Source organism: Schistocerca serialis, chromosome 9, assembly GCF_023864345.2.
Source record: "Schistocerca serialis cubense isolate TAMUIC-IGC-003099 chromosome 9, iqSchSeri2.2, whole genome shotgun sequence".
In the NCBI taxonomy this organism is placed as follows: domain Eukaryota; kingdom Metazoa; phylum Arthropoda; class Insecta; order Orthoptera; family Acrididae; genus Schistocerca; species Schistocerca serialis.
The window spans coordinates 361547576-361619664 of NC_064646.1; positions in this window are offsets into that span (position 1 = coordinate 361547576).

Below are 72089 nucleotides of genomic sequence, written 5' to 3' on the forward strand. Positions count from 1 at the left end.
GAAAAAAAATCGTTGGAAGAGTTTTATAAGAAATTCGAGTTCCTTAGTCGTTTTCCTGGGCGAGAAAACAATGAATTATTGAAATGTGCTATCAAACTGAAACAGCATTTCAAAGACGACGTGGAAGAATTTTTAAGTGATGAGGTTATTCATTTTAAAGCCTACCTAAAGAGTAACAAAATAAAACCATCATCCCTAATTAATTTGTGTAGGGTGTAGCGTGAAAACCAGATTCAAGAACTGCTTCCTAAGCTGATTGCACTACAAATATATTCGTCAATAGCTGCAACCAGTTGTTCAGCGGAATGCTCTTTCTCACTCCTCATTAGACTCCATGATCATTTGCGGTCATCCGTGTCGCAGGATCGAGTCAACACTCTTTCCATCCTCTCCTTGAATTCTGATGAAACACAGCAACTGGACAACCAAAACGTGAATTACTACAGAGAAAGCACGCCGTAAACAGCTTCAGCTGATTTGACCTTGGTGTGTTCAATATGCGTTTATTTACTATTATTAGTATTAGTAGCAACAGTAGTTGTAGTCGTAGTATTCTGTCAACGTATAGACGTAAGTTAGTTAGCGATACGTTTATGTGGAAATGAAGGACGGAAGTGTTTTCTCTGTCTAAGGGTGGCAAAGAGGTAAATTCGCTCCTGGGCCCAGTATCTGGCGCGATGATACTGTTCAAAATACAGTCACTTCTGGTTCGCAAAGAGGATAATTTGAACAGCAGCCATTAAACTTTTGACATGTTAAAGCAGATGGCTGCACTCTGTTTCCGACGACTGCATGTTGCAGTATTTCCTCTGACCTACCTCGCTCCTTCTGTATGGTAACTGAACGAACCACACAGTATATTAAAGGGTGTCGAGATGTAAGGTATCATGTAAGTCATTAAAAAATGACAACCTTCTGACGACATATGCAGGGTATTTGTATTAGAAAAAGAAACTGATATTCAAGATTTTGGTCCCGCTCTGTAATTCAAATACATTCTGTTAAATTAATATACTCTGTGCGCAAATTTAAGCGAGCACTTCTTTCATAAGTGAACAAAAGTTTTGTACTGTAAAGATTGAAAATATTATCATTTTAGTTACTTAATAAATTGGAATGAACTACATTGTTCCAACATTTAATCAGAACCACTGTTATATTTATCCCTTACACTTCCCAGCTCAACATCACGTATCCTCTCACCGTCCCCCAACACATACAGAGTGTTTCCGTAAGGGCGTGCAAAAATTTTGCAGATCGTAGAGGATGCTCCACTGAACAATTTGAGGCAGGGAACCTGGGGTCAGGAAAGGTAGTTTGCGGAAATAATATAAATAAAATCATATTACTGTGTACTTTTTTTATTTACGTTAGTTAACCACAAATACCATCATTGACACAATGAACATACTACGAGTACATTAAAGAACCAAAGAAACTGGTACATCTGCCTAACGTCGTGTAGTGACCCCGCGGCCACGCAGAAGTGCCGCAACACGACGTGGCATGGATTCGACTGATGTCTGAAGTAGTATAAGAGGGAACTGACATCATGGATCCTGCAGGTCTCTCCATAAATCCGTAATAATACGAGGGGTGGAGATCTCCTCTGAAGAGCACGTTGTAAGGCATCCCAGATATGCTGAATTACCTTCATGTCTGGAGAGTTTGGTAGCCGGCGGAAGTGTTTAAACTCAGAAGAGCGATCCTGGAGCTACTCTGTAGCAATTCTCGACAAGTGGGATGTCGCATTTTCCTGCTGGAATTGCCCAAGTCCGTCAGAATGCACATTGGACATGAATTGATGCAGGTCATCAGACAGGATGCTTACGTACGTGTCACCTATCAGAGTCGTATCTAGACGTATCAGTGGTCCCATATCATTCCAACTGCGCACGTCCCACACCATTACAGAGCTTCCAGCAGCTTGAGCAGTCTCCTGCTGACATTCAGGGTCCATCGATTCATGAGGATGTCTCGATACCCGTACAGGTCCATTCGCTCGATACAATTTGAAACGAGATTCGTCCGACATGTTTCCAGTCTTCAACAGTCCAATGTGGTGTCGACGGGCCAGGCGCGGCGTAAAGTTCTGCGTTGTGCAGTCATCAAGGGTACACGAGCGGGCATCGGCCCCGAAAGCCCATATTGATGATGTTTCGTTGAATGTTTCTCACGCTGACACTTGTTGATGGCCCACCACTGAAATATGCAGCAACTGGCGGAAGAGTTGCACTTCTGTCACGTTGAACGATTCTCTTCAGTCATCGTTGGTACCGTTCTTGCAGGATCTTTTTCCGGCCGCAACGATGTCGGAGATTTGATGTTTTACCGGATTCCTGATATTCACGGTATACTCGTGGAATGGTCGTACGTGAAAATCCTAGCAGTAACCGATCTAACAACTACGCCATACACTTGATGTCTTATATAGGCGTTGCCTACCGCAGTGCCGTATGCTGCCTGTTTACATATATCTGTATTTGAATATGCATGCATGCCTATACTAGTTTCTTTGGCGCTTCAGTGTAATTACGAACGTGACTTCAGTTGCCTCTGGTCTGATTAAGCAAACGCAGAAATTACTGGAGGAAAACAATCTGAACCGATTTTTAATCACAGCAAGTGAATCTCTATGTCGAATTGCAAGCAGTGAGACACATGCCAGCGTGTTTTTTAATCGGCCTCGTAGTCGTCTGTTGTGGACTGGATTTTCATATTAGCTGGATTAGGAAAGGAGTCAGGAGTACGGACCCAGATTATCATTTGTCGAACATGCAAAACTAAAGAACAGAGCGACACACTTCCTTCCGACAGGTTGATTATATTCGCAAACATTCAGCAAGTGACAAAAGTCAGTGAACAGTTTAGAAAAGTAAAAAGATATCATAGGGACCTTAATAGCTCTCTCTCAACATTACGATTCCTAAGAAGGTGTAGAAAATACTATATCACTTAAAACAACGTCCAGTCGTCTCGGAATATATAATATTGAAACGTCCCCTTTGATCAATTATACAAGACTGTGCTTAACCTGACACACAATATTTTGTTAGCGCAACGCAATCTGACTTTCAAAAATCTCTACAAAAGAATGGCCCTGACTAACATTAAACTATACCTTTCACAAATCACTTACCTCACAAAAATCTTCGCTGCTCAAGCTACTGCAATACAGCGAGCGCCACTACTGCCAGCTAAATAAAAGATTCAAACTTAATATCATCACAAGCCATAATATATATATCAGTTCATGACAAATTACAAATCTCCGCCATCTCTCTCCCCACATCCACCACTGCTGGCGGCTCACCTCCAACTGTGCAACGCTACGCGCTGTTCACATCCAGCTGCCGCTGCCCAACACTACAATGGCAGACAACAATGCAAACTAGCCACAGACTGCACACAGCACAGCCAGTGATTTTCATATTGAGCGCTACGTAACGTTGCCAATAAGAAAACATAAACAGCCTACTTACATAGAGAAAACATAAACAGCCTACTTACATAGAGAAAACATAAACAGCCTACTTACATAGCCCCCATGCTCCCCACAAAAAATTTTTACAAATGGTGTTGGGCACTGGCCAATACAGATTTGACAAAAATTTTTCATTTCATAATTACAATAACAAAGAAATCAAATGCACACACTTATTGATACAATGTTGGTCAAAAGCTAAAATTGTCTCACAGTCCATAAAGACAGTCCTAATCGTACATAACAGGAGAATAGCAGTGTTTTTCTCAAAGTCTGAGCAGTAAAAGAAAATGCACACAGAAGTAGTGGATTTCCATGCAGTCTTGAAGAAGTAGTGTTGTCCTTCCAATGGAAAGACAGTGCTGACTCTCGACATGCAGACAGGTAATGGGCCACAACAGAGCAAACCCACAGCAGAGTCAGTCGAAATTTTGAAGAGTATTGGTAGGTAGGTCATCACAGAACAGACTCACTGTAGTCCTTGTAGAGATAACGGTATTAGTGGGCCACCAGAGGTGCAGACCCACTGCAGTCCTTGTAGAAATAATGGTATTGGTGGGTCATCAAAGATGCAGACCCACTGTAGTCCTTGTAGAAATAATGGCGTTGGTGGGTCATCATAGATGCAGACCCACTGTAGTCCTTGTAGAGATAGCCAGCTGCCATCTGTTGTGACTGTGCAGGTGCACAATCACCATTGAAGAGTCTTGCAGATGATATAGCAAGTCCATAAACCACCACTTGTGCACTCACAAAGTTTTTGAAATTGTCCTTAGAACAAGCAATGCTGTTATCCAGTCCCTTGCTGAATTAGTAACACACGTGCAAACACTAACAGTCCCAACTTCTCACATATTGTCCATATACTATGACCAACAGAAACGTGTGCAGTGAAATGTTACTAACAAGTTAATAATATCATGAACTGGTGACAATTACAATTTTATAACATAAGAATACAATAACAAAGGTACAAAATACATCATTAAAACATAACAATATAGATAACATTTGTAGTACAGGCTTTACAAAAGAATGGATATAGACATATACATCAGTGTTACAGGAATTATGACATGAGTACATACATAGAAGATCAGAATAACTTGCGAAACATGAACTTCACACATGAGCATTTAAACAGAATGAATAATGTCTAATATCTTTACAAAGTAAATAACATATTATTAATGCCAATTATATTTGAGGATAACAGTATTCCTCATCATAGTGAATGTAGCTTAATATTAAAAGAGAAAAAAATTCTATGAAACTACACAGAGACAGGAAGAAAACAAATACACAAGGGTACACAAACACGTACTGGGATAACACAAAAGGAAAGGACAGGGTTCGTTTTCAGTGTAACATTTGGTACTGCAGTACATCCCAAAACTTCATATATCTTTCCTCTTATTTCATCCTTTGTTTCCACCAAAAAAATTCTATCTAAGCATGCTTTCTGTATTTATATGTTCACACATTTCTTACCTCAACATTTATTTCCAAGAAAATCCTACCTATACCTGCTTTCTGTACGTTTTTCGTATAGATTCTCAATGCATTTCTTCCAATTCATCGCAACTCATTCTCTTCTATAGTCTACCCCCTCTTAAGCTAACTTAAATCTACTGAGCTCAGATGCTAAACTAAGGGACGAGGCAATGCAGCATCACATAACAAATCAACACAAACAGCAATGCAAATAATGCAAATTGGCAAAGCTAGCAGCATAAATGAGCAAAAGTCAAATTCAATAACACTATGCCTGGCAAACAGCAGCAACTTATGCCTAAACATGACATAGCGCAAGCAGAAAAAATATTACACTAAAATGGCCATGTCTAATACCTATGTCACATCTTAACATTAGAGTGATGCATCACAATTTATTCTACAAAAGAAATTACCAAGGACTTGAAAAGAAAATTATGTGTTACTGTTACTAGTTCCTTCTTATTGTTCTTTCCTTTCCAAGTGCTCCTTTTTTTAAAGAATGTGGATCATAAAATAATTATTTAATAGATCTGTTGACAGAAAGTGTTCACATTAGCAAATGCATTTCATTTTATAAAAGCAATGCTGCAACACAGCTGAAAAACAGGTATCAAATGAAATAAGCAATTACGCAAAGCAAAGCATAAAAATATCATTCAATAGTCATGTGACATTTCATAAGTTAGTAGAAATTCTCTCAACTCTCGTAGAAAGACGCTTGTCGTAATCAGATGTGCAGATGTACGAATATTTCCCATCAATTCATAAGCATTTCAGTAATTAGCACAAAGTGCGAGTAATCATATGTTTTCAAGTAACGAGGGTGTCGCATTAGCGATGAAAGGCACACCCTAATGGCTTGTTCTCCAGGTGTTTTCCTGTGCTCTGAAAGGCACGCGCTAATGGCTTTTTCTCCAGGCGTCTGACACAGCTGGGTGCCCACGACGCATTATGTGTAGGTGGTCCGTTAACTTTCTTACGGAAATATTTACGACAGCAGTTTCCGCTACAGAGACAGTCGCATATAAAAATATTTCACAGGTCAAGAATTTGCGTTACAAATCTGTAGAAACAAAATGCTATTGATATAACAGTGTCCAAAAAAAAATTTTCGTCTGCATTGTAATACATTCACGAATATACACACACATTTCATAACTCTTAAAGTACGTTTCTTGGTTTCCAACATCCTTTTCATAAATCAGAGTCCCTAAACACTACTCATTATTCCTTACCTCATTATACATATACATATTCGTCGACACTTCTTCAATATTTCATCATGAGAAATACGTAGCATAATAAACATTCCTCAACAACATAATACACATCGTCGTCGTAATAATAACATCATAACACCTCAGTGAAATCTCAAAATCGTCGTAACTTCCTCCAATAATTTATAAGCCTAAAAAAATTCTCTGCTCATGTCAAAAGTGTCAGCTGCCTCAAACGTACTTTAAAAATCATGATCTCATACCAAATACATCATTCAAAGCTCTCATAGTATCACAATGATTCCGAAAAAATATGAACAGTTTACAAAGTACAGACAAAATACAGTTTCATAAGTGTGAAGTTATCCAACTGTATAATTGCGTAAACATGTGTCACTGATGTAGTAAAATAAATGTTTGTCTCTCTCAGTTAAATAATCAGATAGCTGTGTAATTTGTGTGTTAGAGAAATATGGTACCGATGTGTAAAGTTGTATAAGCAAATACCATATTAGCTAGGGTTCCTTGTGGTTGCCACACACATGGTACACAAAGTAGGCGTGTACCCCCCTGAGGATTAATGTAATTATACCCTCAGGTGTTACAGATTACAGCAATGGAATGAAATGTATCACGGAAAACTTTCTTTGTAATTCAAAAATCTTTAAAAATAAATGTTTTAAGTATAAAATTGATCACTCAAATACGTGTACTGTAGCGCTAAACTGTGCGTCTTGTAACATAATCTCTGTGGAAGTGTCGTAGTTATCGTCCTCCGAACGCTAAGTTCTGCAGAAGTCAATGTACTTACCTCATGATAAACAAAAGTGAAATGCTTTGCGTATAGATATCATAGTTATTATGGTTATTGGCGTGATGAAGAAAGTACTGTACAGTAACGTATTGTTGTGCCACAAAAAAGGCTGTCTCATTGTTGCTATACCACAAAAGTTACTACTAAAACCTGTTTTACTTTCCAGAAGAATTCAGAAAAACTGTGCAGATATAAAACAGATACACCGCAAAAGCAACATTGTAAATTGTCACTCATTAGTAGCGTCGTGATAAAATCGTGTAACTGTCACATAAACTAACTATTGTCTCATCTGGTATCTCACAGAAAGTACTTTAAATCCGGAATGTATTTTCAAGTAAACCAAAATGTTGCATTAAAATCTCATTAGCAGTACTGGTAAATGTTCTAAGTATGTGAGCCTTATAGTCGTTACGTAATCGTGCAACTAACAAGCAAGAATGTACAACTAACAACACTGTGTCGTCTGTTCATTATAACAATGCATTCGTAATTTCTGTTTAAATAAGTTCTCTTGGTTCTTGACTGGATATTTCACTTCAAACATTGTTACATGTTAACAGATTCTAAATCTGACAAAGCATACTAGAAATGTGAAGTGAAAAGTTATATAGCAAAGACAAAGGTAAAAAGCAGATTATCTCTCAATAAACGGTTTTACATGTGAAATGTGGTGTAAACCTTTACTCTTCATAGTACTCAGAGTTTGAACTTGAATGCAATTGTCAGGCGGTATACGTCGGTAAAGAATACTGGAGTTTTTCTCAAGGTTAGCGTCTATGTTATTTTTCCCTGAGCCAGCCGGCGCACGCGGGTGCCTGCGGTGCGAGTCATTGTCTGCTACCTCTTTGTTGGCGCGTGCCGTTATTGGGATTTGGAGACCTAACTTCTACAAATTCATCGTGACGAGAGTGCTCTGCTCTGTTTAAATCTCGCCAGTTCTGATGCAATTCAGGGCTGTCGTTACGATCATATCGTCTGTCGTCATTTCGGTAGAATCCGTAGTTTCTTCCTTGTCGGTCACGTGGTGGAGAATTTCTCCCTGAATCGTAACTCCGCGCTGAACTGTTGCGTCTGAAGTTATTCTGTCTCCCTTGATAGTATTTATTTTGGTTCCCATATTGTCTGTTTCTCTTATTGTCTCTGTGATAGTCATTACCACGGAGAGGTGATCTTTCCCTGTAGTTATTACTACTCTGCCAACGGTTGTCATACGGGTGGTGTCTGTTTTGGTCACGATTTGCGTTGTAAGAATAGCCTTTTCGTGTCCAGTTATTGTTTCTGTCATCACGGAATTGTGACGGATGTGACCTGTAGTGATTGTTTTCCTGTTTTCGCATCCCGCGACGGTATGTGTCAATTTCCAGTTCTTGTAACAGTCCCTGAAATGCTTCAATGTCGTCTTTGCAACGCCCTGCCAAAATAATGTGTCGTAAATGTTCAGGTAATTTGATTAAGCAAATGCGGATGAGTTCTGAGGGGCTGTATGGGTTTGACAGGTACTGATTCTTGTGCAACATGTCTTCAAAATATTTCACAAGACTGGAAAATTCAGATTGTTCGAAATGTTTCATCATTATGATGCTATATTTTACCCGGTCTTGTGTAGCTTGAGACCAATATGCTGAGAGGAAGGCATGATAAAAATCTCCTTCACTGTGACAATCGTGAATTACCGATCGCATTCTTACAGCTGGTTCATTCTCCAAGTAGCCACACATAAATTCTAATCTGTGTTCTAACGACCAGTTGGGAGGAAAACAATGCGAGAATTGATGGAGCCATGCTTGTGGATGAATGTCGTTGCCAGAATTCTTAAATGTTTTGAATTTACGTGTAGTAATGAACAGCTTATAGTCAAAATCATCATGTCGGCGAGTCGCATATCGGTCATTGTTAGGTCGTGTCGGCCGTTCCATCTCAAAATTCGGTGCACATTCCCAATTTCTTTCATTACTTCCGAAATGCCCTGTGTTATTATTTTGCAGCTTTTCCGTGTTTCTAAGTCCCTCTTCCCGTGTTGGAGCGCGAGTGTCCTCTGAAATACGTAATTCTTGTATTACCTGTGTCAGCTGATCTTGTACTTCCCGGATTTCTCTTTGGTGTTGTGTATTAATTTGATTCTGATTTTGTTTGAATTTTCTTATTTGCTCATACTCTTCTGTGTCAGTGAAGGCTACGGGTCTTGTGTCATTCAGATCATCATCTACCTTTGTAGATAAGTTAGTGAATTGATCCGAAAGTTCGGCTACTTTTTCCGATAGTGTACTTATTTCCTCAGCGTGTTTTTCTGAACCAAGTTTCAGAGTATCTACTTTGTCCTTTAAGTTTTCCTGAGCTTTTGCAAGTTGCGTAACCGAATCGGTAGATGCAACTGAGTCAAATTTAGCCCACAAGGTCTCATGATTTTCATGAACAATGGTTTGCAGCTCTTTTATGGCTGCTTCGTGATTCTGTAATGCATTTTCATGCCGCGAAAAAATAGGTTGAAAATGCTCACAAATTTGTGTTTTTACGTCATTACAGACTTTTTGACATTTCGATTCAATGTTATGTAACTCAGTAGTTAAATCTTCACGCGTTTGTTCAAGAGTTTGTTCCAATGAGTCTAACTTTTGAAGCTGTTGCTGTGTTTGTCTCTGATTTTGTTCCATTGTGTCTAACTTTTTAAGATTTTGTTCCACTGTATCTAACTTTTTAAGATTTTGTCCCATTTGTTTCTGATTTTGTTCAAGTGTTGTGTCTAACTTTTGTAGCTTTTGTCCCATTTGTTGCATTAACTGTAATAACAATGCACTGGTGTCTGAAACATGTTCCTCAGTGCTTTTCGGCAGTGAATTTGCACCGGCAACATTGACATTTTGACATGCAGAAAATGTGTCTTGACTTATTTGAGAAAACGGCGAGAACCCAAAACCTGAGTCTACAGTATTCGCAAAATTGTGTCCTGTCATTCCCGATTCCTGAGGCAAGCTGTTGCCGACCGATCGATCGATAATGCGTCCCTCTTCACTAATTGTTTCACTGTCCACGCCATTGTTTGCCGCCTGCTCCATTTCCAAATTACTACTTTGAACATCAGTTAATTCATTACTCGGTGGCGCTAACACACTGCTTTCATTTTCACTGTCATTTCTCAGTTTACTTTGGAGCCTAGTATTACGTTTTTCACACGCCATTATTGTCACAGTATTTCACACGACAACACAGAAAAACACAATTTGAAGATCAAAAATAAGAGAACACATTAACATAGCACTGAAAATAATATCTAGTTAATTGCAAGCGCAGCTGCGAAATACTTGGTGCAAATCTACATGCATGCCACAACTGTTTTACTGTACAACAATGAAAAACTACAACTACAAAGGAAATTCTCTCTATGATTATGCGCTACCAATAAACAATAGCTACACCAATTACACAAACTACAAGAAAAAAATCAGAAGATTCCAGTGAGGTATCCTCGGCTAAGGGTCGACATATGAAACTTCCCCTTAGAACAATTATACAAGACTGTGCTTAACCTGACACACAATATTTTGTTAGCGCAACGCAATCTGACTTTCAAAAATCTCTACAAAAGAATGGCCCTGACTAACATTAAACTATACCTTTCACAAATCACTTACCTCACAAAAATCTTCGCTGCTCAAGCTACTGCAATACAGCGAGCGCCACTACTGCCAGCTAAATAAAAGATTCAAACTTAATATCATCACAAGCCATAATATATATATCAGTTCATGACAAATTACAAATCTCCGCCATCTCTCTCCCCGCATCCACCACTGCTGGCGGCTCACCTCCAACTGTGCAACGCTACGCGCTGTTCACATCCAGCTGCCGCTGCCCAACACTACAATGGCAGACAACAATGCAAACTAGCCACAGACTGCACACAGCACAGCCAGTGATTTTCATATTGAGCGCTACGTAACGTTGCCAATAAGAAAACATAGCCGGCCGAAGTGGCCGTGCGGTTAAAGGCGCTGCAGTCTGGAACCGCAAGACCGCTACGGTCGCAGGTTCGAATCCTGCCTCGGGCATGGATGTTTGTGATGTCCTTAGGTTAGTTAGGTTTAACTAGTTCTAAGTTCTAGGGGACTAATGACCTCAGCAGTTGAGTCCCATAGTGCTCAGAGCCATTTGAACCATTTTTTGAAGAAAACATAAACAGCCTACTTACATAGAGAAAACATAAACAGCCTACTTACATAGAGAAAACATAAACAGCCTACTTACAATATAGGTCCTGGATACTTTTTAAGGCAATACTGGCCATTTTTGCTAACGATGGCGGAGGTGGATAGCGATGGTGTACCCTCCTCTTCAATGTAAACGACAAAGGCTCAATAATATTGAAATTTGTCGATTGTGGTGGCCGGGGAAGGTGCAATAATTCATCCTCGTGCTGACAAAACTAGTTCTGGGCGTTTCGGAATACCACGACATTACTGTCAAAATCATCACCGAACCCGCGCCATGTTTCACTCTTGTAAAGTAAAGTCGGCCAGAAGTTGGAAACAGTGTGAAAAAGACTCATATAGTCAAATGACATTTTTACATTGCTCCATAGTCGAGGTTTTATAGCATCAGCACCGTCTTTCCCAGTAACGGGCATTTGCATCACTGATAAATGATTTTAGAATTCTTTTCTGCTAGCGATTTCGTCCTTACGGTGCTCCCTTCGTGTTGTTTTGCTGATGAAGGGGTTCTCAAATGTGACATTCAGTTGTGCAGTGACTTTTGGAGCTGTCGTCCTCTTATTTTTCGTCACAATTCGCTTCAAAGAACGTCTATCACGATCACTTACCACACAATTACGTCCGCATTGTGACACAGCTGATGACGTTTTTCTACTTTATCTGTATGCCGAATAAATCTTCAATATGTGCCTCTTGGAACACCAAACACTTCGCCTTCCTTGGATACGGTAGTATCCATCATATGGACACCCACGGTCGAGTTCACTTAGCTCCGGCATGCTGCACACGCAATTACACAGAACATTGTTTAGATTAGATTAGATTAAATTAATACTTGTTCGATAGGTCGTGAATACACTTCGTGATGATGCGCAACATGTCAGTTTAACAAAAAGTTTCTTGATATGCTATAGTTCAAGTGCTTTTAAATTTTCTTTTTTTCTTTAGTTGTAAGATTACTAACTTATATATACCGAGCGAGGTGGCGCAGTGGTTAGCACACTGGACTCGCATTCTGGGGGACGACGGTTCAATCACGTCTCCTGCTATCCTGATTTAGGTTTTCCGTGATTTCCCTAAATCGCTTCAGGCAAATGCCGGGATGGTTCCTTTGAAAGGGCACGGCCGATTTCCTTCCCCATCCTTCCCTCACCCGAGCTTGCGCTCCGTCTCTAATGACCTCGTTGTCGACGGGACGTTAAACACTAATCTCCTCCTCCTCCTGACTTATCTCTAAAATTCATCCATTTGGTAGGAAGAGTTGTCATTCAGAAATTATTTCAATTTGTTTTTGCGTGTTTTTTGGCTATCTGTCAGACTTTTATGCTATTTGGCAAGTGACCAAACATTTTTGAGGCAGACTAATTCATTCCTTTCTGTGCCAAAGTTGGATTTAACCCAAAGTTATGAAGATCAGCCTTTTTCCTACTGTTAAAGCTATCCACATTGCTCTTGCGTTTGAACTGGGATGGGTTATTAATAACAAATTTCATAAGTGAAAAGCTACTGTGAATAGTTCCTTAAATAAATGTTTGTAAGATGATCTTGCCTTGACTTCAGCTATTATCCTGATTACACTCTTTCGTGCAACGAATATGTTCTTCCTTTATGCAGAATTGCCCCAAAAATACTATGCCATGCGAAAGTAGTAAATGAAAATAGATATGGTAACCTGATTTCCTTATATGTTTATCGGAAAAATTTGCAATAACCTAATAGAATAAGCAGATGAATACAGACGTTTCGGCAGATCATCAATGTGTTTCTTCTAACACAATCTCTCATCAATACAAACCTCCAGAAATTTCGAATGTTTTGCTTTACCTACAGACTCCATTTATTTATGGTGTTCGGCCATTTACTGTACAGAACTGTATATATTGTGATTTGTCAAAATTTAATGAGAGCCCATTTGCACAGAACCACTTAATAATTTTCTGAAAGACACTATTTACAATTTCCTCAGCTAGCTCTCATTTGTTAAGTGTGATTACTGTGCTTATGTTGATGTTGTGGTCTTCAGTCCAGAGACTGGTTAGATGCAGCTCTCCATGCTACTCTATCCTGTGCAAGCTTCGCCCGCATCTCGTGGTCGTGCGGTAGCGTTCTCGCTTCCCACGCCCGGGTTCCCGGGTTTGATTCCCGGCTGGGTCAGGGATTTTCTCTGCCTCGTGATGGCTGGGTGTTGTGTGCTGTCCTTAGGTTAGTTAGGTTTAAGTAGTTCTAAGTTCTAGGGGACTGATGACCATAGACGTTAAGTCCCATAGTTCTCAGAGCCATTTGAACCATTTTTTGTGCAAGCTTCTTCATCTCCCAGTACCTACTGCAACCTACATCCTTCTGAATATGCTTTGTGTATTCATCTCTTGGTTCCCCTCTACGATTTTTACCCTTTACGCTACCCTCCAATACTAAATTGGTAATCCCTTGATGCCTTATAACATGTCCTACCAACAGATCCATTCTTCTAGTCAAGTTGTGCCACAAATTGCTCTTCTCCCCAATTCTATATAGTACTTCCTCTTTAGTTACGTGATGTACTCATTTAATCTTCAGCATTCTTCTATGGCACCACATTTCGAAACCTTCTATTCTCTTCTTGCCTAAACTATTTATCATCCATGTTTCAATTCCATACATGGCTACACTCCATACAAATATTTTCAGGCAAGATTTCCTGCCACTTAAATCTAACAAATTTCTCTTTTTTTGAAACGCTTTCCTTGCCATTGCAAGTTTACATTTTATATCCTCTCTACTTCGACCATCATCAATTATTTTGCTCCCCAAATAGCAAAACTCATCTACTACTTTAAGTGTCTCATTTCCTAACCTAATTTCCTCAGCATCACCTGATTTAATTCGAACACCTTCCATTATCCTCGTATTGCTTTTGTTGATGTTCATCTTATATCCTGCTTTCAAGACACTGTCCATTCCGTTCAACTGCTCTTCTAGGTCCTTTTCCTGTCTCTGACGGTATTACAATGTCCTCGGTAAACCTCAAAGTTTTTATTACTTCTCCATGGATTTTAATTCCTATTCCAAATTTTTCTTTTGTTTTCTTTACTGCTTTCGCAATATATAGATTGAATACTGTGGTGAGCGTACTGTAAGACCTTCAGTACACACACCATCAGATTATTTGACTTGTCGCTCTAACGAAGTAGGCGAGTGTCAGCAATATGTCTCGTGGTCTTATCGTGGCGTGTTTATCTTCTGCAATTAGGTCAGACGATAGGAATGCCACTTGCACGCTTAGAGTAGCAGATTGACGGTGACCAAATTTAATCAGAACTTGATCAATTTTCACGCACATTTATTAAAATAATAACAAGCATAAAAATTACTTAACTTGGTTCTGGATGCTATTTACAATTGACAACCTGAAGTTCCTTTGGTTTTGGTACGTTAATCTTATTCTCACATATATTTCTGATACTTGAAAAAAGTATCTTCATGGCTATGTACAGGAATATGGTAATCTTATTAGGCGCAGACTGAAACTTGACTATAGACTGGTACAGACTGGTGCAGACAAATGCAGACTGACTAATCGGAGGTCTGTACACTCGTTATAATACCTCGCGCGTTCATGTATCACTGCGCGAGTGCGATCCGTGAGGAGAAAAGGTTCTACGTTAGCAGCAATCTCATTGGCTGCGTTACATATTAATACGCGGATCGGCGGAAGCAGAACTTTGTCCATCTCTATGGGCGCGCCATCTCGTAGTGCGGAGACGGACGAGCGCTGCGCCTGCGCTGTTGTGCTTAGCGGGGCGCGCTCTAGTGGGAAAGTTGTGTATGCGCTGACTACGTGGAACTATGTACACAACAAAAACCATCGGGGGTAGGCTACAACCCTGTCTCACTTCCTTCCCAACCACTGCTTTCCTTTCATGCCCCTCGACTCTTATAACAACCGTCAGTCTTCTAAGGTAAGTTGTAGGATCAGTACTGTCTAACGTGTTCCAACATTTAAACGAAATCCAAACTGATCTTCCCCGAGGTCGGCTTCTACCAGTTTTTCCATTCGTCTGTAAAGAATTCGTGTTGGGATTTTGGTGCCGTGACTTATTAAACTGATAGTTCGGTAACTTGCTTTCTTTAGGATTGGAATTATTATATTCTTCTTGAAGTCGGGCCTGTCTCATAGATCTTGCTCACCAGATGGTAGAGTTTTGCCATGGCTGGCTCTCCCAAGGCTATCACTAATTCTAATAGACTGTTGTTTAAACCCGGGGGCCTTGTTTCGATTTAGATCTTTCAGTGCTCTGTCAAACTCTTCGCGCAGTATCATATCTCCCATTTCATCTTCATCTACGTCCTCTTCTATCTCCTTAATATTGCCCTCAAGTACATCGCCTTTGTATAGACCCTCTATATACTCCTTCCACCTTTCTGCTTTCCCTTCTTTGCTTAGAACTGGGTTTCCATCTGAGCTCTTGATATTCATACAAGTGGTTCTCTGTTCTCAAAAGGTCTCTTTAATTTTTCTGTAGGCAGTATCTATCCTACCCGTAGTGATATATGCCTCTACATCCACATTTATCTTCTAGCCATCCCTGCTTAGCCATTTTGCAGTTCCTGTCGATCAAATTTTTTAGAAGTTTGTATTCCTTTTTGCCTGTTTCATTTACTGATTTTTTATATTTTCTCCTTTCATCAGTTAAATTCAGTATCTCTTCTCTGACCCAAGGATTTCTACTAGCCCTCTTCGTTTTACCTACTTGATCCTCTGCTGCCTTCACTATTTCATCTCTCAAATGGTTCAAATGGCTCTGAGCACTATGGGACTTAACATCTGAGGTCATCACTCCCCTAGAACTAAGAACTACTTAAACCTAACTAACCTAAAGACATCACACACATCCATGACCGAGGCAGGATTCGAACCTGCGGCAGTAGCGGTCGCGCGGTTCCAGACTGTAGCGCCTAGAATCGCTTGGCCACCCTGTCCGGCTTTCATCTCTCAAAGCTACCCATTCTCGGTCTTACCGTTATATAAGCTACCTGAAATCTTCCAGTGTTTCAAGGCCTCTTCCACCTATACAACCTTCTTTCATGATTCTTAAACCAAGTGTAAGCTATGATTAAGTTGTGTTCTGTACGAAATTCTACCATGGGGCTTCCTCCATCACTCCTTGCCCCCATTCCATATCCACCTACTAATTTTCCTTCTCTTCCTTTTCCTAATATCGAATTCCAGTCCACCATGACTATTAAATTTTCGTCACCCTTCAGTATCTGAATCATTTCTTTTATCTCATCATACATTTCTTCAATCTCTTCATCTTCTGCGGACCTTGTTGGCATACATACTTGCACTACTGTGGTAGGCTTGGGCTTCGTGTCCATTTTAGCTAAAATAACGCGTTCACTATGCACTTGTAGTAGCTTACCCCTGCCCCTATTTTTTTAGTCATTATTAAACCTACTCCTGCATTACCGATATTTAATTTTGTATTTATAACCCTGTATTCACCTGATCAGAAGTTTTGTTGCCCCTGCCACCGAACTTCACTAATTCCCACTATATCTAACTTTAATCTACAATTTCCCTTTTTAAATTTTCTAACCTTCCTATCCGATTAAGGGATCTGAAATTTCCACGCTGCGATCCGTAGACCGCCAGTTTTCTTTCTCCTGATAACGACATTCTCCTGAGCAGTCCCCTCCTGGAAATCCGAATGGGGACTATTTACCCTCCGGAATATTTTACCCAATAAGACGCCAGCATCATGTACCGATATAGTAAAGGTGCACACCCTCGGGAAAAATTACTGCTGTAGTTTCCCCATGCTTTCAGCCGTACGCATTACCAACACATCGAGGCCGTTTTGGTTAATGTTGTAAGGCCAGATCAGTCAAGCATCCAGACTGTTACCCCTGCAACTACTGAAAATATTGCTGGCTCTCTCCAGGGACCACACGTTTGTCTGGCCTCTCAACTGATATTCCTCCGTTCTGGTTGCACCTACCGTATGGCTATCTGTATCGCTGAGGCACACAAGTCTCCCCCCCCCCCCACCAATGGCAAGACCCATGGTTCCTAGGCGGAGGACTATACTTGCTTACCCTACTGGCCATTAAAATTGCTACACCAAGAGGAAATGCAGATGATAAACTGGTATTCATTGGACAAATACAATATACTGGAATTGACATGTGATTACATTTTCACACAATCTGGGTGCCTAGATCCTGAGAAATCAATACCCAAAACAACCACATCTGGCTGTAATAACGGCCTTGATACCCCTGGGCATTGAGTCAAACAGAGCTTGGATGGCGTGCACAGGTACAGCTGCCCGAGCAGCTTCAACACGATACCACAGTTCATCAAGAGTAGTGGCTGGCGTATTGTGACGAGCCAGTTGCTCGGCCACCATTGACCAGTCGTTTTCAATTGGTGAGAGATCTGGAGAATGTGCTGGCCAGAGCAGCAGTCGAAAATTTTCTGTATCCAGAAAGGCCCGTACAGGACCTCCAACATGCGGTCGTGCATTATCCTGCTGAAATGTAGGGTTTCGCGGGGATCGAATGAAGGGTAGAGCCACGGGTCGTAACACATCTGAAATGAAACGTCCACTGTTCAAAGTGCCGTCAATGCGATCAAGATGTGACCGAGACGAGTAACCAATGGCACCCGATACCATCACGCCAGTATGGCGATGACGAATACACACTTCCAATGTGCGTTCACCGTGATGTCGTCAAACAGGGATACGACCATCATGATGCTGTAAACAGAACCTGGATTCAGACGAAAAAATGACGTTTTGCAATTCGTGCACCCAGGTTCGTCGTTGAGTACACCATCGCAGGCGCTCCTGCCTGTTCTGCAGCGTTAAGGGTAACCGCAGCCATGGTCTCCGAGCTGATAGTCCATGCTGCTTCAAACGTCGTCGAACTGTTCGTGCAGATGGTTGTTGTCTTGCAAACTTTCCCATTTGTTGACTCAGGGATCGAGACGTGGCTGCACGATCCGTTATAGCCATGCGGACAAGATGCCTGTCATCTCGACTGCTAGTGATACGAGGCCGTTGGGATCCAGCACGGCGTTCCGTATTACTCTCCTGAACCCACCGATTCCATATTCTGCTAACAGTCATTGGATCTCGACCAACGTGAGCAGCAAAGTCGCGATACGATAAACCGCAATCACGATAGGCTACAATCCGACCTTTATCAAAGTCGGAAACGTGATGGTACGCATTCCTCCTCCTTACACGAGGCATCACAACAACGTTTCACCAGGCAACGCCGGTCAATTGCTGTTTATGTATGAGAAATCGGTTGGAAACTTTCCTCATGTCAGGACATTGTAGGTGTCGCCACCGGCGCCAACCTTGAGTGAATGGTCTGAAAAGCTAATCATTCGCATATCACAGCATCTTCTTCCTGTCGGTTAAATTTCGCGTCTGTAGCACGTCATCTTCATTGTGTAGTAATTTTAATGGCCAACAGTGTATATCGTCAGCAAAAAGAACTAACTTCGCATCTGTGTGAATATAGATGGCAAATCATTGGTTTATATTAAGAGCAATATGGGACGCAATATTGAATTCGGTGAGGCCCCATTCTTGATACCTCCCCAGTCCGAGGAATTTGCTGGTTTTTGTGCATTATGTGAACTGTTTATTCCAACCTTCTATACTCTCCCAGATAAATATGAATTAATCCATTTGTGCACTTCTCCACTCATACCACAATACTTAAGCTTATCTTGAAGAATTCCATGACTTTCACAATCAAAAGCCTTTGAGAGAGCACAGAAAATCCCAGCTGGCTATGTTTGGTTATTCAGAGCAGTCAACATTTGATCAGTGAAAGCATATATAAAAATTTCTGTTGAATAGACTTTCTGTAAGCCTAACTGGCATTTCGTTAGCACTTAATTTTTAGAAATATGTGAAGCAACTCTTGAATACATTACTTTTTCAAGAATTTTGGACAAAGTTGTCAGTTTTGGCATCAGACATATCCCTTTTTTTTATGCAGTGCTTTAACAATAATATCTTCCAATTTATCAGAAAAGTACCCTGTTTTAGTGAGTTATTAGATATCTGGCTGAGAATTTACGAGTATTTATCTGTTGGGAACAACCTCTTAGTACTTTACTAGAGATGCCATCAATTCCATGCAAGTTTTTACTTTTGAGGGAGTTTATTATTTCCCTAAATTCAAAACAAGATGGGTAGAATTTCAATTTTATCAAATTTCATATGTACTACATATTCTATACATACCTTTGCCTTTTCTAATGAACATCTGGATCCTATTTTCTCTACTACTTTTAAAAAATGATTACTAAAAATATTTTCAGCCTCTGACTTTTTGTTAAGAAACTTGTCATTCAGTTTGATGGTAGCATAGTCTTACTGTGCTCTTGGTTGCCTTGTTTCCCATCCATCAGTATTCCATATTATTTTAATTTTATTATCAGAGCTGCGCATCTCAGACATAATATACATACTTCTGAACTTTTTATAAGTTTCCTTAACGTAGTACAGTAGTTTTTATAATATTTGACTGTACTGGGCCATTACTCTTAGATAAATATCCTTTTTCCGGTTACAAGGTATTTTTATCCCTTTAGTAAACCATGATTACCACAAATATATTTCATTTTTTTCGTAGAGAAAGTGTTTTAAAAAATACTCATAAAAGTATCACGAAGTAAGTTATATTTTAAATTATCATCAGGTTTCCGGTTCACCTCATCCCATTCTAACTGCTGCAAGCTTTACCTGAAATTTGTAGTAGTTAAATAGTTAACTGAACCCAACATTCTGGAGAACTGTTCTCCGTTACTGTATGGAGCTATATCATATACTGTAACTAGCTGTTCATCATGATCAGAGAGATCATTCATAACAGGATAAATGTTCATTTGATTAAATTTATCTTGATCCATGAAAAAATCATTCATTCACTGCGCTGCCCTCCTGTACTACCCGAGTAGGGAAATAAATGATTGATGTCAAAGTGAAAGAACAGAGTAATACTTCATGAACGTTCATCCTACCAGATGTTTCAAAAACTCTACACTGAAATCCCAATAAATAATAATTTGCTTCCATATGTCTGACAATTAGCTCAACAAGGAATCCAAGTTTTTCAGAAATAGTCGAAGGTTACCATTATTTACTTTAACCTCACAGTCACATGGCTCTATAGGTTGCTCTACACAAAAATTTTGAGTTTCTAATTTTTTCACACTGTGATGTCTTTTAACATGTATGACAACTCCTCTTTTTTGCATATTGTCTCTGCTGAAAGCTTATATCCATTTACATTTACCTTTTCCTTATCGGTGACTTTATGATGGTCAAACAGGCATTCTCTGTTTCTAAATCTTTCGACCAATCAAGACGTTCATCTACCTTGCTCTGATCACGATTAACACTTGCAACATATTGGTGACACGGGACAGATGGCATTTGTGGTCAAATACCACAGCGCAACCTGCAGTCTTAGCAAGTATCTGCGTTTATATTCTAGCATACTTTTCTCGCGCTGATTCCACATTCTTGTCCCACCCCTGAACCTGATCCGTAGAAGACGCCAGCAGCTCGAAACTATTTACCTTCCTAGAGTCGTACTTGCTTCGTCTACAATGAATCCTTTTGACACTTTCTGTCTATCTACATTCTCAGTCACACATTTAGCAAATCATGTCCCTGACTCAATTAATGTAACTGATTTATTGCTTTTTTACAGTGTAGAATAAATATAATTCATTCGTTTTCATTTCCATGTCCAAACAGCTATATTTATTACTTCCATTTTAATTCAGGCACCAGCATATCAGTTACATATACCCAACAACATAGCTATTAGAAGGTAAAGTATTAACAAGCATCGTATACATATATTTGCCATACAGTCGTAAAAACATCTAAGACTAAATATTCAAGCTTGTCAAATTATAAAGGGAGAGGACTATTAGAAAGTTTTTAATGTTGAAACGTACAGGGTGTCCGAAGAAACACCGACAGACTTTAGAGACTGCTTCCTTATATCAAAACAATAAAAAAAATTCTAGTAAACAAGGTCTCTAAAGCGCATATCTTAAGAGACATGAGCATTTGTTCATCTTCGATACTATGAAACACATCTATTCTACTGGAGGCTTTTTGTTTCTCATATTTTGGGAGGAGTTAAGATGGACGAAAACAACAACAAAAAGTCTTGCAAACAAGGGTTCTGAAATTGATACCTTCAAAGCTATGAGCACTTGTACAGGAGGAGAGATGTGTTTCACACAGGCCAAGATGAAGAAGTGCTCATAGTTCTTAAAGTATGCATTTTATGCCCCATGTTTACAAGACATTTTTTCTTGTTTTGGTCAATAGTTCGTCCTCCCAAAATATGGAAAGCAAAGACCTTGCAGCGGAAGACATCTGTTTCATATATCGCAGATAAAAAATTTCTCCTACCTCTTAAAGTATGCCCATGTTTACTAGAATTATTTATTTATTTCTGTATAAATTTTGGCGTGTTTTTTTTTTTTGGACAACATTATGTGCTTGGGATCCAAATCAGTGGAAACTGGGAAGAGTCCCAAAAGGAAGACACGGGGAGCGGGAATGGACTGACATCGATGCCGATGGATAATTGAAACTCTGTATTAATTTCGTGTGTTAATGACTTACACTCCCATCTTCTCCAGACTTTTTCTCTACTGTAGGGAGCGCACAGTGCTTTAAAACGTGTTCACACCCTTCCACATTTAGTATTTTCTTAAGCCCAATAAGTGGACCGCATCCTAAACACGTAAAACTCCATCAAAATGGTTCATATCACTCTAAGCACCATGGGACTTAATATGTGAGGTCATCAGTCCCATAGACTTAGAACTACTTAAACCTAACTAACTTAAGGACATCACACACATCCATGCTCGAGGCAGTATTCGAACCTTCCGGTTCCGGACTGAAGCGCTTAGAACCGCTCGGTCACAGCGGCCGGCAAAACTCCATCCTACCGCAGCACCACCTCTTCTTCACTTCATTGGCAACCCTACATATGATGATAGGTAACATTCTCCAGGCACTGACCAAACCCAAACTTTCGCAACGGATTGTCACAGGATGTGGAGTGAGTCATCACTCGAAAGAACTTATTTCCATTCATCCACTGTCCAGCGGCGTTTCTCTTTACACTACCTCAAGTGTCATGCTCCGCAGTCATTGTGCTAGCTACTCATATTGGGACTGCTTCCACTGATTTCACGCATTTTTTTTTTTAATTTTTTGCAACTACCGTCTGCAATGCTCGACGGACCAGATCTGCATTGTATTTGTTTAGCTGTGGTTGTTCCTTCGCATTTCCTCTTCACAATCACATCATCAGTAGACTAGTAAGGCAGCTTTAGAGGGCTTGGACTGTCCCTAATGGATTGGTTACTCAGACGAGATCCTACGACTTGCTCACGTTCGCAATCACTGAACTCTCCCGACTGACCCATTCTGCTGTTACTGCTGCTATACTGACAACGCAGTCCTCCCCGTCTCCCTTCATAGTAGCGGTTTCGCCTCGCAACACATCTAGAGGTCAGTTAACTTATCGTAGACTGAAGTTGCGAGGGAGCCTCAGAGAGCTCACTGGTCTGCAGGAGAGTCCAGTCAGATGGAGAGCGAGTTGCGAATGAGTGGAGGCACGCTCTCAGTCGCGCAGCTGACTGCGTTCACTACAACTGCACTGTGCAACAGAACTAAAGGATCACTTTTTTGAAACGCCGTTATTGCCTTCCACTGCGACACCTATGTCTGAAATTGGGCTCACAGTGTCTAAAATCTTCCTCTGTGAAAAAGCAAAAGCATGGCACCCTGCAACGTCATTCTCGGGCTCGCCGACGCTTCCAACTGGAATGTGTCAGAAGTGCAAAAAAGAGCCAAAGCTCAGAGCTACATGTGAGCTGTAAGGTGGGTTAATGACGTCACAATGGCATCACATTTCACCAGAAGTCTGTCCAACGCCACGTGGACCGGTTACAAGATGAGAAGATCGTCGCATCCCCTCTTTCCCACACATTTCACTCCTTCTTTCGATATCACAGCGACGGAGATCAGAATAGCGACATCCAGCGTTGAATTCGCGCGTTTTTCTTATAGGTGCAGACAGAGACATTTCAGTTTCATCGCCACTCAGAATCGGCGCGGAAAGGCCTCAGAGGGTGAGACAAAGGTCATCAATGAAACCACTCCTTACCATGGGCCGTTGGTTGCCACACATCTTGCGGCTGAAAATGACAGCTCGTAGTGTGATGAGCGAAAGGGAGGTGTTCTTGACAACCTTTATTACTATTGTCACCCTCGGACTTTTCAATCTTTCTCGACACTGTAGGGCTGCATCCCCATCGAACATTATCACACCCCTTTGCAGAGCAGCGAGACCGCAGGTTTCACTCTCGCGTACAGGTTGTGACCACTACGGGCCGTTGAAGACCATTCGACGAAATTTGAATGGGATACGGAGGATACTTACGCTAGTTAACCCTCCTGTGGCGTGATCACGTGGGAGTGGATTACCGCAGCATTAACATGCACCTGATTAAAACAGGAAAGGTGCCAGTAAGACCCCCCAGTTTGGCAACATCCTCGGTGCCGCTCACGCAGCTTTACTGAGCACGCTACAAATGTACTGTTATGCTGGCGGCTGCTCTAGCGCCTAAAAGTAGGCATACCGCACAAAAGGGCTGTCGCACGCTTTGTCTAAACCTTAGCCACTCGAGCAACCGTTGGACCGAATTAGCGTCGAAGTTTCTGACAGGTGCATTTGCAACGACTCAAAAAAGTTGAGTGGGTGGCTTCGAGGGTGTTACCGAATTGGGGGGGGGGGGGGCTTAAAGTGACTCTTTGCCGTTTTATTCTCGCATATGTTAATGCCGTACTCCTGTACGATCACGCCACAGGAAGGAGGAAAACAGAAGTGTTACAAAGCGTAAGTACCCTTTGATGCATCAGATCACTTTCAAACTTCGTCGAATGGTTTTGAACGGTTCCTCTACACGAGAACAAAAACTGCGGTCGTACTGCACTCTAAAGGGGTGAGATCACGTTAAGTGGTGTTGCAGCAGCACAATGTCCTTAGAGAAGGATTTAAAAGTCGGAGAGTGTCAGTAGTGTCAAAATTTGTCAAGGACATTTTCCTGTTGCTCATAGTTCTGCTGACTTTTCCAAATGCGAACTGTCTGGGAACCGACGCCCCAAGGATAGGGGTGGTTTCATTGACGCCCTTTATGCCACCCCCTGAGGCCTTTTCGTGTCAATTCTGAGCGGTAGCTTTGCCCGGCCTTTCGTAAGAAAACCACATGATTTCAACTCTGGATGTCGCGGTTCTGACTTCCATCCCAAAGATGTCAAAAGAAGGGTTGAAATGTGTGGATAAGAGGGGCTCGGAGGTCTTTCTCGTCGTGTGACACGTCCGCTGTGGCGTTGGCCAGAAATGTGATGAAATGTGACGCCATTGTGACATCATTAACCAACCTTATAGCTCACATGAAGTGAGCCGCCCAAACATGTGTCGCCACCTTGCCGTTTGAAGCGTCTTAGAGCCCGAGGGTGACGTCGCAAGACTATACGCTTTTACACCATTACAGAAGAAGTTTGTAGGTAGCTGTGAGTCAAATTTCAAATTTATGCCTCCCAAAGGAAGGCAGTAATGGGGTTTCGAAAAATTGATCCTTTAATTCTGTTGTGCAGCGAACATTACAAGAGCGTTTCGGTAATTCTCCGCCTCCGCAGCAAAAGTTTTTAGTTATGTTGGTGGGTGACACCACACTTAGGCTAGGTTTCATTTCCACTAACATTGAACTTTGTTTTGCAAGCTCTTAGTTTTAATTTTATGATGGCAGTAACTGACACGTACTTCTCAATAATAAAAGTGTTAAGTGTGCTAGATACATTCAGCATAAAACAATCGACTGTGATAGCAGACTCATATACAGACTTTATTTCCTATCTTCGTGTGACATAATAACATACGCAAACATTTCATTGCAACTGAAACGCAACAGCACAGAGATCATGAATGTTTTGAAATATTAATCTATGTCCAAGCATACACACACATGATTAACAAACATTGTTCCGCATTTTTTAATGGAAGACAAGACAACAAATACACTATAGGTTTGGGAACATAATTATAGACAACAACATAGTAAAAGGTATGTATTTCTGTCTGTCATGTGGAGACAACGAAGTACAGGATTATTGTAATTGAAGTTCCAGTTTAAAAACGCTGTAAAACGAATCAGTGCTCAGAATGTCGACAAATTTGAGATGAATATTATTGAAAGAGGGGGAAACGTTATAGAAAAAAATGTAGCGAAAATTTTACCAATGACTGCATCTGTAAGCATCAGTACACGTAAAATAAAAGGCGTGGGTTACGCGACTGTTTCTCGGTTTGCGTCCGAGACGCTCGGCATGACTTTCTCAATCAAGATCGCGCGCTGCTAATAAATCTCTTTTAAAAGAACGGTGACTGTGCGCCAGTAGATCCCTGCAGAGGTTCCAGACACTCTGGGGCCTGAAAAAAAGACGTTGATCCGATGCTTGCCAACGGTCTGAATAAAATAGTTTCGAAATTCGGAAAGACTGGTTCTTCTGAAGTGCAATGTGACAGAGAGCGTAAAACTACTGATTCGGCGTCAGGACATCATGTGAGGGGTCGAGTGGTGGTATGCAAACATGTAGTGCACGCAGAATTGCCTGCACTTTGGACATGCCTTTGAGCACGGCACACAAAATTCTACGAAACATCCTGCATCCCTATGCACACAAAATTACCCATGTTCAGGCGCTGCTTCGTGGTTACCTCCCAGTATGACAAACTGTTCCTCTGGAACTTCTTGCTCGCATGGAAATGGACAATGGATGGCCACGAAATATTCTGTGTACAAACGAAGCCCATTTACATCTCTAACGACACATCAATTCACAGAACTGCAAAATATGACAACGGAAAATGCGGTTGAATATCAACCAGTTCCCTTTCATTCTGGAAAGGTAACTTTGTGGTGCGGATTGATAGCATCGTTTATCCTAGGGCCATATTTTGTGGAGGTGCTGGGTCCTGCTAGTCCTGTTATCAGTATCATCATGGTAAACGCTATGAGAGTCTTCTGCGGATCAGCGTCATTCCAACCCTTCAAAAGCGTGGATGTGTGGGTAGGATCATTTTTATGCAAGATGGCACTCAGCCACACATTGGACAGCTACTGTAGCAGATGCTGCAGAGGCATTTTGGAAATGGTAGAATTATCAGCCGTCATTTCCTCACAGCCTCTTCGTCCAGGTAACCTATTCTTAATACGTGTGACTTCTGGCTGTGGGGTTAGCTGAAAGATGCTGAGATTAATACTCCGATTGCAAACTAAGTTGAACGAAGGCACGCGTTGCACAATCCATTCTAAACGTGACCGCTGAGACACTCAGATCTGTTGTGGAACATGCTGTTTCTTGTGGCAGAAAACGGTGGCTAGCATGCTGAGCATGTCTTGCGCCAGTTTCACGACAGTCGAAAACTGATATCATTGTTGCTTTGTATCCAGGTTTTTAGCACAATACAGTTAAAAACCGTCATCATTGTTGCTTTTTATGCAACTTCTGGCCTTAGGACAACTAAAATCCAATTTTCCCCATTCGATTTAGTATGACCTTGACGTGATGGAGGGACTTACCTAACAGTGCCACAACCGTTGAATGTCAAACTTTCACGGTTATGTACATTGCACACTACAGTTGATTTAACGTGTAGTTCACACCATAGGCATTCTATTGTGATTCATCTGACATTTGTAGCCAAACTTGTTAAAGTTCAGACGCGTGCAGCGCAATACAATGGGAAAATATGCGTTAATTTTTTTTCCATAATGTTTGCCCCTTCGCCGATAATATTCCGTTCAAATTTGACGTCAATCTGGGCCGCGGCTCCTTCCTTATTTTTACAGCGTTTTGATACTGGAACTTTAGTTACATTCACGCTGTACTATGACTGTATATGTTTCTTTGTCTCTAATGCAAACATATCGTCAGAAATTATCTAACCTACAATCTTAAGTGTTCTTTGAAAAGCTGTGAATCACATTTGTGCATCTACACAGTTCGTAAGGCAACCCGCTATTATCAAAGCAAAAAATATACGGATTACGTACTAGAATATCTGTCAAACTCAATGATATTCTGTCACAGTTAAGACGACGTATTAAGAACGTAATGTACGTATTTACGGAAATGATGACAAGCAATGAATGTGCTTAGGATTTATGATATACTGTCACAGTTAGTGTGTCGCAACATGAAAAATAAAATAACATATTTATGGATATACTAACAAGTAATGTGTGTGTTAGGATTTTTCCATTTTTCTCAGAGTCTCCTGTTTCTCTATTGCCCTATCTTTCGCGAGTTTCCGGTACGGAGAATCAATTATTCTTCTCAGACTATCATTCATTTTAATTAATACTGAAATGCAAATAACAAACTAATAGCCGGCCACTGTGGCCGAGCGGTTCTAGGCGCTTCAGTCTTGAACCGCTCGACCGCTACGGTCGCAGGTTCGAATCCTGCCTCGGGCATAGATGTGTGTGATGTCCTTCGATTAGTTAGGTTTAAGTAATTCTAAATTCTAGAGTACTGATGACCTCAGATGTTAAGTCCCGTAGTGCTCAGAGCCATTTGAACAATTTTATTAGGATTTAATGTGTAATTTGTTTCGTATTTTCATGTAAACATGTACCCGTCCTGTATGCTGTCGATGGAGACGACAGGAAGGAGAAAGAGTTCTCACTGCTATAGTAACGTGGGGAAGTCTGACGCCAAACAGTGCAATGCAATCTGTAGGTGGCGGAGTCACGTCCAGACATCAGTAGGACGTCTTCGCCGCGTCCCAATCACTTGTCGAATTAAAAAATTCTTTCGTTTCCATGTCTACGAACGTTTGTATGTGTATTTCAGTGTCTAACGCAAAGAATGATTATGTGATGACATTAAAATCTTATACAAATAACTCGTTGAAATGTAGTGTATTATGTAAGAGAACGTAATTTCGACGAGTTTCATTTGATGATAGTCTAACAGGAGGGCAATATGCCGAGGAAAAGGTTTTTTGAATTATAAAATGTCTGTGTTTCAAGGTTATTGCAGGACTGTTCGTAGAATTATAATACAAACATATTTTTATTGAAGAATAGTTTAGATGTTAGTTATAAGGTTTTTACAGTACAATTGACCTGGATGATGAAGCACTCCAGCCTTGAAAGTTTTTATTTAGAAATAATTATTCATAAATTTAATAGTACATATGAACTCACTGATGGAGCACTCGTGGTTTGTAAGTTCTCAATTAAAACTCACTATGATCACAATGTTTTAACCTTTATGGCGATTAGTTATGTAAATTTAAAATGTCAAATTTTGGAGTTAGCATGCTAATACGTTATCTTAATGAACTGATTCAATTTTGACAACATGTAAAAGGCTAGTTTGAGAAACATCTTGCTTTCAGCGATAACACATCTCTGATTTAGTAATTGGAAATAATTAGGAATTCTTGCTTCTCCTCTCTATATTGATTAATATCAGATTAATGTTTTCAGTAATTTCTACTTTGTCTTTTACGATGAATGAGTATTGAATTAGTATTTGTTTAGTATTGCTGTTTTCATTGAAGAAATTTGCAAATTAATTTTAGGAATCAGTTAAGGATAGTATCTTACTATGATAACACTGCTATTGAGAGGCCCTTCTCTTTAAATCTTTCATATTTCTCTTGGCATACATATTTTTAAAGCTGTTTATTGTCCAATTTTGGAAGTCTCCGAGCAAGGATTTGTAACCTTTACGATCAAGTGAGCCACAGTTTTCATTCCCAAGCCTGAGTCGAGTGTGTTACATTAACTGATGTATTACCTAAAATGGAGCGGGGTGCAGACAAGCTATCTGTTATTAATATTTCTTTGCGCATAATCCAGATTCGATTGTCAATTACGGCTGTGATCCCCAGTAGTAAGCAACCATGCACAATATTTAGATTCATTTCATTATCTAGAGTCTTTAGTAATTGTGATGTTATAAAATGTTGACGAAGCACTTCGTGAGAATTCAGCTCTTGCCAGCAATGCACAACGAGCGAAGTATTACGGGCTGACGATTGTAGTCGGGTTTTAGAGTCGAGAGAGTGCGCCAGACTACAAACTGCTGGACAGTACAGTTGTAGGCGGGAGGCCGCAAATGTAACTTCCTAGTTGTGCCCAGTACATCTAATCAAATATCTTCATGAACCACACGTCTGGAAGCAATGCAGAGCAATATGTCAATAGGAAGTTTAATTTGTTATGTGATTTCTCAAAAGTACTTTATGTACTCTCCGTCACTTATTTTAACTTTCCTATCCATGGCTGTGGGCACCACGTTATTAGATTATTATGTTAGCAGATTGTGGTTTTATGTGCTACATGATTCATTAATAATAAAAGCCACCAGTAACTCTCACTGACGTTTGACAGCTTATTTCGTAGCATTAGGAATCTTAGCCCATTCACTAGATACATTCTTACAGTCTCACATCAAGAAACACGAACGAACTACCTGAATGCTATTTCTGCTCAAGGAAATCTATAAAACACGCCAGTGAGTGGACAAGTTTAGTAGAAACAGCTGAGTTCTATTGTGATGTGGTAGAGTACATCCAGGCCCCTCGCACGTTTTGAATCCACAGCAGAAATGTTTACTGGCACGTGTAATCTGTAGTAATACAGAGGAGAGAATACACAGGACGCTTGTTGCATTGAACATTGACTCTTGTTTCCATTCGGTTGCAAAAGTTGGTTTCAAAATAGCACTCCCTGTACTATTGTTCCGCCATAAGCAGAACGCTAAAAGACTCGGAGAAAAAACAAATCTGTTTCAGCGTTCTCTTTCCACAGTTTTGTTCCGTTCTTGATACCAGGAATAACGGCATTAGGTCAACTTCTGCTTCCTTATTTCTTTTTAGCACGGGACGTGATATTTACTGGCGCAGTTTTCTTTGCTCTTTTCCACCAACCACACAGAAAGTGTGGTTCTCTCTTTTAAGACACTGTATCGAGTTCTTGCACGCGTTCACTGGGAGTTGCCAACCTTTTACGTCGAACAACGTGCAGTTTCCAAGCTGGATGGTGCAGCCACGCAGACCTACATACTAGAAAGTCCTATACAACGGCAGAGTATAGTACACGTACAAGCCAACATTCCAGACAAATACATTCAGATAAGACTTCCTAACACTTGAATTTGTATTAAACGTAAACAGATTGCTCTACTCAGACGTACTTTTCATGCTTTAAATGTTTGCATCTTATATCCAGTCTACTCCGACCATCATCTCTTATTTTTCTGCCCAGATAGCAAACCTGGTCTACAACGTTTTAGTGTCTCGTTTCCTAATACAATCCCTTCAGCATCGCCTGATTTACTTCGACTACATTTCATTACAAATGTTTTAGTTTTGTTGACGTACATCATATAATCTCTTTTCGCGACGCTGGCCAATCTATTAACCTGCTATTCATCATTTCTATTTCTTTCCCCTGAACGTTAATACCCTTCCCAAATTTCCCCTTGGTTTCCTTAACTGCTCGCTCAATCTACGGATTGAATAACATTGGAGACAGGTTACAACTCCGTCACACTCTCTCCTGAACCACTGCTTCCCTTTCAGGTCCTTCCATTTTTACAACTGCAGTCTGGTTTCTGTACAAGTTGTGGATTCCTTTCACCCCTGTGGTATTTCCTGCTGCCTTCAAAATTTCAAATTGGACATCCACAAAGTCAAACTTTCTCTAAATCTACAAAAGGTGTAAACGTAAATTACTTTTCTTCAACCTCTCTTTTACAGTACGGTAAGTCTTAGTACAATATTACCTAATGTGTTTCTACATTTCTCCGTAACACAAACGCGTCTTCCTTGGGATCGGCTTCTACCACGTTTCCCATTCTTCTGCAAATAATTAGTCAGTATTTTAGAAACATTAATTATTAAACTGATGGCACAATGATATTCACAACTGTTAGCTTTTGCCTTCTTTGGAAATGGAATTATTACATCTTCATGCCGTTGAAGGTAACTCTTCCGTCTTATATATCTTGCACACCAGATAGAATAGTTTTGTAACTGCTGGTTCTCCCAAGGATCTCAGTAATTCTGAGAGAATTACGTTTACTCCAGGGGCCTTGTTTCGACTCAAGTTCAGTGCTCTGTCAAATTCTTCTAACAGTGTCATATCACCCAATTCATCATCTTCTTCCCCTTCCCTTTCTATAACATTTCATTCGAATTTCTTTCCCTTTAACAGCTGTTCCGTGTATTGCTCCACATCTGAGCTCTCCCTTCTTTATTTAGTAATGATTTGCCATCTGAGCCTCTGATATTCGTACAGCTGCTTACCACTTTTCCCAATGTCTCTTTAATTTCCATATAGACAATATCTATTTTTTCCATAGTTATGCATGCTTCTGTAGCCTTGCATTTGTCCTCTAGCCACTAATCCTTAACCATTTTGCATTTTCTTTCAGACACATTTTTAGAGGACTGTATTCCCCATTGTTTATTTCATTCTCTGCATTTTTAAGTTTTCGCCTTTTAACAACTAGATTCAATACTTCGTATATCACCCAAAGATATCCAGTGTTATAAGACCCCACTTCTCCTCAACAACATTTAATTAGGATACCAGCGAAGGCTTTGATTAGAGAGAAGCTAAAACTGTCCGAACAGGACTTGAAGATCCAACAGCACTGTTCGACCGCCACGTCATCCTCACCACACAGGCGTCAGTGGATGCGGATACAGAAGGGCATGTGGCCAGCACACCACACTCCCAGCAGTTGCCAGAGTATAAGACCACAGCAGTTATTTCTCAAGCAAATAGCTCCTCATATTGCCTCACAAGGCTTTAGTGAATCCCACTTGCCAACAGGGTACCGGCAGATCCAGACGGTGACCCATCGAAATGCTACCCAACTCCCACAGTGCTCAACTTCGATGTTCCGATGAGAGCCAGTGTTAGCAGTGTGGCAAAGCCACTGGTTTCGATTAGGGAGAAGGTCTTATAAACTCTGTAACTGGGAATTTTTTTACATGGTTTTAGTATTAGATAAATATCGATAGCGAACTGTTACATTTTAACTTTGTTTATTCTTCTCATTTATTTGTCTCATGCAAACATACATACGAATATAAGACATCAGCTACCAGTGGGCATTGATTTATTTTAATGGGGAAAGTTGAAAAATTTTTCCATGTGGGGATTCCAACGAAAGTCTCCAGTCAAACAGGTAGATGCACTGACCACTACGCCATCTCAACAAAATGTAAACCGCACGGACTACCCTTTGTGTCTTGATTCATGGAGGCTGCAGCTTCAAAATTGTGTCTGTTCTTTCAGACATGTCCAAAAGAACAGACACCATATATATAATCAAGGCCATCACAGCCAATGATCCCTTCAGTGTAGACGCACACCAAGCTCCAACCATTAGGGCGTGAGGAGGGAGGCGTGCTAGAGTAGTCCGTGCTGTTCTGCAAATCCGCTGTGCGTGGGTAGTGTAGTGGTCAGTGCATCTGCCTAGTAGGCAGGGGACGCAGGTTCGAATCCTGGTCCAGCACAAATTTTCAACTTGCACCATTCATGTGAATCAGTCCTCATTGGCAGTTAATGTATTTTAACTACTTTGTGTCTTGATTCATAGTGGCTGCAGGATTAAAATGGTGTCCGTTCTTTTTGGCATTTCTGAAAGAACAGACACCACATATACAAGACATATACACTTATGTTCAATTATGTGGCGTTTAGAAACTTCTTACCTTATCATATCCATTAGAAACGCTCCTTAAGTAAATCATTACAGTAGCATGTGACGTTCATTTAGGTTGACCTTTGCTAATGACGGAACGTAACTCTTGTTTATCATTCAGTCTCCAGACTGTTAATCAAGACAGGCAAGGCAAAAAAAGGTATTTATTTCCCTCTACGAAAGGTAGGCAGTGACACGTACACTATCTTATTGTGGCTAACACTATCTCAGAGCTAGATTAATCGCTGTATTACTATCGGATATTTTATTAAAAACGTTGCAGATATTAATCTTATCCACAATGGAAGCCGAAAAGCGCTTGAGACGTTACATTGCCCCCAAGGAAGGGAGGAATTAACCAGTCTCGAATCATTCCTGCCTACATTCTTACTTCTGTTATTTTATTATTCTTTCATTATGCGGGCAGAGAAATCTATGCTCGTAAGCAAAGTGAGTTAAAATTGCAAATATAATCTTTGCATATATTTTAAATCGTAATGCTAAGGAAACTTAAATTACATTCCCTACCTCCGAATATTTTTACATTAATATATTTTTCCTCTCAAAGAAAGAGGTAAACTAGCATCAACTTTAACAAGAACAATCAAAATAAAAAAGGACTGATATATAAATAGGAAAGAGAGATACAATAGGAAATGGATATAAATAAATACATGATCTTGAGTACACCTTCAGGTTAAAAATTACAGCAGGTTGTGAAGAACAGTAAGTCGGTCACAGCAATGAGTTGTCGACAACTTGGAGATAACAAAGTGTGGGACTTGTGGCGTTTGCTGTGTTATTCGGTGGTTTGGTATTTTATTAATTTGTAAATGAAAATGATAATCTTATTTTATTACATTGAGTAATTACTAAATAATTTTTCTCCCGGCTCAAGATTTGGTCAAGTTGCTAAAGAACTCCAAGTTACCGTCGTGTTAAAGTGTTGTCTGTAAGTTGTGTAAGTGTCACTAAATCACCGTTCATACAACAGATTCTATACAACTATTGATTATGATGGAAACAGTTATCTTCAGCAAAATGATCATTAAACCCAACGAATATCAGCCGCGCACAACACTGACGTATGTTACCTGAAACAATATTCTTCGCAACTCGTGCGTAATTAATTTCGGCTCCATACATCAGCTACAAAAGTTTGTTATAAGGATCGTGCTATGAGCACTGTTTTTAAAGAACCAATCTGATTCGAATTATTTTCATTAAAATGAGTTGGGACCACCGGTGCACATTTATTACCTTCGGCATTTATGTCTGCAGAGTTGCGTAATTTGAATTTGCCGCTGAGATAATTGTTAAGATGGTGGCAGACAATTGATAGAGACTTTCTATTGTTAGAGCAAATAGGATAAGTATATGAAATGCTTATTAAACTTTACTTTCGGATTGTGTACTATTTAGACTGCATCAAGCAAACATTTGATTTTTTTCTAAGGAAAACACAGACAAAAAACGCGATACAAATCGCTATCATCAATGGCTGCGCTCCTTGCAGCGGAAAGAAATAATTAACACAGATAATGCTTACTGGGAGAGGAATTAAAGTTACAAATAATTATTCACTCATATTTATAATAATAATGAACTCTATTCTCAAGTAATAATTAAGAAATAATCACAATTTCTTAAAAGACCTCAGTTTGATATGCGTCTTGCGTCCTGAACCTACAAAAGCCAACCAACAAAAGGTAAAAACAAAGGAAGACAAACGCAGATCACAAAAGGAATTTATAATAATCATTGTCTTTGTATGATACACATCGATATGTCCAATTACATCATAAAATATTACATAAATAATTAATATTTATCATCGTTTTCACTGTTTTTTCATATGTCGAATAGATAATGTTTATGACTGTTAGAGGCATAATTTCCTCTCGTCGCACTGTAGCTAAAATTTATCTCGTGGGTGTTACAGACTGCATACTCCTCGGAATCTCATTATGGTGATAATGTCGTACATGCAACAGAGTGTGCAACACACATTAGTTTCTTAAGAAAATTTCAAATTGTCTTGGTCACAGTGCTTTCGACGAACTCCACTTAACCCATATATGTCCACGTGAAAGTTTCCCAGGGCATAATGGAGCCGCCACTAGCTCGTCTACGTCCCGTAGTACAGGTGTCAACGAGCTGTTCCTGTGCAACACGCCGGACTCGCGCCCTTCCAATTGTATGATGGAGAAGGTAACGGGATTCATCAGATCAGGCAAAGCTCTGCTACTGTACCAACGTCCAGTGCCGATAGTCATGCGCCCATTTCAGTCTTAGCTGCCAGTATCGTTGTGTTAACATTAGCATATACATCGGTTGTCAGCTCTGGAGGCCCATCGATTCAAGTGTTCGGTGCATTGTGTGTTCAGACACATTTGTACTCCGCCCAGCAATAAAGTCTGATGTTAGTTCCGCCGCAATTCTCCACCTGTCCTGTTTTATCAGTCTTCCCAGCTTATGACGTCCGACATCTGTTACGAGGGGTGGCTGCCTAATCCCTGACGTTTTCAAGTGGTTGCACCTTAGTTTCGCCCTACTCGAACACCCGAAAAGTCGTGCAGTTATCGAAATGCTCGTGCCGACCCTCCGAGCACTCACAATCTGCCCTCGGTCAGTCTCAGGCAGATCGCGCACCTACCCCATTCTACATACGGACAGCACACTCGCTGATACTGCCTGCACGGGTACTACCTCCGCCGTGCGCGTCATTCCGCGCTAGGTGACGCTGCTGTGGCCTGGACGGGTTTATATAGATAGTAGGTGTAATATTGTGCCCTGACCGTGACGTAATAACATACACTTTTCCTTTCCTATCGAAGTATCAAGAGTTAAGATATAATTTAGCCACTGACAACGAGTCAATGAACTGCGCTGCAAGTCAGCGAATATGTACACCCAGGAAAATGAGAGCGGCGTAGCATTATCATCTGTATTATGTTCTATATAAGAATGCGCGCTCGACTTTTCTCTCTCTTCTTTGGTCTCGGGCCCTACCGACAGCATCTTACGCTATCAGACGCTTATTTTCTTCCATTTTGCTCAAATGATCTGAAATTGTATTCCTGTTAGGAATTTGTTTAATTGTGCCATTATTATAGCCAATTCCGATTACTGGTATGACTTTACTATGAATACTTTTTTTCTTTAGATCCATAGTCGGACTAAGGCTTTTGTAATTTCTACGTATTTCGCCGGAATACGGCAAAAATTCTTTGTTATGTTTAAAACTGTGAGATTAATGTACGACATGTCAGATGTCTGTATAAAAAAGCTTCTTTCGTTAAATAATAATTGTTTAATTTGGCATTTCTGCTTTGATTTCATAGTAACGATCATCAATTCCCAGTTTATAAATGTTACAGATTTTGTTTTATTGCATTTTTTCTTACGTTGCCAGCGCGATACCCACGAAATTAAATTAAACTATTCTGAATCTGCTCTCGAGGCGAGAAGACAGTAATTTCCCTGAGATTATAGAAACCCAAATTAAACGTTTTTTTCAGCATGCCACGAGTCTACCGACCTTCACTTCAAACAATAAAAAAGGTAAAAAAGAGTAGAATTAACTAAGGAGTGAAGTGACTTTTTTACGTAGTTGATAATATCGTGTGCATTTTATGACAGAAAATAATTTTCGTTATGGAGACTAAGAAAGTGGAGTGTATGTGCACGTGAAATACTTAGGTTCATTTTACATTCCATTTATTAGATTTCCTTTTAATTAATTACTTATTTAATTATTATCGATTATTATTATTATTATTATGTAGGACGGTGGTCACAATGTTTTACCTGATGAGTGTGCAAGGTTAAATGCAAATGTCCTTTACGTTAAATAATAATAAGCCTTATTTTAACAAATCACTGGAACTGCTGCTCGAATTTGTGTAAAGATGGTCTTAATGAAATTGAATTTTGCCCCACTGCTTGTCATGAGATGAATTTAACGTACCAAAGTTTTTAATGCTTATTGATGTGGTGAGTATTATTTATGTAATATATATGGAGAAAGAACTGTAGATTTTATCATGGATAATAATGTCCAACGTTTTTGTCAGTAAAGTTATTAAAAAAAAAGGTTGCTAATACGCACCAGTGCGGAGTTGCTCTACTTGAAGGCAAGCTTTTTCGAATCCTGTCAATGTATAAAATTTTTACTGCCTGTCTTTGGGCGGCAAGGAGAGGAGAGATGTTGGCGTATAGTTCGTGATAGCCAGTCTTTGAGTCAATGTCCTGGATTAAATTTCGATCATCTTCGCCGTGTCTCAAGTGACATTGTTGATGGAGATCCGCCCATTGAATGGTGCTATCCGAGAAGAGTAGGCTATATGCTGGCTCATGCATCACTCTCTCCAGTCTATGTTCATCATCAAGATCATCATTATTATCGTACAAGAAAAACATAAAACTACACTGTATCCACATCGATTAGACTCATTACTCTCTCCAAATACACAAAGGGCACACTCCCATATACCAGCAAGGAAAGATTCCAATGTGCGCGTAGGAAGAACACCCTTTCCGACATGCGGCTGAATTCACCACTTGGGATATCCCAGACAACAATGCCACACGACATTTAATTTTTTTTAATTTGAAAAGAGACAAAAATCAAGACTCGATGGACCACATTACACGCCCCTACTCAGCTACTACCCAGTTTCTACGTTGTTTGGCCTATTGAAGATGCGCAGCCTTATGAAGAGCTGCGAACAACTGCCTTTAGCAATGTACCTGACCAACATGTTTATTGCGTCGCTCATAAACTGACCTGGACATGCATTCACTAATCCCTTCTCTGTGTGAATCCAACTTTTATTGACAAGGCGTGACGCTCACCTTTTACCCATGCAGCTTATGACCCCTTTACAATCACTGTTCTTTCGCCATGCTGCGTGGTGTACACCGTTGCCTATAGATATGTTGCGTGGCCTGTGTTGATACACCAGCAAACTGGATAACTTTATTCAGGATATGGTAATGGGTATGTCCAAATCCGATAGCTCCTTTGAGCCAGTCCGCCACGTTCTCATGTCGACCCTTTTTACCGCACTGTTCCACACACACCTCTTCACTGCTATGGCTTCCATCAGCAGCGGAGGGTCACACGAGCGCCATGCACCAATTCCAGAATATCTACAGCGCTCCAAAGCGACCATTGTGCGTTGTTAAAGGGGTGACTAATTTGTTGTCCAGTAAGCTAACCCAGAATTATTTTAAAGAGTGACATGCCCTGCTGTAGCAGGGAAAAGAAGAGAATCAAAGGAAAAATACTCCTATCGTACCACAAAAATGCGATTATGCTCCTGTTTAAAAGACACTGACTAAAAAGTGGCCTGCCTCATTCTACCTTCCTCAGCATATTTAAAAAATTTATCATGAAATCATATTCGTGGCTTTTTATTTTGAGAAAGGAGACAGTGGCACTGGAAAACAGACGGCAAAGCAATAGATAATGGAAGACAGTATAGAGGAGTTGTGGTATTGAACGTGCGAAGGAGACAATGGCAGTGTCAGAGAAAGAGAGGGACAGAGTAGCAGGGGAACATAGTTGACACTGAGAGAACAGTGCTAGGAAAAGAGTGATGGAGATAGTGCCAGCGGAAGGAGAATAAAGGAGGTGGAAGTGGATGAGAGCCAGTGATAATGAGAGACAGAGCCTGTGACAACGGCAAAGAGGAAGAGAGATATGGTGACAGCGAGAAGTGACAGCAGCAGTAAGAAGGAATGAGTGGGACGGTTGCGGTAAGAGAGAGCAAGAGGGAGACAATGCCAGTGACAGAAGAGAGTAGTAGTCGAACAGAACAAGGAAATTGTGGCTGTGAGCCTGGGACAGAGACTGAGTGACACAAAAAGATGATGGCAATGAATTGGACTGAATGAGTGACTGGGAATCGTGAAGTGGAAGTCGAAGGGTGTGAAAGACTTAACAACGATGGGCTAGTGGGTGTGAGCGAGTTACAGTTAGAGGAGCTTACAGGATTAAGACGTGACTTCCACGTAAAAAAAAAAAAGGCGTGAGTATGTTCGCATGCCAAAAATTTTAGGAAATTTTTTAAAGCTACTGAGGAAGATAGACAGAAGCAGCAGGTACCCTATATTTCATTTAGAGTCTTTTAAACAGGAGCATATTCGCTTTTTTCTGCTGCGACAGGAGCATTTTTCCGCTGCTTGGATTCTGGTTGACACATACATAACAGTGAACTAGCGGTCAATGCAAGTAAGAGTAGGAGAAGCGGGTCTGTGCAAAATATTGAGACAGTTGAAGCTGAAAAAAATTTTGCTCCAGGTAGGTTTCGAGAACGTTGAAGTATACCCACAAAGAAACAGGGAAGACAGTGGGCAACGAACTTAAGTAACAATACGATAATTCTGGAGTGACTTCCTTTCAATAATTGTGACGAGAGATGAAAATTGTTTGCATAATTTTTGAATCGGAGCGAAAAGGCAATCGATATCATGGCATCATACAAACTCGCCCAACTGCGCCTTCAGCAGGAAAACTGATGGCAACTATATTTTCTTTTCTTCGGAAAGACACATCGTACCACACGGAACCTTTTTGAATGTGTCACTTCGACAGCATCGGCAAAAACACTATTCTTTTGCATGATAATGCCCGGACACATGCCAGTGAGAAAACCACTACCGAGATCGCAAGTCTTGGGTTGAGAACACTGAAACACTCACCGCACAGCCTTGACCGACACAATGTGGTGTCTGCCTCTTCGATAAACCAAAGGAATCCCTTCGCGGCACGAGGTGACTCCCCCGTGAAGGCCGCTGAACAGTGACTTAAACATACAGGTCCTGACTTCTACCGATGAAGCTGTACAGGCCTCAGTTCTACGGTGGCGTAAGGCATACGAAAGGGGCAGAGATTATGGAAGAAATTGCATTTTCTCTCTGAAGAATGTATACGCATGCCATAAAAATTATAAAGGCATGAAAAATAAATTGGACGTTTAAAGAGCCCGCCGCGGTGGCCGAGCGGTTCTGGGTGCTTCAGTCCGGAACCGTGCTGCTGCTACGGTCGCAGGTTCGAATCCTGCCTCGGGCATGGATGTGTGTGATGTCCTTAGGTTAGTTAGGTTTAAGGTTAGGTTAGTGTTGTTTAACGTCCCGTCGGCAACGAGGTCATTAGAGACGGAGCGCAAGCTCGGGTTAGGGAAGGACGGGGAAGGAAATCGGCCGTGCCCTTTCAAAGGAACCATCCCGGCATTTGCCTGAAACGATTTAGGGAAATCACGGAAAACCTAAATCAGGATGGCTGGAGACGGGATTGAACCGTCGTCCTCCCGAATGCGAGTCCAGTGTGCTATCCACTGCGCCACCTCGTTCGGTGTTAGGTTTAAGTAGTTCAAAATTCTAGGGGACTGATGACCTCAGATGTTAAGTCCCATAGTGCTCAGAGCCATTTGAACCATTCGATGTTTAAAGAAAAATGTGCATTCCTTCTGGAGTGATCCTCGTATTATTATAATGAAAATGTAACACATTGGTTGTAAATGTATTACAAAAATGTAATTGCAACATACTCGTTACAGATGAAGAGATATAACTGCAGCGATATGAAAATGTATCGAAAAATTTCCATAATATTTTATGAACTATTTATATCAGTTTTTTTTCTTTTTTTGTGAGCAATGCTTATAACATCTGCTGCATTTATGTGAGAGACAGAATATGCCATTTGTTTTAAGTTTCACACAATTGCTAGGTTATACTAGCTTTCTGAGATTATACGTGTAGTAATTTCGTTACGTGCAGACAAGAGAAATACATACAAGTTTCAACACGCAAGGCGGATAATGACCCGCACATCCTCACCGTAGGAAGCACTCTCATTGACTGTTTGCTTTTTAAGGTGGTAAAATACTGAGCTGTCATTGTGAGATCTAAGTATGTGTACACAGCTGCCTTAGAACCTCTCTGACTAACCTGCTTCCAAGAAAGGAGCACAGCATAAGAAAGAGTTGAAAATGTGGCTGGACAAGTGGATGTTGTTGTTGTCTTCAGTCGAGAGACTGGTTTGTTGCAGCTCTCCATGCTACCCTATCCTGTCCAAGCTTCTTCATCTCCAAGTACCTGCAGCAGCGTACATCCTTCTGAATCTGCTTAGTGTGTTCATCTCTTGGTCTCCCCCTACGATTTTTACCCTCCACGCTGCCCTCCAATACTAAATTGGTGATCCCCTGAAGCCTCAGAACATGTCCTTACCAACCGATCCCTCCTCCTAATCAAGTTGTGTCACAAATTCCTGTTCTCCTCAATTCAATTCAGTATCTCCTCATTAGTTACGTCATCTATCCATCTAATCTTCACAATGTTTCTGTAGCACTGCGTTCCGAAAGCCTCTATTCTCTTCTTGTCTAAACTATTTATCTTCCATGTTCCTCTTCCAATAAATGGCTACCTCCATACAAATACCTTCAGGAAATACTTCCTGTCACTTAAGTCTATACTCGATGTTAACAAATTTCTCTTCTTCAGAAACGCTTTCCTTGCCATTGCAAGCCTACATTTTATATCCTCTCTACTTCGACCATAATCAGTTACTTTGCTCCCTAAATAGCAAATCTCACCTACTACTTTAAGTGTCTCATTTCCTAATCTAATTCCCTCAGCATCACCTGATTTAATTCGACTACCTTCCATTAATCTCGTTTTGATTTTGTTGATGTTCATCTTATATCCCCCTTCCAAGACACTGTCCATTCAACTGCTCTTGCATGTCTTTTGGTGTCTCTGATAGAATGACAACGTCATCGGCGAACCTTAAAGTTTTTGTTTGTTCTCCATGAGTTTTAATTCCTGCTCCAAATTTTTCTTTTGTTTCTCTTACCGCTTGCTCAATGTACAGATTGATTAACATCGGAGATAGGCTACAACCCCTGCCTTACTCCCTTCTCAACCACAGCTTCCCCTTCATGTCCCTCGATTCTTATAGCTGCAGTCTGTTTTATGTACAAATTGTAAATAGCCTATCGCTCCCTGTATTTGACCCATGCCACCTTCAGAATTTGAAAGACGGTAGTCCAGTCAACATTGCCAAAAGCTTTCTCTAAGTCTACAAATGCTAGAAACGTAGGTTTGCCTTTCATTAATTTATCATCTGAGATAAGTCATAGGGTCAGTATTGCCTCACGTGTTCCAGAATTTCTAAGCAATCCAAACTGATCTTCCCCGAGGTCAGCTTCTACCAGTTTTTCCATTCGTCTGTAAAGAATTCGTGTTATTATTTTGCATCCGTGACTCATTAAACTAATAGTTCGTTAATTTTCACACCTGTCAACACCTGTTTCCTTTGGGATTGTAACTATTACATTCTTCTTGACGTTTGAGTGTATTTCGCCTGTCTCATACATCTTGCTCACCAGATGGTAGAGCTTTGTCAGAGCTGGCTCCCACAAGGCTATGAGTAGATCCAATGGAATGTTGTCTACTCCCGGGGCCTTGTTTCAACTCAGGTCTTCCAGTGCTCTGTCTAACTCTTTACTCAGTATCATACCTCTCATTTCATCTTCATCTACGTCCTCTTCCTTTCCATAAAAATACCTTTGTCTAGGTAACATCTTTAAGTGATAAACACGGCAAGATCACAGGTTAATGTAAGCACGAGATGAGTCACTGCAAATGTAAAATGCTGGTTCATCAACCACCGCCGTAACTACCAGAATGTTGAATGCGTGCATGCATTGTGTTCTACAGGTGCTGGACGTCAGTGGACTGGAGTTCCATGGCTGTTGCCCTTGGTCAGGCAATTACAGGGACGGTTATAATACTGTTTGGGGATAGCGCTGGAGTTGTCGTCCGATGATGTCCCATATCTGCTCGATTGGAGGGAGATGCGCTGATCGAGCAGGCCGAGGCAATATGTCGACACTCTGTATAGCATGTTGGGTTACAAAAGCTGTAAGTGGGCGAGAGTTATCCTGTTGGAAAACACAGAATGGAATGCTCTTCATGAATGGCAATACAACAGGTCAAATCACCAGACTGACGAACAAGTTTGCAGTCAGTGTGCCCTGGATAACCACGAGAGTGCTCCTGCTGTCATACGAAATCGCACCTCAGATCAAAACTCCAGGTGTGGGTTCAGTGTATGTAGTACGCAGACAGTTTGGTAGCAGATCTTCAATTGACCTCCTTCTAACTAACACACGGCCATCACTGGCACCGCGGCAGAACCATTTTTCAGCAGAAAACGCAACAGACCTCCACCCCGCCCTCCACTGATCTCTCGCTTAACATCACAGGAGTCGCAAACGGCATTGATTTGGGGTCAGTGAAATGCACGATTCAGAGCGTCTGGTTCGGAGCTGTCCTTGAAGTAACCGATTTATAACTATTCGTTGTGCCGCTGTGGTGCCAACTGCTGCTCAAAATGCTGCTGCGGGCGCAGTACGATGCGACAGATCACACGCCGAACAAGACGGTTTTCCCTCCCGGTAGTGCCCCGCCACGTGACCGTTGTCCCTGTGACCGTACCCTCTCGTGAAGACAGTTGCCAGCAGGCATGTACGGTGGCTACAGGCTGCCAACTCGTTCCGCAACATCGCAGAAGGAACATCAAACTTCTCGTAGCTCTATTACACGATCTCTTTCAAAATCAGCCGGCCGCGGTGGTCTAGCGGTTCTAGGCGCTCAGTCCGGAACCACGCGGCTGCTACGGTCGCAGGTTCGAATCCTGCCTCGGGCATGGATGTGTGTGATGTCCTTAGGTTAGTTAGGTTTATGTAGTTCTAAGTTCTAGGGGACTGATGACCACAGATGTTAAGTCCCATAGTGTTCAGAGCCATTTGAACCATTTTTCAAACTCAGTGAGATTCTGGTAATGGCTTCTTCGTCGCCTTCAAGACGTCTTTGACTAATATCAACTCACGACGTCCAATCTCAAAGGCAACTAACGCTCACGACCTTTACAACATGTATTTCAAGCAAATCTGATTTGCATCCTCATAGTGGTGCTACTAGCGTTTGGCGCGAAATGTGAATGGATGCATCTTTCAGTTCTAGAAACACACCTGCTAACCATCGTTTATGTCGCACAACTCCTTCTTGGTGTTTCGATTTTTTTTCCATCAGTGTATTATGAGGGAAGCGAAACACGAGGGAAAAGGGGAGGGGAGGGGAGGGGAAAGTAGGAGGGAGACCAATATCACGTGCAAAGGTCAAAGATTAAATTTAGACCCAGTCACTGTTGCATTCCTACTAATATGGATATAGCTTCACAACTCTAAGTTCGTTGTGAAGCATTCTGCATTTTTCGTTCATTCCAGATTAAACCATCTCGTTTTTATGAACAGATAAGTATTTCCACTTAACATGGAACTTCCATTCTCAAGAATTTCACTGTAGAAACAATGCAGCATTCACTTGCACAAAACCAATAGCTAAGTTTTAACTTTCTTCAATGAAGCTGCTGATTTCATATGCCTGATGAAGTGTCTGCCAAATTGAGAAAACAACGCCACTAGGACCAAAGTATCGTCTGAACAAACATTCAAATAAATAGTAAATCAATAACATTCTGTTTCGAACTAGGTTGACAACATACATCCGCAATAATGTGTAGTAGTAGTAGTAGTAGTAATTGTAGTAGTAGTTTCAATCCTCTGTGGGTCACATTTACAACGATACTGAACGTCGAATCGGATTACAATTTCAGAATAAAGACAAACATAATTTATGTATACAGGTACTTACAATACCCACAGGCCTAGTCTGACAAAGATGGGACACATAGTCGGCCGTGATCTTACGGTAGGAATCATCGCGGAATTTGCCTGTAGTAATTCTGGGAAACCACGGTAAATCTAAATCAGGATCGCCGGATGAAGATTGGAACCTCCAACATTCCGGGTACAAGGCCACTATGTTTCAAACTGCGGTACCTCATTTCGTTTATGCAGTATGTACAATATTGTTTTCCAAAGAAGTTATGGAATAATGTAAAAGGATAGTGCTACACTATTCATTTCTCACTTACAATCACTGCACACGCTACACGCTACACACACTATACACACATTACTTCGTTACTTCATAATGTAGCATTGCACACACTATCAGCTCACATCAGAATCACAACGACGATGTTTGGTCTTCATTTTGTGTATCGCAACTGCACATTTGCTTGCATAAAAAACTGAGTCAGCGCTCCTGCATTATGAGTGATGTGTTGAGCTCTGAAAGCTCCCTAATCTAATAGACTGCAGAGATTCAGGAATAACATTTGCCAGAACAGAAAAAAAAGAAAAGAAAAAGCGTAGCTAGCGTGAAAGTTTTATGTGAAATTATAGAATTTTTTACCATTGTTACAGTTATTGTTATTATTTACTTGCGTTATATTTTTTACCAAGTCCCCACTCTATGTTACCTAAGCAATTTTTCACTCTATACAATATTTTGCTGATCAGGCACTTTTAATTGCCCTTTTTAAATCAGTTCCATCTAGCAATCTTTTTAATTTTCTTGGGCACTGTATTGCACAATTTTATTCCTTGGAAGAAAAGGCTGTTTTCAGTTTTATATTTATTCTTCCTTGGCAAATGTAAGTTCTGCCTAGTTTTTGTTCCTCGGTCGTGGACTCAGCTGTTTGTATAATAATTATCAATGTTATGCGCAAAACTGACTGGTACATGAACTCGCTTGGTGTCGATTTGATTGTTATTCTTATGAACCTTTTCTGTGTTCAAATTTGTGCTTTTGTTCTCTAGAAAAGAATTCGTTAACTAAAACTCTTTTCATATTTTGTCGATTTGTTCACCAGGGAAGAATTTAGTCGCTAAGCTCTGAATGTATCTATATGAGAGACATTGCCTGTTACACTCGTAACACGCACATGACATTCCGTTTGCAAGTATCTTTGTGTGACACACTATTGCAGCTCAAAATCAGTATTCGTTCCTAGAAACTGTATACGTTATGCAATCTACAGAGCTACCATCTAGATTTAATTTAACAGTATCTTTTCCATCTTCAAACTGAAATCCATGATATTTCTTTTATTTACATTCATTGTCACTTTACTGCACATATTTTTATGAGTTACGGGCACTAAAAGAAGGACAAAGCGCGCTATCTATTTACAGGAGGACGAGGTTGCAAGAGGTAAGAAAGCTGCCTAGATGTGCTTCCTTATTTTTTTGCTTTAATTGCACATTCGTTAAGAAAATTTCATGCTGCAAGAGCCGGCACAGCGGAAATATTTTGCGTGCATGTGCGAACCGATGCTTATGTGTGCGTTCCCTATGTTTTCGCTGTGGTACTATGACAGGGAGTTGCAGTCCCTGCGATGTAATTGCTGGACTTGGAGCATCGCAAGGTCGCAACGTGATGCAGCGCTGGTGAAAACTTTTCCATTCCCGTGCCATTGGCAGGCTTCGTTTATTTAGACCCGTGGAGACTGACATTATAGACGAATACGACTGAATAACATCCCAAACAATTTTTTACAATCTTTCCACACTGAAATACAACTATAAGCGCATAGAATTTCGGTTCGAAAAAATTATGTGACAAACGTACCTAATAAGTCGACACATTCCACTTCATACGCAAAACATGAAAACAGAGTTTAAAACGAAGATACAATTTTACTATTTTGGAATAGCTGGAAAAATAACAAAATGAATACGTCGATTCTGTTCAACACACGTAAACTCGATACGGAAAATGATACTCTCTAACAGCAATACAGTAATGGAGCGTTGACTTTCAAAACGATTTGATTATGACGCCTCAGAAAATAACTGAAACACAAAGAAGGCTAGGCGTATGTCAGTGTAACTGTATGCAAATGATTCTCTGTTACAGGTAGAACGGCCATCAGGGTGCTTTAGTGACGTTCATGGCTAATATTGTTACATGGCCTGGTGTGACAATAAGAGGAATGAAAGGCATCAGGTACTGAGTCATCACTAAGAAGGACACCGATATGCCACGTATTCGTGTGAGACAGAGCTATCGTCACTTGACAGAGTTAGAAAGGGATCTCATTCTGTGTCGTCCTGCACCATGTAGCGGAAATTATCGTCCCATGCGTAGGCTGCTGTTAACACCACAACACAAACAGCTTTCTTTGGAGTGGTGTTGTGACCGGGAAGCATGGACTGTTGATCACTGCAATAGCATTGTGTTTAGCGTCGAGTCGCTGTTCCACACTACCCCGGATGTCCATCATTGGCAAGATGGTGGCGACCTACGTAGAGTTCCCATTCTTTCAACGTTTAGGAGTGGCATCTCAGTTACTCCTGGCGCCATGACATGGGGAGCCATCACATACGATTCCAGATCACGTCTGTCAGTGACTGTGACAACTGTGAGAATGTGACGACGCAACGGTACATCCTGCGTCCTCGTGTGTTAGCTCTCGTGCGACAGTATCGTGGTATCACTTTTCAGCAGGACAATACGCGTCGACACATGGTACGTGTCTCTATGACCCGTCTGGGTGATGTTGAGGCACTCCCATGGATAGCAAGATCGCCAGATGTATCCCCAATAGAATACTTGTTGGACCATCTCGGACGTCAACTCTACCCCACTGCCATTATCCAGTATATTAAGGGTCAGTTACAACAGTTCTGAGTCAGCTTGCCTCAGGAGGGGCTACAAGGCTCTATGACAATCTTCCCAACCGATTCAGCGCATGCACCAGCCCAGAGAGGATGCAATATCATTCTGACTAGTAGCCTCGTACTGTCTAGTTCATTGCAAATTTGACTCCACTTTGTAATCGCTGCAATAAGATCACATACCCTCTCAACACGTAAACTTTCAATTCGTTTCCTCCTCCCCTTCAGGGCACTTCACTTTTTTTTACTATTAAATGAATACCCCTAGCTGCATACAGGCGTTGATATAAGTCAACGGGGACAGTTGAAAATGTGTGCCCCGACCGGGACTCGAACTCGGGATTTCCTACTTACATGATAGACGCTTTATCCATCTCAGCCACCGAGGACACAGAGGATAGTGCGACTGCTGGGACTTATCTCCAGCAGGCCTCCCGTAATATCCACATTCCTAACTTATTGTTCCTCATAGTGCCCCTGCCCATTATACTCATTACTCGCGGCTTGTTGCCGATTCCCGTAAGAATTCGAGCACTGTTTGTGAATCAGCACAGAAGAAGATGGTCTAATGGCCGGTGAGCCTGTTGCTGATTCCCGTAAGAATTCGAGCACTGTTTGTGAATCCGCACAGAAGAAGATGGTGTAATGGCCGGTGAGCCTTATATATATATATATATATATATATATATATATATATATATATATATATATATATATATTCGGACATGTCCGAAATGCAACTCTTGAGGTCTACCCAAACATGAAAGATTGTTTCTACTCTTGATGTACATAATGCACCACGCTCATGACTTCAATCTAGATTTTGAAGTAAGAGAGGAATTTCGGGCCTCCACTTTACTTCCTTGTTTACTGCCACCTGGTTAACAGTGGTTAACAGTAAGTATAAGATGTGGCTTTTCATTTGTTTGTGAAACATGTGACTAACTGCGTTAGCGCTTGTATACTTACTTCCGTCGTGGCCTGACAAACCAGACAGGTCACCGCCATGAACTACTTAGTCAGGACCGGCCACGGCGTGCCAAACCACACTCGAGCCACGTGTATTGTGGCGCAGTATTTTTCGGTCGGCACAACACCATTCCTTTCGGCGGTATCGAGGTGTCGGAGCTGTTTTCCTTCCTCTAGTTTTTCGTTGGATGAAGGAAGTTCACAGGTTCTGGCTGTTTGCATAAAAAGAGGCAGTCTAGCAATCTATCGTCACAAGCCTTTAAAACTGAATTCAAATGAATAAGGGAGGGATGAGAGGAGGAGGAGGAGGAGATTAGTGTTTAACGTCCCGTCGACAACGAGGTCATTAGAGACGGAGCGCAAGCTCGGGTGAGGGAAGGATGGGGAAGGAAATCGGCCGTGCCCTTTCAAAGGACCCATCCCGGCATTTGCCTGAAGCGATTTAGGGAAATCACGGAAAACCTAAATCAGGATGGCCGGAGACGGGATTGAACCGTCGTCCTCCCGAATGCGAGTCCAGTGTGCTAACCACTGCGCCACCTCGCTCGGTAGGGATGAGAGTTCTCAGTATCTGTTATACAGTCTCATAATCTACAGGTACCACATTACAATGGCATACAAAAAGAATTGAAGATTTAGTTGACAATGAGAGAGCAAAAAATTACGACGATCGACTGACAGTGTTCACTGTTCTGTACATCAAAAATCACTTCGTGCTATATTTGCAGGGATGGAGCAAGTGAAGAAATTAGTGGTATGAGTAGCAAAATTTCTGAAGGCCATTGTCAGTTGCAAAAGCTTTCGATGGATCTGAACTAAGAAATGGAGAATTTAAATATTACTGCAAAGCACGGTGGTTAAGGAAAGGGGCATGCCTGGAACGATATTTCGATTTAAATGTTGGAACTTATGGAGGAAAAAGGAGTGCTGAAACGAAAAGTAGAATATCCTGAATGGATTATAGGCCTCCCATTTTCAGTGGACTTGACTGCACACTGCCCACTGTAAGACATTGCAAGGTGAGAAATAACTTATTTCTGACGTGGTAATGATGCGCATTGTAGAAAGGACAAATTCTGACAAACACCGTCAGGTCCCTAAGTTAACTGGCATTAAAGAAGATGCAAGGTTTGAAGAATCAATTGTGGCCTTGAAAGAACTACAAGGATAGTTTTCTAAACATTTTGAGGACACTACCGATCTTAAATCTGTTTTCGAGCTGTATTCGAGACCATTTACGATTTCAGTTGGAAGCGTCCCTGTGGAAGTCAAATGTCTGACTGATCCACTGTCCAGATTTCTGTTTTAAAGAAGAACCCTTTTACTTTAAAATCGACCAGGACGTCAACATCAGGCAGATTTTCCACGTCCCCATAATTAGGTTGCAACAGTGCTACAAAAAAAAAAATGGCTCTGAGTACTATGGGACTGAACTTTTGAGGTCATCAGTCCCCTAGAACTTAGAACTACTTAAACCTAACTAACCTAAGGACATCACACACATCTATGCCCGAGGCAGGAGTCGAACCTGCGACCGTAGCGGTCGCGCGGTTCCAGACTGAAGCGCCTAGAACCGCTCGGCCACCGACCGGCCAACAGTGCTACAACATTTCGATCAACACGTTTATGAAAGATTTTTTCGGTTAAAAAACTAAATAACCTAACTGCGAAAATCTATGATAATCTGTTATACCAGATAAAAATTATGTTACCTCTTAAGCATGCCACAAATAAATAATATTGAAAATTTGTTTTGTTTTTGATCTATATAGTTGCGAAATGTGATACAAAAAACCAAGATGTATGCAATTTGACTGCATTACATTTAAATATGACACGTTCCCAGTTCCCCCTCCCCCTCCCCCCCCCGCTCACTTTCTGACAGTGGGGGCAGTACTCAGACAGCCTGAGCACTATGGCACTTGTGCCAGGGCGTGGCTCACAAGCCTAATTCTTGGCCGTCCATGCCTTAGTGTGCGGAAACGATGATGGACGCTAAGTCGATGTATGAAAACACTGTAGAGAGCAAAGATTACGGCTAAAACTGACCTGAGCTCGTATCAGTACCGTTTATAAAAACTAGGATCGTCACAAATAATAATACCGCCATTAAAATCAGAGTCGAGGTCCAGAAATTTGAAGTAACAGTGATATTTGAGAACCGGCGTACTGAGGCTTCAACAACGAGATGTGAACTTCCGATCCAGCTACCACACAAGGCATTTGTATCCAATAACGAGCAATGACGAACCGCAAGTCAGGTGTTCGCAGCGGTCCCAGGAGTCCCGACCGCCGCTGACGGAACTATTAAGGAATTTCAGAAACTGTAGAGGTTGGGCAAAAATATGGAAACCCCGCCAGAAACGGATGCCCGAACATAAATGCATATACTAGCCACGCCTGAAATTTGCGCTGCTGTATTTGACCACGAACGGCATCTGTGGAATGTCCTCAATACGCTGAAAGTGCTAGACGTGGTCACAACAGTGTTCTGGTTTGTGTGTTTCAAAGGATTATACTGTATACAGGGAAAGCGGGAGAACAAAGTCCGCTAAGTCACAATGCGAAGGGAACTGTGTGTTGAGTGATCGTGATGGGCGACCATTGAAGAGGATTGTGACGAAAAATAATGGTATATATATATACACTCCTGGAAATGGAAAAAAGAACACATTGACACCGGTGTGTCAGACCCACCATACTTGCTCCGGACACTGCGAGAGGGTTGTACAAGCAATGATCACACGCACGGCACAGCGGACACACCAGGAACCGCGGTGTTGGCCGTCGAATGGCGCTAGCTGCGCAGTATTTGTGCACCGCCGCCGTCAGTGTCAGCCAGTTTGCCGTGGCATACGGAGCTCCATCGCAGTCTTTAACACTGGTAGCATGCCGCGACAGCGTGGACGTGAACCGTATCTGCAGTTGACGGACTTTGAGCGAGGGCGTATAGTGGGCATGCGGGAGGCCTGGTGGACGTACCGCCGAATTGCTCAACACGTGGGGCGTGAGGTCTCCACAGTACATCGATGTTGTCGCCAGTGGTCGGCGGAAGGTGCACGTGCCCGTCGACCTGGGACCGGACTGCAGCGACGCACGGATGCACGCCAAGACCGTAGGATCCTTCGCAGTGCCGTAGGGGACCGCACCGCCACTTCCCAGCAAATTAGGGACACTGTTGCTCCTGGGGTATCGGCGAGGACCATTCGCAACCGTCTCCATGAAGCTGGGCTACGGTCCCGCACACCGTTAGGCCGTCTTCCGCTCACGCCCCAACATCGTGCAGCCCGCCTCCAGTGGTGTCGCGACAGGCGTGAATGGAGGGACGAATGGAGACGTGTCGTCTTCAGCGATGAGAGTCGCTTCTGCCTTGGTGCCAATGATGGTCGTATGCGTGTCTGGCGCCGTGCAGGTGAGCGCCACAATCAGGACTGCATACGACCGAGGCACACATGGCCAACACCCGGCATCATGGTGTGGGGAGCGATCTCCTACACTGGCCGTACACCACTGGTGATCGTCGAGGGGACACTGAATAGTGCACGGTACATCCAAACCGTCATCGAACCCATCGTTCTACCATTCCTAGACCGGCAAGGGAACTTGCTGTTCCAACAGGACAATGCACGTCCGCATGTATCCCGTGCCACCCAACGTGCTCTAGAAGGTGTAAGTCAACTACCCTGGCCAGCAAGATCTCCGGATCTGTCCCCCATTGAGAATGTTTGGGACTGGATGAAGCGTCGTCTCACGCGGTCTGCACGTCCAGCACGAACGCTGGTCCAACTGAGGCGTCAGGTGGAAATGGCATGGCAAGCCGTTCCACAGGACTACATCCAGCATCTCTACGATCGTCTCCATGGGAGAATAGCAGCCTGCATTGCTGCGAAAGGTGGATATACACTGTACTAGTGCCGACATTGTGCATGCTCTGTTGCCTGTGTCTATGTGCCTGTGGTTTTGTCAGTGTGATCATGTGATGTATCTGACCCCAGGAATGTGTCAATAAAGTTTCCCCTTCCTGGGACAATGAATTCACGGTGTTCTTATTTCAATTGCCAGGAGTGTATATATGCGAAAGAATAAATTGAGAATGTGGGTCTTAAAAAATGTTCAAATGTGTGTGAAATCTTATGGGACTTAACTGCTAAGGTCATCAGTCCCTAAGCTTACACACTACTTAACCTAAATTATCCTAAGGACAAACACACACACCCATGCCCGAGGGAGTACTCGAACGTCCGCCGGGACCAGCCGCACATTGTGGATCTCATGGGAGGCGTCGTAGTGATTTAATTGTAATTTCATTCTAGAAAAGTAATAGGACGGCTGTTGAGAAACTTATTGCGGAACTGAATGTTACACTTGGGAACCCTGTTAGCATCAAAACAAAAGAAACGGAGCTCCTTAAGCAGGCAATTAAAGGACGAGCCGGAATTCCAAGACACTTTTCAGTGATGAAAATTCCCGTAACAGGAAAACGTGCTGCCGAAGCTATAAAACCTCGACTACGGAGCAATGGAAGAAAGCCATTTCGTTGAATGAGCCTGGTTTCAAAAAGCAGGGGTTCGGCGATGATACGAGCATCCAGATCGTGATATGCCATGGGCCCCATGATTACTTTGCAAGGCTGCATCCCTGCCAAGGATTATGTGACAGTTTTGCCTCATCAGGTCTATTCTATAGTACAATGTTTGTTCCCCAATAGTGATGTTGATTACCAAGATGACAAGGTACTTGTTCACGCATCTCACACTCCCAACACTGGTTTGTGAGACTAGAATGAATGACGCATCTCCCCTGGTCATCACGGTCACAAGATTTCAATGTTATTGAGCCTTTGTGGTCTACTTTGTAGAAAAGGCTGCGTGTTCGGTATCCACCTCTATCATCATTACGTAAATTTTCCACTATTTTGCGGGAAGAACAGTATAAGATTTACTTGAATACCATACTGGACCTTTATTCCAGGGATGTAAGCAATTTTTAATGACAACAGTTTTCCTATACTGTACGAGGCAAGGTAATCTGTTTTTTTGTTGTTGTTTTTTTTCGTGTTGGCGTATTTTTGTCCAACATCTTAACTCAGACGTGCCTTCCCACGCTAAGAACACTGCGCAATAGGAGTGAGAAGGAAGTACACGTTCCTAGATTTCTGCAGACACAGTACTGCTGTGCTACTGACAACAGGTCATTGCAATGTGGGAGTGAAATGGCATGGCAACCTGAAACGAATTCCATAGCTGAAGTATGAGGCACAGTACGATTCTTGTGGGCAAAATGTCTAAATTGCAGACGAATCCACCGACAAATATTGCCGTTAAATGGTCCAAATAGAACGCCGAGTCCATCTGTATTGAAATGGTGCCAACAATTTGAGCAAGGCCACAGAGACGTGGGTGATGCTGATAAGCCCAATACAGTCCGGGTCTTGCACCATGCGATTTCCATCTTTTCGGCAAGTTGTAAGAACATTTCTGGCAAAGAACTGGTAGAACTTCTCATCCGTTGTTTACAGAGACTTGGTGATTATGTTGAAAAACAGTGGCATGTATATGTGTCGCTTTGAATATACTGAAGCATTCAAGAAAGGTTACTTGGCCTGCCATAATTATGTGTACCTTTCACTACTGGCCATTAAAATTGCTACATCAAGAAGAAATGCAGATGATAAACGGTTATTCATTGGACAAATAAATTATGTACAAGTACAGTTGCCCATGCAGCTTCAACGCAATACCACAGTTCATCAACAGTAGTGACTGGCGTATTGTGACGAGCCAGTTGCTCGGCCACCATTGACCAGACTTTTTCAATTGGTGAGAGATCTGGAGAATGTACTCGCCAGGGCAGCAGTCGAACATTTTCTGTATCTACAAAGGCCCGTACAGGACCTGCAACATGCGGTCGTGCATTATCCTGCTGAAATGTAAGGTTTCGCAGGGATCGAATGAAGGGTAGAGCCACGGGACGTAACACATCTGAAATGTAACATCCACTGTTCAAAGTGCCGTCAATGCGAACAAGAGGTGACCGAGACGTGTAACCAATGGCACTCCATACCATCACGTCGGGTGATACACGCTTCCAATGGGGGTTCACCGCGATGTCGCCAAACACGGATGTGACCATCATGATGCTGTAAACAGAACCTGGATTCATCCGAAAAAATTACGTTTTGCCATTCGTGCACCCAGGTTCGTCGTTGAGTACACCATCGTAGGCGCTCCTCTCTGTGATGCAGCGTCAAGGGTCTCCGAGCTGATGGTCCATGTTGCTGCAAACGTCGTCGAACTGTTCGTGCAGATGGTTGTTGTCTTACAAACGTCCCCATCTGTTTGTTGACTCAGGGATCGAGACGTGGCTGCACGATCCGTTACAGCCATGCGGATAAGACGCCTGTCATCTCGACTGCGAGTGATTCGAGTCCGTTTAGATCCAACACGACGTTCCGTATTACCCTCCTAAACCACCCGTTCCATATTCTGATAACAGTCATTGGATCTCGACCAACGCGAGCAGCAATATCGCGATACGATAAACCGCAATCGCGATAGGCTACAATTCGACCTTTATCATAGTCGGAAACGTGATGGTACGCATTTCTCCTCCTTACGCGAGGCATCAGAACAACGTTTCACCAGGCAACGCCGGTCAACTGCTGTTTGTGTATGAGGAATCGGTTGGAAACTTTCCTCATGTCAGCACGTTTTAGGTGTCGCCACCGGCGCCAGCCTTGTGTGAATGCTCTGAAAAGCTAATCATTTGCATATCAGAGTATCTTCTTCCTGTTGGTTAAATTTCGCGTCTGCAGCACCTCACCTTCGTGGTGTAGCAACCTTAATGGCCAGTAGTGTACTTTCTCAAGTACCTCCCCCCCTCCCCAATCTGGTTAACAGATGCCATGCCTGAACCAGTTTCCATATTGCTGAAGTGGCGTGGTAGTAGATCTCTGCCCCCTTTAACCAGACCAATGAAGTAGTGGCGCCCATGTTGAAATCATGACTAGCAGTGCAATGGGCAGGTCAGGAAGACACCCCTGCCAACAGCTCGGTGACAACTGGTGGCGGGTGCTGGGCCGCAGGAACTTGTTCTTCTGTCCAGCACTGGCCTTCCATAGTGGTCTGTGGTTAGACCTCCATCGACACTCTACGGAAAGGACACAGGCTTTACCCACGTCTCGCTGGGAGTTGAAGGGTGGTATGGAGATCAAGTAGGCGGAGGTCAGTACCTGCGCTGGTTCGGATGCTTAGCCGGCACTGTCTGCATGTATACATCTATACTCGGAACTCTCCCGTCAGTGTGTGGCGGAGCGTACTTCTATTACTACTATCTGTTCTCTCCAACCCTGTTCCGTTCACGAATGGTGGGTGCATGGAAAGAATAATTGACTGTAAAGCTCAACATGTGCTCTAATATCTCTGACTTTCTCGTCGTAATTATTTCGCGTGACATAAGTGGAGGAGGTAATACGTTGCCTGACTCTTTTTGGAACGTACACTTTCTAAATTTCAACAGTAAATCTCTCGGTTATGCACAAAGCCTCTCTTATAGTGTTAACCACGGGAGTTTGTTCGGAACCTTCGTTACGCTCTGGCGCTGACAAAACAATTCCGTGGCCAACGCACTGATCTTCTTCGATCTTTTCCATCTCTTTCATTGATACTACTTGGTAAGTAAAACGGTCTATTGACACACAGTCAACCTGGGTTTAGAAAACATCGTTCCTGTGAAACACAACTAGCTCTTTATTCACACGAAGTGTTGAGTGCTATTGACAAGGGATTTCAGATTGATTCCGTATTTCTGGATTTCCGGAAGGCTTTTGACACTGTACCACACAAGCGGCTCGTAGTGAAATTGCGTGCTTACGGAATATCGTCTCAGTTATGTGAGAGAGGACACAGTTCGTAGTAATTGACGGAAAGTCATCAACTAAAACAGAAGTGATTTCTGGCGTTCCCCAAGGTAGTGTTATAGGCCCTTTGTTGTTCCTTATCGATATAAACAATTTGGGACACAATCTGAGCAGCCGTCTTAGGTTGTTTGCAGATGACGCTGTCGTTTATCGACTAATAAAGCCATCAGAAGATCAAAGCAAATTGCAAAACGATGTAGAAAAGATATCTGAATGCTCCGAAAATTGGCAGTTGACCCTAAAAAACCAAAAGTGTGAGGTCATCCGCATGAGTGCTAAAATGTATTCGTTAATCTTCGGTTACACGATAAATCAGTGTAATCTAAAAGCCATAAATTCAACTAAATACCTAGGCATTACAATTACGAACAACTTAAATTGGAAGGAACACATAGATGAGGAAGGCTAACCAAAGACTGCGTTTTATTGGCACGACACTTAGAAAATGTAACAGATTTACTAAGGAGACTGCCTACACTACGCTTGCCGTCCTCTTTGAGAATACTGCTGCGCGGTGTGGGATCCTTACCAGTTAGGACTGACGGAGTACATCGAAAAAGTTCCAAGAAGGGCAGCACATTTTGTATTATAGCGAAATTGGGAGAGAGTGTCACAGAAATGATACAGGACACCATTAAAAGAAAGGCGTTTTTCGTTGAGACCAACTTTCTCCTCCGAATGTGAAAATATTTGGTTTACACCGTCCTACACAGAGAGAAACGATCACCACGATAAAATAAGGGAAATCAGAGCTCGTACGGAGAGATATAGGTGCTCGTTCTTTCCTTGCGCTGTACGAGGTTGGAATAATAGAGAATTGTGAAGGTGGTTCGATGAACACTCTGCCAGGCACTTAAATGTGATTTGCGGAGTATCCACGTAGATGTAGATGAAGATGAATGTCCCAGACTGATGAACAGTACTTAAGAACCACTCGAACATGCGTTTCGTATGTCACTTCTTTCGTAAGTAAACTAAATTCCCTTAACAGTCTTCCAAGACAAGCAGCGTGGTATCTGAATTTGCTACTATTTATTTTATGTCGACAATCCACCTTAGGTCGCTCAGAATGGTTACTGCTATGTGTTTTACGGTTGTTGCTGTTTCCAGTGATTCGTCAGCTCTAGTATAATCCAACATTACTAGACCTCTTCGCCTATTTATGCAAGATACAGTACATATTAATTTACGTACAGTCAACAGTCAGTTCCTGTACCAAGCGTTAATTCTCTTAGGGTCTTCTTACATTCCGCTACAGTCTCCTGGTGTTTCATCTCTCGTATAGACAACAGTAGCATCAGTAAATAGTATCACGAAGCCTCCAGAGTTACCTCCAGCTTCAGAAATACACGGTCCAGTCGCTTTACTGTAACCACCAATTAATGTAGGTTGATTCTTACAAAGAAGACAGCAACCAGCCACTATTAATAGTGCCATCTATTTAAGTAAATAGCGCCGTAACTGAAAAGTTCATCATCAGACGGCAGTTCACAAGATTTGCGAGATACACTTTACATAATCGTCAGTTTTCGATTTTTATTCTTCCATTGTAGCGAAATATTCTTGGTGTGTTGGTGCCCTACGGTAGAAAACAGTGTTAGAAGCGCCCTATGTGAACATAACTAACCTCCAAACGACGAAGTACAGAGTAAACAAATATGAGACGATATTCCGTAAGCACGCAATTTCCCTACGAGCCGCTTATGTAAAGTCTATCTATCCATCTATCTATCTATCTATCTATCTATATCCGAATCCCACTCCAGCTACTGCCGGGTCTGGGTGCTGATGAGTCCTCTCCATTTGGCTCGGTCCTCCCACTTTTATTCCTCCACTTGCTGCCAGGTCACACCTCTCCTTTCTACAGATATTCTCACTCCCATTTTCCACGCGCATCTTGCAAATCTTGTGAACAGCCGTCTGATGATGAACTTGTCAGTTCGAAACCGGTTACGGCGCTATTTACTTAAATAAATAGCAGTATTAATAGTGGCTTGATTCTGCCTTCTTCTTTGTAAAAATCAACCTACATTAATTGTCACAACCACGGTCTCACCATGTCAGTTTTAGACAAAATAACTGTAACCACCTCCCATAACAACCATTGGCTTTCGAACCAATGATGGGAGAATTTCCGAAAAGACTAACATGAGTTCCAAAAGAAAGCCGTTGGAATTCGATTACTCGATAAATGGTACAATTCTCAAGGCTGTCAATTCAACTAAGTACCTGGGTGTTAAAATTATGAGCAACTTCAGTTGGAAAGACCACATAGATAATATTGTGGGGAAGGTGATCCAGAAGTTGCGTTTCATTGGCAGCACACTTAGAAGATGCAAGTCCACTAAAGAGACAGCTTACACTACACTCGTTCGTCCTCTGTTACAATATTGCTGCGCGGTGTGGGATCCTTACCAGGTGGGATTGACGGAGGACATCGAAAGGGCAGTTCGTTTTATATTATCACGTAATAGTGGAGAGAGTGTGACAGATATGATACGCGAGTTGGGATGGAAGTCATTAAAGCAAAGACGTTTTTCGTCACGGCGAGATCTATTTACGAAATTTCAGTCACCAACTTTCTCTTCCGAATGCGAAAATATTTTGTTGAGACCAACCTACATAGGTAGGAATGATCATCAAAATAAAATAAGAGAAATCAGAGCCCGAACAGAAAGGTTTAGGTGTTCGTTTTCCCGCACGCTGTTCGGGGGTGGAATGGTAAGAGAGATATTATGATTGTGGTTCGATGAACCCTCTGCCATGCACTTAAATGTGAATTGCAGAGTAATCATGTAGATGTAGATGTAGAAACTGTCTGTGTGCCGCCGGGGTTAAGTACACTGTGCATTGCAAAATGGCACTATCTGAAACTGGCTGCAAGGCGACTGTCATGTAACACCGCCCGTAGATAACAGAGATGAACGACGGACGTGCAGATGCGTATGGGCGAATAGACTTGCCACTGTTGAGCAACTGACCGCCCAGACGAAGCAAGGAGCTACCGAAAGAGTCTCCTCAACGACCGTTCAGCGAATGTGACTGCATACGGGCCTCTGCAACCATGCACACTACTGTTCATCGACGACGAAGGAGGGGACTGATGACCTCCGATGTTAAGTCCCATAGTGCTCAGAGCCATTTGAACCATTTTTGACGACAAAGGCTGTAATTTGCACGCTAGCACCGCACCTGGACGTCCACTCAGTGGTAAAATGTGGCCATTTCAGGTCAATGACGTTTTATGCCCCATCGGACAGATGGCTGTTGGCGTGTATGGCGTGAAACATTTGAAAGAAGCTAAGGAGGGAATATTGGGAAATGTTTTAGCTGCATTCCCTTGGTGATCTCGTCATTATGGTAGGGACAAAGGATGTACACAAGTATGTATCCTTTGGGACCATGTCCACTCCTACATCCTGTTCGTCTTTTCCAGCGCAATGGCATCTATCACACATCTCGCAGTGCTCGTGCGTGGTTCGAAGAGCACCAGGATGAGTTTACCATATTCTCATGGCCACCAAATTACCTGGATTTAAATCCAATAGAGAATTTCTGGGACCTCCTTAGTCAGGCTGTTCACGCCATGGGTCTTCAACTGAGAAACCTAGCGCAGTTGGCCATGATACTGGAGTTCTCATGGCTCGACATCCTTGTAGTAGTAGGGCACTGGAGCTCCTGGTGCAGTTTTGATATCAGACTGATGTTGTCGTGGTCTTCAGTCCATAACCTGGTTGATGCAACTCTCCATGCTACCATACCATGTGCAAGTTTCTTCATCTCCAAATAACTACTGCAACCTACCTCCTTCTGAATCTGCTTATTGTATTCATCCCTTGGTCTCCCTCTACGATTTTTACCCTCCACGCTGCCCTCCAATACTAAATTGGTGATCCCTTGATGCCTCAGAACATGTCCTACCAACGTATTCCGTCTTCTAGTCAAGCTGTGCTACAAATTCCTCCTCTACACAATTCGGTTCAGTACCTCCTCATTAGTTACGTGATCTACCTATCTAATCTTCAGCATTCTTCTGTAGCACCACATTTCGAAAGCTTCTATTCTCTTCTTGTCTAAACTATTTATCGTCCATGTTTCACTTCCATACATGGCTACACTCCATACATTCAGAAAGGACTTCCTGACACCAAAATCTATACTCGATGTTAGGAAATTTCTCTTCTCCAGAAACGTTTTTCTGCCTTTGCCAGTCTACATTTTATATCCTCTCTACTTCGACCATCATCAATTAGTTCGCTTCTCAAATAGCAAAACTCATTTACTATCTTAAGTGTCTCATTTCCTAATCTAATTCCCTCAGCATCACCTGATTTCATTGACTACATTCCATTATCTTCGTTTCGCTTTTGTTGGTGTTCATTTTACGTACGTTGGAACTTAAACGGTGGAAACTCTGCTGTGGAGATACTACGCAATGGAATCTACTATTGTCGCTGGTAGCACACGTTGTTGACATACCTACCTTACCTCCGAGCAAATGGACTCGCCCGTCCCACGTCACCGGCGTGCGCACAATCTAGGGAAACACTATCACTTGTCAGCGAGCGGTCTAACGTAACGGTGCCACTGTGTTTTCGAAACAGGAACAACGTAGTTGGATCAATATTGATCGTTTTTGGAGCATCACCTGCGACCAGCTTTGCGAAAAAAGCGGCGACGCTTTCTGAGCATCCCACACATCATTTAGCACGACAATGCTTGGGCGCATACAGCGCATGTTGTGGCTGCTCTGTTCGGTCGATGGGACTGGAAAGTATTGTAGCATCCACCATACTACCCGGACTTTAGTCATTGTGACAATGATTTGATTCCGAAGATGAAGGAACCACTTCGTGGCATTCGCTTCAGAACTGTTCCAGAGATTCGACAGGCAGTAGACCGCTGCATTCGCACCATCAACAGAACAGGCTCTGCTACAAATATACTACGCATCCCACATCGCTGGCAACGGGTTCTACACAACGCTGGTGACTACTTTGAAGGACAGTATCAGGTGCAAACACGTAACTCTTTTGTATCGTTTGTGAATAAATAATTGGCACTATTTAAGTTCCAACCCCCGTATATCCTCCTATCAAGCGGATCTAATTAAATTAAATTAAATTAAATTAATAAAAAAATGAATTTTGGTACATTGCTGGTAGGGTATTTTGGTATTGTTGAAATTTATTTTACAATGCTAACTTTGTTTCAAACAATAGTGAATGTATACACAAACTATAAAAAACAACAATAATTTATTTTTAAGTTACTCATTACATTAATAAGTGAGATTTTCATTATTAAAAAAAGAAAACGCGTAACTTGATTACCTGCTTGACATACAAAGAAACGTCCTGTGAATTACAGGCGTTATTGATCATTAGTCGCTAATGTCACCATTAATGGAATCCTCGGAAGAGTCTACATCAGAAAAAGATTCATTTTCTCCTTCCCCGCCATCCTCGGTGTCGCTCCAGAGCAGTTCATCTTCCCTGCCATCCAGAGTATTTGAAATACAGCATTTCTTGAATGATTTTACGATCATTAGTGCTTCGATGCGTTTCCAGGCAGCCTTAACTCAGTTTGCAATAATGTAGGGTCCTGCACATTTAATTTTTCCTGTCGGAGTCAGTGCACGATCTGGTTCGCAAAACCGTTTTTCGTACTGTTCCTGAACGTAACTTTTGAAAGGTTTATTTATACTTAATTCCAGTGATTGTAATACAGACGTCATTCCTCCAGGAATAGGCTAACAACAAGATCACTGAGTAAACTGTGGACTTCTTTTTTTACGTCGTCAGTGAGATGACCACGAAATGAATCAAGACAAATCATTGATGGTTGCTTGGAAAGCCCACCAGGACGGAGTTCCCACACGTTTCGAAACCAGTCAAGCATCGAAGTTTCATTGATCCATCCCTTCTCTTTATTCCGAACAATGACGTCATCAGGCAATAGCTTTTCATTTTTTGTAGTCTTGGGGCTTGTTTTTCGCTTGAAGATGAAAAAAGGGGAAAGTTTGTTCCCATCTGCTGTGATTGCCAGCGTAACTGTTACACGCCGTTTTTCACACCCAGATGTTTTGATGGTAGCTGCTTTTGTACCCTTCTTGTCAATCGTGTAATTACGTGTCATATCAAACAAAATTGGAGTCTCATCAGCGCTGCCTACTTGGTCCATCGAAAAATTCTTCTCATTCCTAAGTGTGATAACATACTGCCGAAATCGTTGAAGTTTCTTCTCAAAATCCGGTGGAAGCTTTTGGCATGTTGTTGCACGGCGTCGCAGAGATAAGCCCGCGATCAGCCCATCCCCGGCTAGCCTTGAACTCTTGTTTCAGTGTATTAAGAGCTGCAGTCACCTGCTTTGCTTTTTTTTAGTATGGTGTCACTGGTCACAGGTTGCCCATTCTTCCTCCTTTCTCGGAAAAATACAAACCATTTCCTCAACGTCAGGATGACTTCCTCTGCGAGATCCAGTGAATTTCTTTCTAGTAGCGATAGTTGCAAATAATCCCAATTTCTGTTTCTTCCATAAACGAATTTTACTCTCAGCTACATTGAACTATCTTCCTGCCCTTCTGTTACCGTATTTTTCAGCATAAAGAAATACTTTACGCTTGAAAGTAGCTTCATGCGATATTCTTCTCTGCATGCCTTCCATTTCGTGACTACCTAATGCAAATACAATGCGATGTAAATTAGTACGCCAATAATAGTGAAACGAGGTTGAGAAGTACAACAATGCGTTGTAATGTACGGTACAGTACCTAAATTTCAACGATCAAATAAAAAACCAACAAAAAAACGACATGTTCTATTTGAACCGACGACTAAAGAAAATTTCCTCTCGTGACAGTAATGGATTTTGTTCTGATGCCTGCGAACAGACTACAGAACTGGAAATATATACCAGCTCTTTTAACTTGATAACCTCTTACCCGATTTACGTCTTCCTTTCTTTGATTCACAGATACCGTGCCTATATTTTATTGCTAAAGTTTAATAAACGTTTTGCTACTTCAGATATACCAGTGAACGATTCAAGTTTGTAGTCGAATCTAATGCGCCATCGAATCTCATGCGCACCCCAATTTTGAGTACTTCGTATGATAAAAAAAGTTCGCACTAGATTCGCGTAAATACGGTGTTCACTGAGCCAACATTGTTGACACACAAGAACAACATTGAGGTTACATCATGTAGTTCTGTCAGTCTACGGAAAAAATTATTGACTTGCCCTCATAGGTAGTGTTTACAATAATTGATTCAAGAGCTATCACGTCGGATCACTTTAGGAGTATGTATGTTCAAAATGACAGATGATGTTGACGAATTATGACAGATGCTGAAAAAAATTGGCATTTCTGAAATTAATATGGAAAGAGTTTAGGATTATTGAAGATACGGGTGGCGCCATTGTTACGAAATATTTGGGTAAGTTGAAGATCTTTTCCCGATTTATGATGCAAAAATTGAGTAAGGATTAGAAGGCAATGTGGATTGACATGTGACCTAAAATCCACTTTTTCCACAATATATATTCGCAGGAAACAAGACAATTTTTTACCAGAGTAAGTTAGAGGCAACCATGATGATCGTGGCTCGCAGCTATCTGGATCACAGGCTTACGGACATCAAAGTACACTAGTGTGCATGTCCGCCCCTGGTAGCTGAGTGGTCAGCGCGACGGAATATCAGACCTAACGTCGCCGGTTCGATTCCAGGCTGAGTCGGAGATTTTCTCCGCTCAGGGACTGGGTGTTGTGTTGTCCTTATCATCATCATTTCATCCCCATCGACAGGCAAGTCGCCGAAGTGCCGTCAACTCGAAAGACTTGCACCAGGCGACCGGTCTACCCGACGGGAGGCCCTAGCCACGCGGCGTTTACATTTACTGGTGTGCTTAACTTAATGAAAAAAGTAACTTTCGCATGAAGTGTCACTTCCCTACACCCACGTGGAAAGAGGTGCGAACACGTAGTGTAACCAGGAAAATGGTCGTCTTGAGGTCTAGGTGTTATGTCGTTGGGAGACATAATTTTGCAAGGCGTATTGACCTCCAGATGTTTGAATACGTTACACTCGCCGGTGAACGTTATTTTGATATTGTAACCTTTGCCCATGTGCGCCTTTTCGTTGGTGCATTCAACCTTGACTTCATTATCACGGACGGCAGTGCGCAACCGCATCGGAGTGCGCAGGTGGAAAAGTCCTTTCAACTGGAGGACATTCTGCGAATGGACTGGCCTGCCCATTCTTGCAACTGAAATCCCATCGAGCACTTGTGGGAGGCGTAGGGAGTTGTATTGCAGCGTATCCACATCTACTAATGACCATCCAGCAGCTGTAAACAGCGCTGATGGAGGAATGGTACGCCCTACCGCAAGAACTCCTTACCACCCCTGTGGCCAGCTTTGGAGCACGTTGCAGGGCATGTAGTGCCATTCGTAGTGATAGCAAATCCTGTTAGGAACCATTTCCCGCTTTCTGTAATATTCAAAAGACCATCATCAATCTCGGCGACTACAGTGTACTTATTGTCTTTGAATAAAAGGGTCATTTTTATTCCCGTAGTAGCGGATTTGTTTCAGTACTATAGCAGCTATGTATTATACAAGGTGGTGCATTGATAGTGACCGGGCCAAATATCTCATGAAATAAGCATCAAACGAAAAAACTATAAAGAACGAAACTCGTCTAGCTTCAAGGGGGAAACCAGATGGCGCTATGGTTGGCCCGCTAGATGGCGCTACCATCGGTCAAACGGATATCAACTGCGTTTTTTTAAATAGGAACCCCCATTTTTTATAACATATTCGTGTAGTAAGTAAATAAATATGAATGTTTTAGTTGGACCAAATTTTCCGCTTTGTGATAGGTGGCGTTGTAATAGTCACAAACGCATAAGTACGTGTTATCACGTAACATTCCGCCAGTGCGGACGGTATTTGCTTCGTGATACATTACCCGTGTTAAAATGGACCGTTTACCAATTGCAGAAAAGGTCGATATCGTGTTGATGTATGGATATTGCGATCAAAATGCCCAACGGGCGTCTGCTATGAATGTTGCTCGGTATCCTGGACGACATCATCCAAGTGTCCGGACCGTTCGCCGGATAGTTACGTTATTTAAGAAAACAGGAAGCGTTCAGCCACATGTGATACGTCAACCACAGCCTGCAAAAAAGGTTGATGATGACCAAGTAGGTATTTTACCTGTTGTCGCGGCTAATCCGCACATCAGTAGCAGACAAATTGCGCGAGAATCGGGAATCTCGAAAACGTCGGTGTGGAGAATGCTACATCAATATCTGTTCCACCCGTACCATATTTCTATGCACTTGGAATTGCATGGCGACGACTTTGAACGTCGTGTGCAGTTTTGACACTGGACACAAGAGAAATTACGGGATGATGACAGATTTTTTTGCACGCGTAAACCGCCATAATATGCACTATTGGGCAATGGAAAATCCACGATGGCTGCGACAAGTGGAACATCAGCGACCTTGACGGGTTAATGTATAGTGCGGCATTATGGGAGGAAGGATAATTGGCCTCCATTTTAGCGATGGAAATCTAAATGGTGCAATGTATGCTGATTTCCTACGTAATGTTCTACCGATCTTACTACAAGATGCTTCACTTCATGACAGAATGGCGATGTACTTCCAACATGATGGTTGTCCGGCACATAGCTCGCGTGCGGTTGAAGCGATATTGAGTAGCAAATTTCATGACAGGTGGATTGGTCGTCGAAGCACCACCGGATCTGACGTCCCCGAATTTCCTTCTGTGGGGAAAGTTGAAGGATATTTGCCATCGTGATCCACCGACAACGCCTGACAACATGCGCCAGCGCATTGTCAATGCATGTGCGAACATTACGGTAGGCGAACTACTCACTGTTGAGAGGAATGTCGTTACACGTATTGCCAAATGCATTGAGGTTGACGGACATCATTTTGAGCATTTATTGCATTAACGTGGTATTTACAGGTAATTACGCTGTAACAGCGTTCTCAGAAATGATAAGTTCACAAAGGTGCATGTATCACATTGGAACAACCGAAATAAAATGTTCAAACGTACCTACGTTCTGCGTTTTAATTTAAAAAACCTACCTATTACCAACAGTTCGTCTAAAATTGTGAGCCATGTTTTTGTGACTATTACAGTGCCATCTATCAGAAAGCGAAAAAGTGGTCCAACTAAAACATTCATATTTCTTTACGTACTACACGAATGGGGGTTCCCATTTTAAAAAAACGCAGTTGATATCCGTTTGACCCATGGCAGCGCTATCTAGCGGGCCAACCATAGCACCATCTTGTTTCCCCCTTCAAGCTAGATAAGTTTCATTCTTTGCAGTTGTTTCGTTTGACGCTTATTTCGTGAGATATTTGGCCCGCTCACGATCAATAGACCAACCTGTACATTTTCCAAGTTCCATCGAGCTATGTTACTTGGCAGTGACACGTCATGTGCAACTTACTTTCGTCGTTAAGTTTTGCACACTGATGTATTGGTGACTCCAATGCTACTGTCGATTCGAGAAGAAACATTCGCACATAGTTTCCAGCAGTTTCGTAAACGGTGCCAAGAGAGCACCGGGATCTACTGACATTATTTCAAAGGCGAATAAAGAAATACATTTGTCGGTTTTACTTTCTGACACCACTTCTGGAAATCTGATAATATCAAATGGGCTAAAAGAGAATTTTTTTGCTACATGGCTGTGTGACACATGAAATTGATGAAACACCAATCGCCTCTTATTTTCTTATTTGTTGATGGAAAATATCAAATGGGCTAAAAGAGAATTTTTTTGCTACATGGCTGTGTGATACATGGAACTGATGAAACACCAATCGCCTCTTATTTACTAATTTGTTGTTGGTGGAATGGACTTTGAAATATGATGTCTCAATTCCTCTTTTTTTTCTTATTTTTAAGTGGACCTGGTCACCGCGTGCCTGATGAAGACGGACATACAATAACGGACAGCAGTACTCAAACTTTCGCGTGTTCATGCTGACTTCGTGAATTAATACGACAGAGCCGGATTCATGATTATACTGCTAGAATCACCGTCGGGGATGACTATGTTTTTTCTTCTTTGTTTGCAGTGTTGCTGTCATGTTCATACTATCAAAGCTCGAGTAATGCTAAGCGAAACGTGATAGCAATGATCCTCCTCACAGACAGGGATAAATTTACCATTGTTCTCAGTCTTGCCAACAATTATACCAATATGTTCAAAGAGAGTGTTGCTGTCATCAACACCCGTAGTTAAGGAAGTAATAATTGCAGTGTCACAAACAAAGTGAAACCTGTATTGCGAGACATTTGTGATAACGTTATATTTTTGATGCCCCACACCCACGGCTAAGGCACTAAGCGAACCTGCGACTGACGAGGCAGCAACACTACCCAGAGGCAATGGATGCTAGCAGGCATTGGGAAACTCGGAACGGCACGGCGAGAGAAAGATACATTTTAATTAAAACTCTCTTTTATGTACTTGTTTTCCGTTTGTAGCAAAAAATGGTCAAATGGCTCTAAGCACTGTGGGACTTAACATTTGAGGTCATCAGTCCCCTAGACTTAGAACTACTTAAACCTAACTAACCTAAGGACATCACATACATCCATGCCCGAGGCAGGATTCGAAGCTGAGACCGTAGCAGTAGCGCGGTTCCGGACTGAAGCGTCTAGAACCGCTCGGCCACAGCAGCCGGCTTCGTTTGTGTGACTCATGGTTAGTTACAACATTTTCTGGAGAATACATAACATTTATAATCTATATACTTACAGCGCATCGCCCTTGCCAGTTAAACAACACCAATACTTCTATTCTGGTTATCATGGTCTTATAGATCATTATATTATGTTGTCAGCAAATATCTTTAGCGTGTTTTAATAAACTGTGTACATAAGATGGCTCTGAAGATGGACATCTGCCAGATACTAGTCCGGGAATAAAATAATAAAAAATAAAAGATATACTCTACTGGGCAGTTTACGCCACTACACATAAAACAACAACACATATTTTTCAGTGTTTGCAAGCTACAGAACAGCATAAGGGAAATCACCCAGGGGCAAATTACCATCATGTCATACGTTCTCATTCTATCAAATAATGTGGGCAGATCTGGAATTTAGGCACAGGACATTGAAAAAATTCTGAAGTTCAGGAACTGTTTCATCCCCTCTCTTCCCGATGAGACCCGAATACTTCTGATGAAAATTTCTTCGACCACTATGTTTCAAACTGATTATCTTTAAGTCTAGAGCTACCATTCGAGCACTCGTGAAAGATCGAGGCTACCGAGGTAGGTAAGAATTAAATAAACGAAACTGGGTCGATGGAAAACAGCTGAAATCCGTATTCGAGACAAATGTTCTACGTCAAATGTGTAGAAATTACCATCAACAACTTGCAGATCGCCACATACCGTACGTAAGTTGTTCGTTTAGTACAACTAAGCGTTGATACAGTGTCTGAACATTATTACGGAGAAAAGAAAATATTTATTTTACTATCATTATTTTTTATTTCCAACCAGCAGCATGTATTGCTTTTCACTAATTTGCAAACGATTTCGAAACACAAAATGTTTCGTCCTCAGGCTCATAGCGTGGTAATCGCTGAAGCAGGAGAGATTGTTATACCTTGGTACGCTATTTCCAATTTTCGCCTCTGGCCAGACCTGTAATATACTTTGATTTATTTTATTGCCCCATTCTGAAATGATGGCATTCACATTTTATGTGCTGTTTTTCCAAATGCGAAAACATGTCCAGATGTGCAGCATGATCATTTATCTAGTAACAAAATATTCGACTGAAATGAATCGAGAAGATCATGTCAATGTTGTAATTAATAGACTATCTGTTACGTTATTGCTCCACTACACACCAATAGGAAGTGAAATCAAACTAAGCAGAAGTATTATCAAAAACCAGTTACAAGTGAAATACATTTTGAAATTCATGCTATATGTAGGTAACTAAACAAATTTCCATTTCCAAGAGAGGTGAATTCGTTAAGATATTAAAGAAACTCAGTTTTCAATTCATTTGACAGTTTCATATACTCGACGGTAAAAGACATTCTGTTTAAAGGTACAAGATGATGCACGAACAACGAGATACGCCTTATTTGTTTATATATATCATAAATAGTTCTAAAACCGTGTAGCACTTTGCGCAACACAAAATTCTGTACCTGAGGAATTAACGATACATTCCAAGCAGCTTTAATATATTATACAGCACTTAAATGTGTAGAAAGCGAAACACAAATGCTGCGCAAAACACAGCCTCATGTCTAACAGTGACAAAAACTGTAGGATATGGTGTAAACTGCTTATGGCGGTCTTTAGTGCGCATACCTTCGTGTGTTTCTACAACCAGTCACTGGGCTATAATGCCGACCAAGAAACCATTGTGTGTTCCCAGGGCTACTATCCTCCGAGTACAACACTGTCCCCTACACATCCCTATTTCTTTTCTTTGATTTTATTTCGATTTCCGTAAGGGGGGGGGATAAAAATGCTCTTCAGAGAAAGGTTTTACATAATTTAACAAAGGTTTTAATTTTATAAAACAGATTAAATTAATTCTATTTCTAAAATATTCATTGCTGAAAAGTTTCGTGATGTTAGGAGTTTAGTGGTGATGCATGAGAAAGATCCGTGCGATTTCCGTAAGGTGGGGGGGGGATAAAAATGCTCTTCAGCGAAAGGTTTTACATAATTTAACAAAGGTTTTAATTTTATAAAACAGATTAATTTAATTCTGTTTCTAAAATATTCATTGCTGAAAAATTTCGTGATGTTAGAATGATGATGAGAATGATCCGTGGAACGGTCGGCTGTTAGTTTAAAAGAGAACTTTATTAAGCTGCACGGGCCAGTGTCTTGCGTGTGTACGCACCTTCTAGTGCACAAATGTATGTCGACAAATTGCCTTCGTAAGTATGTAGCATAAATCACATATTACACACTGATATAGTCACCTGCGTACCTGAATCGTCAGCGCGGCTGACCGCCATGAGGAGGACCCGGGTTCGATTCTTGTCACTTTTTCCTCGACGGGAGGACTGGAAGGGGGTGCATTCAGCCTCGTGATGCCCATTGAGGAGCTACGTGATAGAGCAGTAGTGGCTCTAAGTTCCGAAAACTGAGAAGGCCGAGAGAGTTGGAGAGTGGCGTGCTGACCACACGCTCTGCATATCTCATCGAACGACACCCTTGGCGGGAGGTTACACAGTCGATGGTCGATACCAATGGGGCCGTCAGTGGCTGTGGAACTAATTTAGGTTACCCACTAATATGCATGGCAACGCCGTCTTTGGATACAACCTCGAAAAAGTATACAGAAACCACGGATACCCAACTGTCTCGAGTCCAGGTACCAACAGGAGACTGTAACAGAACATCGCGTTGCCTTTAGAGACACAACTGTGAGGGCTGTGTTGTCTACAATCACAAGTCTGCACACCATCAAATTGGCCACTAGGCGTACACTACGAAAATGGTGCAAAAGCCGGAGTACCACACTGCGAGAAGACCGTGCGCAAGGGGATATCTGTATGGAAATTGTATGAATAATGTCGGGTTCTCTTCAACGACACTATAGCACGGCTTATCCGATGCTTAGTGATACTCGTAGAAAAGTACCGAAGCGTCCAGGTACCAGTGCATGTCTCAGGCATGTAGGGTCGTAAGCTCGTCAGGGATGGGGGCCAGTCATGTTTAGCGCTGGTGTGTGCGAGTGTCGGGCGCCTCTCATCGCTACGGATGGTAATTTGAGAGCTGTCCAATATCGGGACAGCATCTACCAATATCTCGTTCAGCCTTACAGTCAATTTTCTGAAGCTTTCTAGACGATACTCCATGAGCACACAGTGCCCACTGCGTGAACCAATTCTTCCAGAGGGCAGGAAACAACCGGATGGAATGGCTTTCAATAGCTGCTTAAACGCACACAAATGAGCATACTTGTGATTCGTTGAAACTAGTTGTGCGCCATCTCAGGAATTCTCCTCACGCGCTGTATGACGTTAGGAGCCGGCCGATGTGGCCGAGCGGTTCTAGGCGCTTGAGTCCGGAACCGCACAACCGCTGCGGTCGCAGGTTCGAACCATGCCTCGGGCATGGATGTGTGTAATGTCCTTAGGTTAGTTAGGTTTAGGTAGTTCTAAGTTCTACGGGACTGATGACCTCAGATGTTAAGCCCCATAGTGCTCAGAGCCATTTGAACCATGACGTTAGGAGAGCCGGTCTCGACAAGTGGGACACGACTGAGAAGCAACGGCTCTATCAACTTGTTAACAGCATGCCAAAGAGGATCCATACAGCTTACCACACAAAGGGTAGAAGCAACATGGTACTGATCATACTCAGCAGCAGATGCCACATTCAAAGAGACAGCCTGTGTTCTGTTTATTGTTTCGTTTGTACGCTAAATTAAAGCTATTTTTAGTTGCATAAGGTTTATTCATTTATTCGATT